General features: G+C 42.4%; 6 protein-coding genes across 10 annotated transcripts; 2 read left to right on the top strand and 4 right to left on the bottom strand.

Moving 5' to 3' along the window:
* Window positions 1–1,729: 1,729 nt before the first annotated feature.
* pla2g10 (phospholipase A2 group X) lies at window positions 1,730–4,444 on the bottom strand. The gene is made up of 4 exons (XM_070981729.1): window positions 4,361–4,444; window positions 3,244–3,412; window positions 2,453–2,559; window positions 1,730–1,970 (listed from the first exon to the last, which is right to left on the bottom strand). The coding sequence occupies exons 1-4, from the start codon at window positions 4,395–4,397 to the stop codon at window positions 1,822–1,824; spliced, it is 462 nt and encodes a 153-aa protein (XP_070837830.1). The 5' UTR covers window positions 4,398–4,444; the 3' UTR covers window positions 1,730–1,821.
* A 3,448-nt stretch (window positions 4,445–7,892) lies between these two features.
* On the top strand, window positions 7,893–20,267 carry zc3h7a (zinc finger CCCH-type containing 7A). 3 transcript variants are annotated; one of them, XM_070980529.1, is made up of 23 exons: window positions 7,893–8,024; window positions 9,368–9,471; window positions 11,702–11,741; window positions 11,915–12,118; window positions 13,212–13,370; window positions 14,196–14,276; window positions 14,429–14,482; window positions 14,575–14,614; window positions 14,705–15,048; window positions 15,151–15,403; window positions 15,509–15,537; window positions 15,633–15,777; window positions 15,867–16,025; window positions 16,618–16,823; window positions 17,143–17,243; window positions 17,399–17,580; window positions 17,734–17,807; window positions 17,992–18,128; window positions 18,241–18,346; window positions 18,426–18,534; window positions 18,648–18,781; window positions 19,212–19,375; window positions 19,583–20,267. In XM_070980529.1, the coding sequence occupies exons 2-23, from the start codon at window positions 9,404–9,406 to the stop codon at window positions 19,770–19,772; spliced, it is 2,979 nt and encodes a 992-aa protein (XP_070836630.1). In that variant the 5' UTR covers window positions 7,893–8,024; window positions 9,368–9,403; the 3' UTR covers window positions 19,773–20,267. The 3 variants fall into 3 exon arrangements, with proteins under 3 accessions (XP_070836630.1, XP_070836632.1, XP_070836631.1); XM_070980531.1 differs by having other exon boundaries at window positions 7,896–8,024; window positions 17,995–18,128; window positions 19,583–20,264; XM_070980530.1 differs by having other exon boundaries at window positions 7,919–8,028.
* Window positions 20,268–20,274: 7 nt separating this feature from the next.
* Window positions 20,275–22,495, bottom strand: rmi2 (RecQ mediated genome instability 2). Its single transcript, XM_070980528.1, has 2 exons — window positions 22,124–22,495; window positions 20,275–21,311 (listed from the first exon to the last, which is right to left on the bottom strand). Exons 1-2 carry the CDS (start codon window positions 22,410–22,412, stop codon window positions 21,160–21,162), a joined length of 441 nt encoding a protein of 146 aa, XP_070836629.1. The 5' UTR covers window positions 22,413–22,495; the 3' UTR covers window positions 20,275–21,159.
* Window positions 22,496–23,697: 1,202 nt separating this feature from the next.
* Window positions 23,698–28,470, bottom strand: ubfd1 (ubiquitin family domain containing 1). 2 transcript variants are annotated; one of them, XM_070980527.1, is made up of 7 exons: window positions 28,415–28,470; window positions 26,507–26,773; window positions 26,202–26,410; window positions 26,055–26,120; window positions 25,829–25,934; window positions 25,642–25,724; window positions 23,698–24,111 (listed from the first exon to the last, which is right to left on the bottom strand). In XM_070980527.1, exons 2-7 carry the CDS (start codon window positions 26,754–26,756, stop codon window positions 24,001–24,003), a joined length of 825 nt encoding a protein of 274 aa, XP_070836628.1. In that variant the 5' UTR covers window positions 26,757–26,773; window positions 28,415–28,470; the 3' UTR covers window positions 23,698–24,000. The 2 variants fall into 2 exon arrangements, with proteins under 2 accessions (XP_070836628.1, XP_070836627.1); XM_070980526.1 differs by lacking the exon at window positions 28,415–28,470 and adding an exon at window positions 28,209–28,262.
* A 1,176-nt stretch (window positions 28,471–29,646) lies between these two features.
* LOC139344116 (UNC93-like protein MFSD11) lies at window positions 29,647–40,747 on the top strand. Its single transcript, XM_070982059.1, has 13 exons — window positions 29,647–30,057; window positions 30,636–30,691; window positions 30,782–30,889; window positions 30,976–31,055; window positions 32,019–32,115; window positions 33,472–33,530; window positions 33,712–33,859; window positions 37,334–37,383; window positions 38,605–38,670; window positions 38,753–38,878; window positions 38,958–39,132; window positions 39,229–39,364; window positions 39,965–40,747. The coding sequence occupies exons 1-13, from the start codon at window positions 29,968–29,970 to the stop codon at window positions 40,115–40,117; spliced, it is 1,344 nt and encodes a 447-aa protein (XP_070838160.1). The 5' UTR covers window positions 29,647–29,967; the 3' UTR covers window positions 40,118–40,747.
* A 971-nt stretch (window positions 40,748–41,718) lies between these two features.
* Window positions 41,719–48,854, bottom strand: kdm8 (lysine (K)-specific demethylase 8). 2 transcript variants are annotated; one of them, XM_070980524.1, is made up of 8 exons: window positions 48,743–48,854; window positions 47,012–47,486; window positions 45,834–46,006; window positions 44,893–45,025; window positions 44,725–44,775; window positions 43,170–43,319; window positions 42,988–43,080; window positions 41,719–42,903 (listed from the first exon to the last, which is right to left on the bottom strand). In XM_070980524.1, exons 2-8 carry the CDS (start codon window positions 47,465–47,467, stop codon window positions 42,739–42,741), a joined length of 1,221 nt encoding a protein of 406 aa, XP_070836625.1. In that variant the 5' UTR covers window positions 47,468–47,486; window positions 48,743–48,854; the 3' UTR covers window positions 41,719–42,738. The 2 variants fall into 2 exon arrangements, with proteins under 2 accessions (XP_070836625.1, XP_070836626.1); XM_070980525.1 differs by having other exon boundaries at window positions 47,012–47,483; window positions 48,743–48,832.
* Between the last annotated feature and the right edge of the window lie 12,094 nt (window positions 48,855–60,948).

Below are 60,948 nucleotides of genomic sequence, written 5' to 3'. Positions count from 1 at the left end.
AGCAGAGCAGTGCAGCAAAACCTTAATTGCAGTACCAGTAATTTTTTTTTTACCAGTTTTTTTTTTTTGCATTGCACAGATTTGAGGCAGACCAGCACAGAAAAACAAAAAAGTGGGACTTCAGAGCTCAGTCCTGCTGAAGGTTGGACACGATCGGGCTAGTGTGTCACACGGCCCTGTACCTGAACTTTAACCTGGACCTGTACCTGTCTGTAAGCCTTCTGTATCAATAAATCACTCAAGTCATCCTGCTGCCTCCTCTGTCTGCGTTTGGGTCCTATCCTCGTTGCCCTGCACAACCATCCATGACAAAGTGTTTGTGGGACATGACCCAGATACTTATTTCCAGTCCTGGACTTTGGACACTGCACCGCGGCATCGTCTCCCTCGTCAGTCTGCACTCATGAGCGGCGCACTCATTCAGCAAAGAAGCTGTTTCCTGTGTGAACTCATGGGTGATGCTTACGAGTGTAAAAGCTCCTGTCAGCAGCAACATCTGGGAGGTTTTTGTTTACTGTGATTACAGCCATCATGGTGTTACTGCTTTGTGGGTGTCAGAGGGGAAATGAAGGCTTTGACTTGACAGTGGGACTTTCACCAGTTTGATCCGAAGGAGGTTCCCAAGCCAAACCCAAAACCATCTGTGGTGGACCAAAAATAGAGACATTTACTGCATGTAAAAGGTTCAAACCCACACTCTAAGTCACAGGCACTTTGTTTTTAGGAACTTCAAATAAAATCTGTCTTTTGCAAATGAGTTAGTCAGTTTTGGTTCATGTCATTATTAAATGCAAACTGTCATTTTTCAGGCGCAGACACATAAACACTCCTGTAGAGTCAGTGGGCTTCGCATTCAGCACTTATAGCACCATCTACAGGTGGATGTACAGAATGTACTCGTTCCAAACAAGGTGATGGTTTTATGATACTGTTAGATCTGTAGAGGCATCCCGCTGTGCAAAGATTGTGGATGTGAGATGCTTCTCTTGTGCTCAGTACTACAAGAAAAGAGCAAGTTGTGCAACAGCCGATGAGGTCATACGGTCATAATATTTAGGGTAAATGAGGTCACAATAACTATTTAGTGAGTGGAAACTTCATGGGAATGTTCCTTTAAGCACAACAATCTGTAACTGTGCTGTGATACTATCAGAACCTTAGAAGGAAATGAGTCATCCAGCTGGCTGTGAAGCCCCTGAAATAACACACAGTGCAGCTGAAATATTTCATATTTGGGTTTTGTTTTTCTATTTTTTTTAAAAAAAGGGAAGGAAAGGGAAAGGAAAGACACTTGTGTCACAGCAGGCTTTAAATTAGAAACTCAGGACAGCCTTGCTTTCCCTATTAGCTCACTAAATTTCCAAATAGCTTTTTTTTAAAACCTCAGTGAATGAAGTGCAGTCATGGACGTTCCCAAAGCACAGTGAGTCACAGTTATAAGGCAGGCAGTGCCCTGCTCGCCGTTTCAACAAATACAAGTACTGTTGTGAGGACCGGCTATCTGATCTTTCCCTCACTGCTTAACATTTGACCTCCATGACTGAGTTTCAGCAGAGGAGCGCTCAAGTTGCCTTTTCTTTGATCCTCAGGGCTTTCCAGGCAGTCAGGAAAATCTGCATGTCTGTGTTGATTCAAAGTCTTTGAGGGTTTTAAGAGCAGTTTTGTCTTTTATTAAAACATTTGCTTTCACAAAGAGTCTGGTAATGAAAAAAAACACAATATAAGACAAATATTTGACTATTTTACAGCCAAGTCATTACCCTTCACTGTATCATGTCTTATTTACAGAAGGCACAGAGGACATACAGGTGCATTATTATGTCAGTAAATATTACACATTGGATGTTCGTAACCACAGAGAAAATCAGGCCATAGGGCGTATTTCCGGATGAAAGGTGCTCTTCTCAAACATTTTGCTGCACTTCTGTCACACTTGCACAGCAGCTTTTCACATTTGTCCTCCAAATCATCTGCAACGCAGAACATGCATGTAAATGTCTTCAGACGGTGACAAGCTGTCTACAGAGAAAGTCCAGCTTTATTCAGTTTGCTTCCTAATTAATCCGAAAATGATTTCACTCTGACTGCTGGACAGAAACTTGCCAGGAACAAACAGTAACTGTAAATATTAGGAATTCATTTCACATTGATTTAGTTAAAGAATATCATAAACAGCCCATAATGTTTGGAACCTAAATGTATAAATCCCATTAAGGCTGTTGCTATTCATAATCAGTTATTACTGTGCTTATGGGGGCTTAAAATGCCATAAATATATTTTGTAAACTTCCTGTTTTCTCCTCCAATCAACTGCCAGCATGCTTGTTTCATCAACACTATGGATATTTGCAGATCACATGCAGCCCTGTCTGTGTCTCACTCTCAGGTTTACCATGTCAGTGTGTTATACTGGTAAGCATCATGCTTTGCGTGAGTATCAAAAATGCAGTACCGCACTCAGCTGTCTTGTCCTCACACGTCCACTGATACCGGTCTGTTTTGGTGTTGCAGCCGAGACGTTCTGCATCTCCATAACAGCAGTCGTGTCTGTGGCAACACCTACATAGAGAGAGATTAACAGCATGAAAAATGATTTAATATGAAGGCTGGGCCAGACAAGACAGGGTCCCGACGGTAGTAGGTGGATAGTTACACAGCCCTGTGGTTTAAATCACACCACGGCTATTCTAAAGACAGGGTAGGATCGCCGCATGAGCTTTCACAGCAGATAGTTAACTGTTAACCAGTTGGAGGGGGTTCTTGCGGTGAAAAAGGAAAAGAAGGAGACGGTAATTAGGATTTGGGTGTGGAATTTTAGGACCTATTTTGAAGCACCCACTGGACCATGTGAGTCTGCTCAATTTGGACACCATCCCCTCCTTCCGTCCCATCGCCCAGCGTTTGTGGTTCGCTCGACTCATTCAGAAGCGGAAACTGTGTGTATGCATGCAGGATGTAGGATGACTGGGAAGAACCAAAGGCACCCAGCGGGAGGATACAATGTGCACACGCAATGCGAGGAGTGGAGGTCTAAATAGCACCACTGCGTGCTGAATTATATCTTTTACATTGCATAATGTCTAGGTGGACCATATATGGAGTGTAAAGTGAGTGTTTACATGTTGGTACACACTGTCATCAGGTGTCCAGCTGTGATATTCTTGGAAATATAAAGCATACTTAACAGTGTTGTGTTTTCCTCTTTCAGGTTTGAGGAGAGTGTGATTAAAGGTGGTGTCTCACCAGTCTGCCCTGTCCCTGGGCCAGCCTTGACCCCCCAGTCCACAGTAGCATCCATACATCATGTAAGCCAAGGCAGATCTCCCTGTGCTGCATTTGATGGCTCCTGCCAACTCCAGTAAACCTCTTTTTGTCCGCTGGGACCTGCGTGTCGCCGCAGAGGCCACAGCCACTGCAAAGAGAAATAAAGAACAAAAAGAGGAGGAACAAACTCACGTCTCTCCTTGTAAACAAGCGTCGGTTTCTTTACCCCCATCCACTTTGTTTCGTGTCGTTCTGTTTCTGTTGTAGGGTTTTGATGTATAGCACAGTATTCAGGGGTGGACACATTAATAGAAACATGTCTTTGCAGTGTGATCGTCTTGCATTGTAATGTGTTCCTTGTTCTTTTGTCCAGCCTTTATGCACTAGGTTTATTAGCTGAAACTATTCTAGCTAAAGCTAATGCAATCTAATACAGCAGCCCTGCAATGAATCCTACCTTTCATGAAGGGTGTGATGCTAAATATTTGTTGAAACTATTCTAGAGAGGCGTTTATTCAACTTTAGGATTATTTTGGGGGCGTAGTTTATGATGCTGTTGGAAAGTATACATAGAAGTGTTTCTATTATTTTAACTGGCAGAAACAACTCGCTGTATAATGCAATATAAACACACAGTTGTATCAAAACTTCTATAAAAGAATGACATTATAACCTTCAAAAAGGGAGGATTTATTACAGAACTGTTGTGTTAGACTGCATTTGTTTTAACAAAGTGTACCTAATAGTGTACCTAATGTTTGTGTCCCACTGAAACCAGCAGAGCCACAGTGCAACAGTTAATAGGACCCAGGGGATTGGCTTACTCACACCGAATGAACACCAGGAAGGTAAACTCTGTCTGAACACATCAACCAGCCTCACACTTGAAATGAATGCCAATAATATTACAGAGCAAAATCATTAAAGTTTGTTTGCACTTGCTCATTTAGAATAACAAGTTCATTAAATCATAGTGCATATGTAGATGCCAGTATTTTCCCCTTAGTGCTCTTACCTGCACTGACTCCCTCTGACTCCTTGAAATACTTTTTCAAGACTAATAGGAGCTCCACTAAAAAGCAAGTCATCAACTCACCAGATAACAGGAGGAGTATCCGGTAAAACGCAGTCATGGCATGCAACAGGCAGCTGAACTCCACAGAAGTGTCACTTACGCTCTGTGAGAGCAGCATTGAGTGAGAGCTTTTTTTAGACGGCGTTTGAATAATCTCCTGAACATCACCATTGGCCAGAGGCTAATCCAGTGTTTGTCAAAGCATACGCCCCCTAGAGGAAACAGTGTGAAGCTTTTTACTGCTTCTTCTCAGCTGGACCAGGGTTGGTGTGTTTGGAGGTCCAGGTTTATGCTGCGATAATGTGCTTTGTAGCGCACAAAAAGATTAGTTTTACTTAGACACAGCTCTTTCGGGAGCTGTAGGAAAATCAAATATACACAAGTAGACACAAAAGCACATTTGTTTGTCATTTAATAAGGTGTCATTTACATGTAAACATCACTGCCTCTTGTCCAAGTTCTTTTTTTGTCTTTGTCATGGCCTCTAAAAGTCACAGACAGGGAAATTCTGGATGCTGCACCGATCCTGCACCGCACGCTCGAAGAGAAAACTTTTCTGACTCTCTTACTGAGCCACGTGTTACATAACAGGCAGGAAGACGAATCAAACACGTTAAATTTTACAGGCGTGGAGCCTTTCTGGATGCCGTTTCTAAATCTGGATGAATGGTTTGCACATAAAACTCAAGTCATCTTGAGCTTTCTGCATATCCTGCATTCAGAAGATGTACAGAATAGATATGAGAAATGAATTAAACACAGAAACAATGAGCTGCAGGGCGAATTCTCGCTCACACAGCACATATCTAGTAAGCAACACATGACATATTTGGTTCCGCTTCCTCACAACAAATGCACATAGACTTGCAGATTATGGTAATTATACTCTAATAATATAGTTTTTCCTCCAGACTGAGGCCTCTCATCCATCTTCTCCCCCCTTGTAAATAAACATGTCAGCAGGGTGAATTAGAAAAGGCCTTCTCCCCATAAAACAAACACTCAAACACACCGTAGCTATTATTACTGTCAGTCGATTTACTGAGCAGAACTCCGTGTGTCTAAGTTTAACAGCTGAGATTGTTTATTTGACAAATTGCGCACCTGGTTGGAAAAAATGACATGAGTTGTGTCGTATCATCGCACTTCATCTTTTTATTATGTTTTCTCGGTGTATATTTTCAGCTCATCCACACTGGACTCCATTGTCATTCATAGTGTGGTAATGTCAGGGCAGCTAAATCATAAAAGACACACGCTTTGGGTTTTGATAACAGGGGACATACTCACAGAATTTTGCTTTTTTGTGTGTGTGTGTGTGTGTGTGTGTGTGTGTGTGTGTGTGTGTGTGTGTGTGTGTGTGTGTGTGTGTGTGTGTGTGTGTGTGTGTGTGATTCAGTTCCTCAGTGACGCTTCTGCACAATGTGAGATAAGCGCCTCCTCCTGGCAGTTATTCTAGCTGCCAGGATGACTGCGCTGCACATCCCTCGGTCCCCTCATATCTGATTTTTTTCAGCCAAACTAAACCATTGCCACAAAACATCCAGTCAGCATTTAGATCGTATCAGGCTGAGCACACCTGACTGAATATGTTAATGTCAACGTGAAGCCTGTGCATAAACAATCCAATAAATACATTATTCGGGTTAAATGAGAAGCTGGACAAAAGGAAAGTTTGTTGAGTTTCAGCCTGAGAAACATGCAGGGGATTATGATTTTTACTTTTGCTAAAGAGCAAACTGAGTGTACTTGGGGAAAAATACACAAAACACACAACAAAACACAACTGATCCAGGGGAGTTCAAATACACACTGACTCAACCCTGGACTGTTGTTTCCCTTTGGCATAATGGGTTTGACATTTCACACTTGGCTGGCGAAATGCAGAAAGTGGAAGGAACACTGCAAGGTTTTTGATGATTACTGCTGTTTTGCTATTTTTTAATCAAAAACACTTTTATCACTGGATGTGCCGTAATCTAAAACAACACAACTGAACTCTATTAGCATGACAATCAAATTAAAACTGAATATAAGAAAATGTGATGCTTCTTTATCTCACTCGAGGACCATCAGATGCCACTCTTGGATGTCCCCGGCCTCTACTTTGTGGTTCCCAGTTCCACATTTGCAGGAGCACATGGTCTGAGAGGCTCCATGTGTTGGTTAATTCAGAGAGGACACAACCAGGAAGTTCACTGTCAAAGGAAGATTTGCTGGAGGGAGAGTTGAGGGTAAGAGAGGTTTTCATTGCTTCAGGCTTGACGGTCTGAACTGTTATGTCAAGTGTACATTTACTTGAAGAGATGAAACTGGATGTCTTGGTGGTATATATACTAGCAAAGGGCCTAATTGGATTATATGGAGTCCTCTGTATGGATTTTCAAGGTTGCCACATAAATATTGGCAAATATGCATAAAAAAGGGAAATTAGAAGTGCTGTGAACTATACATGGTCAGCCTCAGGAGCAACTTGATAAGCGTCTTAGTCAATGAAAAGGTTTCTTTGCAGCGAAGGCATGACTTTCAGCTTCATTTCCTTGATGTGGCAGCTCTGTCATTTGCCTGAAGAAAGCCATTTCCTGTGCGCTTTGCTTTGTTTGCAAATAACAAAACAATAATGCACATAGTGTGGCTCCAAGGTAAACGCAGTTCATCCACAGTCAGCCATAAGGCACAAGGAAATCACCCTCATTAGCATACATAGAAGGCAAATGCAATGAAACTACAGCAATGGAACAAATAAGCAACAACTTAAATGGAGGCCTGTGCATAAAAAAACATGTGTATGTAACTAATTTCATTTTTGTTTTAATTTATATATCTATATATTATTTAAATACCCATACAACAACAACAACAACAACAACAACAACAACAACAACAGCAACTCTACTACTACTACTACTACTACTACTACTACTATTACTACTAATAATAATAATAAATATAGCCACAAGTAGCAACATTGGGGTCCAAGCAAATTGCAAAAAGAAAATCAATTTTAGAGCAATTTTTAGAGCAGACTTGAGAGAACAGAATAATGAAAGAACTGTGACTTTAAGCCAATCCGTTTTCAAGATAATTGTGAAAGGGTAAAGTTGATTATACTAGCGCCACCTTGAGGTCAGTGAATGTCATTATTTGTGCTTGAGTAGTGGGTGGACTTGCAACCCACCTGCCCATGTTGGTGAGTTTGCATCTGATGGTTTTTGTTGCACAAGCAGACAAACGGAGACAAATAAGAGCAGAGAAGAGGAATAATTAAGAGTACAAACAGTAGAGTTCCAGCAGCGAGAAATGCTGCTTGGCCATGTAATAATAGCATTATAATAATAACAATAACAATTATGATAAGAAACAGGGTGTATTGTATTAATACTTAATATTACTATTGTCATTAGAAATATAATTATTGATTATTTGCATATTGACCCATGTTTGTTGAAGTTGCTGTCATTTTTTTAATGTGAAATGTTGTCATGTACTTCCACTTTACATAGGGGGCAGCACCGCCCCCGAGTCAATGTTCGCGCTACCTCAGGACACAGAAGAAGAAGAAGCAAAGGGCGGCCTTCAGCAGTACAGCACATCAAGTTATCTTAGCTAACGTTATAACAAAAAATCAGTTTCCCTCCCTTTGGATAACCCAGCTGAGGTTTGTCTGGAATAAAGGTCCATTCATGTAAGTATGTACAGCAGCTATTGTTAAATATTTTGTGTGATATTTGCCAGCTCTCAGACAACAGCTAAACATCTTTGGCTTTGTCGCTTTTGTTTGCGTTGGGGAACTAGTTTAAGTTGGACATGCCTATGCTTTGTTAGGTTCAGTCTACTTCCTAGAAACTTAGTCAGGTAACGTCATGTAGCCTGTTAGGTCAATGTGTTTCCGGCACCGGAGATAACCGTTGATTTTTACCAGTTAAGAGTATTTGTTTGTTGATAGTGGTTAAACTGTGAGACACAAATTGCTAACCTTTGCTAGCAGATGATGATTGCTAACGAGAAGTCTACACTCGGTGGTCCCAAGCCGCGGGTAACACACGTGTGCTAAACGCCGTGCCTCCATTATCGGACACTCTCCCTACGAGATGCTTCCTCAGCCTTAAAACTTAACTCGTAGACTGTTTTTCTCCCCTGTCCGTCCGTCGCATTGATCGCAGATATGATCGTTCAGAGATGAAAGCTTGTATACACAAAAGTTTTTTCTAGAACAAAGTTAAATTTGTCTTTGTCGACCAATACAGGATGGCGCACCCGTTTAAAGCTAACCTTAACATTACCGCCATCTCCCTGGCTCATGAGTTGTAATGCAAACCCTCATTTATCAGCAGCTAGCTGAAGAAGTGTTGAATCCAGTGGTGAGAACAATAATGTGTATTAAACATTAGCTCTGAAGTGGCAGAACTGACGGAGGTTTTATGCGTTGCTGATGTCGTCCTTATCAAAACATGATAATAACACGATAAATGGCTGACAGTTACCTTAAATACTTCCATAGCAAATATTTTGGCACCGTAGATAAACGTTGTATATTCTTAAACCGTAAAACTCTTGAATGTGATAGAAAATAGACGCCAAAAGCTGAAATATTAGTCAGTTCCATCGTAGTTGTGTCCGATGATGGACCTCCTGCGCACGGATGCTGATGAAACAGTTTCTTCAGGCTAATAAGTGGACCCTTTATAGCCCACAGCTTCAGGTATGCAGTTTTTTTTTTAGATAATATTGATTATACGACACGGCAAGCAACTGGGTTGTTAACATTATCAGCTCTTAAGCTAACAGAAATGTTGAGGTTCAGTTTCCGGAGCTACACGTGTGTCGTCATTACTAAATGCGGAAGTTATGAACATTAAAAGCAGGCAGCATAAAGCTCATGAAGACTTTCAGTATTATAAACCAGTCAACCAGTTGGACAACTTGTTGGTGGTGATTGACTGTAATCAGGACTGGTTTGATCCTGTCATTGTGATTTTTGCCGGTGACAGTCACCACTTGATGTGATGCTGTATATGATCATTGCAGGTGCTGACTGAGGAGAGGATATTAAAACACACAAACATGTCCGGACCGTGTCAGGACAGAAGGAGTCGCTGGCAGGAGATTCAGAAGGGCCTACAGTTCATCCAGTAAGTGTCTCGGCTTAGGTCTCGAGCTGCAGTCATTAGTGGATTAGGTAGTTAGTTACTAATTTGAAAACCGATGAATCAGTTTGAGTATGAAAAAAGTCAAACTCTATGATTAAATGTGGATATTTTCTGGTTTCTTTCCTCCTCTGTGACAGAAAACTTAATATCTGTGGGTTATGGTGAAAACTAGAAATTTGAAGATGTCATCTTGGGCTTTGGGAAACACTGAAAGACAGTTTTCTGACATTTTATCGACCAAACAACTTATCGATTGATCATGAAAATAATAGATTAATTAACATTGAAAATAATCATTAGTTGCAGCTCAATTTAGGTCACTGGTTATTGAAGTATCTGTGTGTTTGGGAGGGGCTCTCTCTCTCAAATGATCCCAGAGAAACTGAATTTTACTTAATATAATAGCTGAAACTCTAATAAGTAAGCTTAATGTCTGTTGTGATCTTATGTTTGATACTTTCTTGCCATGCCCACTAGTCTTTCTTATCATCTTTGACATATTGTCGAGGATAACTAAAACATCAGCTAGGTTTTCTTAAGATTTTACGCTGCTGTTGCCTTTGCTTGTTTGTCCTTTTAATGCATTTCTCTGTTAACTGCATGATGCAAGAATGATTTATTGGCATGCATTCTTGTTCAGATGAGCTGGGTGTCAGCTACGCCTCTAATTACTGGTTGTGCTTAAGTCTTGTTTTTAATGTGGGGTATTTTCCTGATCTGGTCTTTTGTATTTATGCGTCAGGCAGACTCTAAGCATGTCCACATATTGTTTTCGAGCTGTGCCCGGCAGCACAGTGCTGCATTTCATCTAATCTGACAGGAGCTTTTCTTGTTGAAACAAAAGTGATACTTAAAATACTTCCCTGCACATCATCACTGTGCAGCCAGCTTGACACTTGACTGATGTCATGATGTGTTGTCTCAGATTGTTATGTGCTGCCACTTTAATGCACCCTCTTATTCAGTAAGTACTTCTTATATGTCAGCCTAAACACCAAAGACAAATAGCCGATGCTAGAAATGTATCTGAAAGAGAGGCTGCGGTTTGAAGACGTGAAAACAGGAATTAGTCACAACATTTAGACGTGAAGTGGTCAGTCTTTGCATTGTGGCTGTTTTCTTCATTAGCTGAAAGCTTCAAAAGAGCTGTCTCACTGGAAGTACGATGATCTAAACTAAAACTTATTACTCTCATAGTCCAGTGTGCAAAAGATGAAAGGTGTCTTTTAATGCCAGACGGCAGATGATCTTGAAACCAGCACGACAAACCAGCTACACAGTGGTTATTGACCGCGACATTTCATGCCACAACCTGTGATTAGAAAGCTAGTTTAAAGGGAATCAAGTGATCTGCCCGATGCTCCAAATGAGTAATAACTGCTGATATTAATCTTGACAGTAACTTTAGTCCCGTGTCAGCATGCAGATGTGTATTATATTATATCTACAGCCTTATTTACCCACTTTTATGATGACTTGATATAATGAGACACAGCAACCCTATAAATAAGAGCTGCCATTTTTCAGTGATAGAAATAGAAAACAAAATGTAACAATTAGAAATATTTTCAACCCTGAGTTTGATCTGTTTTTTTTATTGTTTGACTGAAAGTTGTTTACGCAATGTTGTTCTGCAGACTTGTTTGCATTCAGCAGCCAATGCCATCAGCAGCTGCACACACAGCAACCTATCAAACCCTGCATCCACCCACCACACACACACACACACACACACACACACACACACACACACACACACACACACACACACACACACACACACACACACACACACACACACCTTCCTGTCTTGAATTCCCCGTGTCTGAAGTTCAGACCTGTTTTTTTAATGACGATGCAGAACAGAATATGCAGTATCAAGTGACGCACTGGAGATATTCACTGATGAATCACACATCAACGAACTGTGTTGTTGTCAGTTCAGATAAATTGACAATTAAGCTGCTTCACACGTTTGATTTGGATAAATATGAAGAACAACATGTGTAGAATGGCCAAATGACTAATTGAGGAAATAAATGGGAGATTAATCAGTAATGAAAATGATCCTCAGCTGCAGTCCTGAATTAAACTTTATTAGCTCTGAATGCTGACAAACTAATCAAAACTCTTACTTCTCACTCTCTCTTTTTTGTGTTTGTTGTTCTGCTGACACTTTGTTTTTAACATGGACTCCCCCCCCCTCTTTTAGATCAACCCTCCCATTTCCTGGGAGTCAAGACCAGTATGAGGTAAGATATGTCACTTTTAACGTAGCTTTCCCAGCTCCCTTCTCGTGTCAGCACTGGTGTATTGTAGCACTGTATTGACTGAATCAGGTGAAAGGCATCCTGCGATTTTCTCTTTCCAAAATAAAGGTGCCGTCCTTTAATTTGTGCTGATTTGGGTTTCTTTAAATTCTCAGGTGTTCATTAAGGATCTCGTGTGGAATCTTTTTGGAGAAGGAAATGACGTGTTTAAAGAAGGAGAATGGACGAAATCCATCGAGATGTACACCGAAGCCTTGAGTATAGCAGATTATGCCGACTCCGAAGAAATCTGCGTTCCAACAGGTCTGCTGGAAAAGCTGTATGCAAATCGAGCCGCTGCGTACTTAAATATTGTTCCGGTAAGCAGGAGGATGACGGTCACACGTGGGTCTCTGTTCAGTTTCGGTCCCGCTCCCTTTGACTCCACCAAACAGCCAACATCTGCAGTTAAAGAGTACAATACAATTAGCAGTTTTTGCTTTCGTAAATCATTAGCTCTATGTTGTGGATTAGCTAGAACCTTCATATTTTCACCAAAACACATCTCACAAAATGTGAATCTAACAGGAGACAAGCTCTAACTGTCAGTGTTAATAATGGCTGCATTCTTTGTGTGTGTGCCCGTTCCAGCTCTGGTATTACACATGTTTGCTCACTGGCACACCTCTATGGAACAAAGCTGCTGTTAATGCTGCTTGCGCGTGTGCTTTATGGCAACGCCGTGGTGACGAGGCTGCGGGAAATCACTGTGTCCATGACGAAGATGCACACAATCCTCTCAGCTAACTCTGGGCACTAAAGCAAAATGATGAAGTGTTCCCTCTAAAGCAAGAAGCTTCGTTGCTCTTAACTGTTGCCTGCATTCAGCGGTGTGTTTGCTCGCCTCTGATTACACAGGATGCAATAACCTTAGCTTGACAGCATAATGAGATGCTCTGAGCGTCCGTGAGATGTGCAATAATTTGGTTGTCATGCAAAAAGGGATCAATAAAAAATGCATTAATAAGGTAGGAAGTTGATGAATTGCTTATTTTTATAAATGCGTCAAATAATGATCCACGTGAAAGGTGTGAGTTGCATGTACAATGGAGATATTTATGCTACATTCATTATACTTTATCATGATAAAGTTCAATATCATGCACTGCAGTGATAAATTCTTACATCTGTTGAAGTATTTCACATCATCTCAGCTGAGAAAACTTCAGTTTGGGGAACATCGGTGCTTTCAGAGGAACATTGAGTCCCTGTTCACTGTCAGTGTTTGGCTGCCTTGAATCATGTTACATGACAGTAAGAAACCACTCTGCTGTCTTCAGGGAGACGACGCCCGTACCTGCCTCAACTCACTGAACACGCAAAGTCAATTTGTGATCAAAGAGTGGCGTTGTTGTTTGGTGTTCTGCTACACCACGGCGGTTAAGTAACTCTGGGATGTATTGTTCTTCTCAGGGACTGTATGACCAAGCATTAGAAGACTGTGAAAAGGCTCTCCAGTTGAACGAGGGGAACCACAAAGCTCTGTACAGAAAAGCGAAATCCTTGAAGGAGATGGGGAGACATCAAGAGGCCTATGAGGCTGTTGCCAAATGCTCTCTTGCAGTGCCTCAGGTAAGGCGCAACCTCTGTTTGTTTTATGGTAATTCACTCACTTTTATGTTCCTGCATCAGGCAAATGGTTGAAATGCCTTCCAGGTGTGGCGTTTACTGACACTGAGTCCAGTGGCTCCATTTCTGTTCCCTGTTTCTTAGAGTTACACACCTGTGCCTACATTAAAATTAGGAAAGCGGTGTGTTTGGCAGCTGAGTCGCTCTGCTTAGAGGAGTAATCGCCTCACAGCTCCATCACTCTGCATCGCTGTTCTGGACTGTTACATAATCCTGGATGTGGAGAGGAGTATCTGTGGATACGTCGTGGTAGGAACGTTTTGACAAGATTTAGGCGACCTCTCTTCAACTGCACTATGATAAAATACTGAAGTGGAGAGGCAGTTTTCAGCCGACAGCAGCACTTCAGAAGGATGCTGAGATACATGCAAAAAGGGTGAATTAGTCCTGATTCGTAAGAGCAAGCCTGGAAAGCAGTTGGCCAGTTTTCCAGTCATGGAAAATGAGAGAGAAATCAGCTGTCCTGGAAAATTATTTCAACATTGTCCCATTTTCTTTTAGCTGAGAATGAACCGCCAGGCTTCAGGTTATAAATGAATAATAATGATAATTGCACATTTCATTGACAAAGCTAGCACCAGCCACGCGTAGAACACAAGCAGCTTTATAAAAGAAGCAAAGTGAAATACAATGACAGGCGTGTAAGATAAATGTAAGAAAGCAGAGTGAGTGGCACCATTCACCCTTCATCCGTCACACCAGCTGGGTCGTCACTGAAATATACTGGAAAATGATGTCCTGAACGCTGTTAATTTCTTGTTCCTCCAGGATTCCAGTGTCACGCAGCTGACTCAGGACCTTGCCAAAATTCTGGGATTGAAAATCCGTAAAGCTTATGTAAGGAGTAAGGTAAGTTTGTCTCGTACGTATTTACTGAAATATCTTCTTTTTCTATATTACAGTGCGTTTGACTCTCAGATTCATGGCTTTCAAAATGTCGTTTTTGCATGAACCAATGCCAAAATGTCATTACGCTAATTGAGTTTTCCCCGTTTCGACAGCCTGCCTTGAATGTTTTGCGAGGATCAAGTTATCAAGATGCATCATGTGACAAGGTAAGTGACAACCTTTCACCGCGCTGTGTAAAATGTGGATCTGCTCTCCCACGAAGCGCATTGCTCACTGAACTTCCTCTGCATTTTTTCAGTTTTCCCACGGCTCGTCTTCAGTTGAAGATATAGAAATTGGTATGTTTATACTTAACACAGCTTTGAGTTGATAATTAATGGGAGTCAGAGCAACAGTCCCTCATCCTGTTTTGCCCTGACGTGTTTTAGAAGTGCCTCAGCTGACCCAGGACGGCGGCGTTGTCGCTCCGGTCGCGGCTCCGATCCAAGTCCCGGCAGCAGCTCACCCGCCTCTAAATGACGCGGCGATGGACGAGCTTCCGCCCAACAACAGCATCTCATCTGTGACCCCGTCTGAGCCCCCGGGCTTCGAGTCCGTTCCCCTGCCCGTGTCCGTGCCCACGTCCGTCGCTCTTCCTGTTCCCACATTTGTTAACGGGTGCAGAACCAGTAAGCCTTGCCCGATGCTTCAACCCAGCCAAGACTTTGACGCGGACATCATTGGGGACGACCTAGATGATCTACTGGACCAAGCTGGCCCCGAATCAGCCATGGTTAGTGAGCACGTATGGCCGCAGGGTCTCATTGATGAATAAACTGTGACAGCGTGTTGATACCTGAACGAAAGTGTGACTTTTGTTTGTCTCTTGGTTCAGGTTATACCCACAGTGAAGGGGCCTCTTCCTTTGCCAACCAGTATTGCCTCGGGCAGCTCCATGTCGAGTCCATTCCTGATGCCTTCTCACATCAACCCATTTCTCCACAGCAGTGCCCAGCAGTGCACCGTAACTCTGCCCCCGCTTTATCACAAGTCAGGGTCTAGTGCGTATTTTGGTATGGACACTTTTGATACCCTCCCCCCTCCGCTCGACTCCCTGGATAGTCTCACCATAACAGACTTTAAAACAGGTATGCTGCTTCTTGCCTGCTCAGTGGGGTTACATTAACATGTTACATTACAGCAAAACATCTGACCAACACTTTGTCTTTTCCTCCCCTCTCTTATGGTTTCAGAGTATGCTCCAAGTCCGTTCATTCCACAGGTAACTTTTGTTTATAGTGTTATAATCATGAGGCACTGTCAGCCCAGGCTTTGTTACACACTGACATTTTGTCACATCTCGTGTTTTTTTAACAGCTCAACAATAATGAAACCCCGATGGGAATGGCTGTGGGTATGCCTGAAGTGAAGGGTCTTCCCGCTGCTGTGGATTTAGCAAAGAACCCCTTAGCTGAAACACATGAATTCAAACAAGCGTGCTCCATTTGCTACGTGAAAACTGGTGAGGAGTCATTTTTACGGTCCATGTGGTCCGTGTCTGTAAGGTTTGGTCTAATGTGGGGCTTTTTTTTTTCATCTCCACGTCCACAGGGCCCGGTGTGCTGGATTACACACTCCATACAGAGGAGCATAAATGCAAAAAGGACGCTTTGCTGGGCCGAATCAAACATTCGGCAGACAAAACGTGGAAGCTCATTCGTCCCAGACCGACAAAAACCCAATATGTTGGACCTTATTACATTTGCAAAGGTGATATTTATACAGATGTACTTTTTCTTGGTCAGAAAGTGTCGCATTATATTCATATTCATTTATCCATATTAACCCTGGGTCAAAAATTTGTATACTTTATTAGAATTTAAGTATAGAAAAGTACACTTTTTACCTTCTGTGCCTAATTTTAAGTAAGTTTGACATTTACTTTTAAAAAGTGTACTTCTAGATAGATGTCTTTAAGTTCTACTTAAATGTATTAAAATGAGTATACCAATTCTGCTGTACTTAAAGTAGTATTTCAAAGTTTAAAGCGTACTAAATTACAATACTTTCAATAGTAACAAAGTGTGCTTTGAATGCTCGTGAATCCTGATTTTCACTGGTGTACTTCAGTACACTTAAAGTTGGTAAAAAGTGCCAATTTAGCAGAATATTTACACTGGAAGTACACTCAAGAATCACTCAAGTGGTAATATGTATCAGTAATATATAATAATACTTGCAGTGACAGAACTAGCACAACAAATTCCAGAGAAAGAAAAATGTCCGCCTCATTTGCTGTTATTGCACACACGGGTCACGCCTGGATAACGGCTGGTGCTAACATGTCGCCTGTGTTTTGCAGAGGTGGCTGTTGGGAAAGAGTGCCTGTACCCTGGCCACTGCACGTTTGCATACTGCCAGGAAGAGATTGATGTCTGGACTCTAGAGCGAAAAGGGTTTATCTCCAGAGAGCTCCTCTTCGATCCTTACGGGCCCAACTCCAATGTCAGGTTGACTGTCCCCAAGATCCTGCAGGAGCATCATGGGATATTCATGTTTCTGTGTGGGGTGAGTTCAGTTCTTATTTAAGACTGGTGTGATGTTTGTTGGCAGCGTCCTTCCATTCCGTTGTGAAGGGAAAATTGTGCTCGTTGTAAATGGATCTTCACTTTAAAGAGGTTTCCTACAAGAAACGCTATAGAAAATAGCGTTGTTAAACCGGTTGTGAAGGACTTTCAGTGACGTTTGATGGCATTCTCTCATGGTGTGTTGCAAGGCGAAGCTCCCGTGTTCAGGCATGTTGTCCTTTCCTGTCATTGCTGTTGTACATCTGTTTTTTTTTAAACAATATTGGAAATTGCCAAATGCGTATTGCTCAATTTTGCAGGTGTGCTTTGACCACAAGCCCAGAATAATCAGCAAAACCAACAAAGATGAGCCTTCGCTTTGCTCTCACCCGGTGACAAAGCACGACTTTGAGGATCATAAGTAAGTCTTTTCTCGCTTTCCGGCTCTGAAGCCATCATTTGCCTTTAATTAAATTTAATTAATCTACCAAAGCAAACGAGACCTTTTTATATGTATAAGATGTGGAATGAGAGCAGGATACACTTGTAGACGTCGCTGTCCTGTGTGTCTTCTAGGTGCCTGGTCCACATTTTGAAGGAGAATACAGTCCGTTATTCCAAAATCAGACCCTTGAGTCCTCAGTGCCAGTTGGACCTCTGTCGCCATGAAGTCCGCTACGGCTGCGTGAGGGAGGACGACTGCTTCTACGCACACAGCCTCATCGAGCTGAAGGTCTGGATGATGCAGCACGAGCTCGGTGAGACTGCTGTTTAAGTGCTCGTCCAAGGTTTGGACAGCGTTGTGCCTGGAACAGAGCTGAAATGGATTTTGCCATATTTGGCCAACAGGAGCACCTTTTGCAGTGTTTTTCCACTGTTCATTTTTTTCCTTTTATGTTGCATCATAACAGGTATCACGCATGAAAGTATTGTCCAAGAGGCGAAGAAGTTTTGGAGCGCAACGTCGTCGTTGCAGGGAGCCCAGGTGAGCCCAACATCTGGACTTCCTGATGCGTCACCTTTATTGTTTGCTGCTAATGTTAGCTGCTAACAGTCTGAGGGCACTTTAAATACAGCTCATCGGCTTTGAAGTCAACATGTTTATTAAGCATCGCAGTTGGATTTGACTTTGCCTGAATTTTGACTGGATTTGAACCCGCTTCCATCAGCAGCTTTCCAGTGCACAGAGGAGGTTCGGGCCTCCGAATCTGAAGATGATGTTTGTCTGTGGCCAGTGCTGGAGGAACGGCCAACTCAGTGAAGCCGACAGAAACAAGAAGTATTGCTCAGCCAAGGCGCGACACACGTGAGTATTAAGAAGTCAAAGCTTGTGAACTGCGGACAGCAGGTGAATCGATCAGTGAAACCGTGCGAGCCAACACATCAGCAAACGCTCAGTGTCTGTCTTTTTGTCTCAGGTGGGCAAAAGACAGACGGGTGGTGCTTGTAAGTTCCCATGAAAGGAAAAAGTGGACAACGGTCAGACCGCTTCCAACCAAAAAACCTATCCCGTCTCAATTCGAGGTAGCTGTCAAACTTTTTTGTTCTTGTTTGCTTCTGATTAAATCAAAGCAGCGGTCACCAAATCATGTTTCTCTCTCAGATTTGCATGCATGTGACAGCTGGCAAGAAGTGTCAGTACATTGGGAACTGCACGTTTGCTCACAGTGTGGAAGAAAGAGACCTTTGGACCTACATGAAGGAAAACAACAGTGAGTTATGCCAAGGAGACGGGCTCTCTAAACACGGCACAATTTAATTAGGGGAACTTAATTAGCATGCGATGCACCAGAAGTAATCACAGGCATTTTATCCCCTCGTTCAGTTCCAGATATGGATCAGCTTTATGAGCAGTGGCTGCTGTCTCAGAAGCCCGGCTGGGGCGAAGAGACCTCCAATAACTCGGTGAGGGAGAATGGCAAACAGATCCATATGCCGACAGACTACGCAGAGGAAGTGGTGAGTTGAAAAGCAAACGTGTCGCGATGGCTAATGCGGAAACCGTCGAGTGCTGAGGGACCTTTCAGCGAAACCCTACAGCTTAATTTTGGTTGCAGTTTTGGATTTTAAACTGTTCCACCGTCCTGTTGCTAATTAGCAGCTGCATCCTATTTGCTTTGTAGATAATGCTTTTAGCAGACAAACACTCGGTCTGCAGAATCCGTCGATGCAGTGAAAACTGTTAGAGCCTGATGGTTAAATTGGGTCAACATTTTGATAGAATCTTGTGTTTATTGTAGTTATTTTCCAAGTGATGAAAATAAACAATGATAAATTTGAATGATTAAGAAACAGATGGTAATTAGTCATCTGTGTAAATGGGATTGCTCTGTGTGTGTGTGTGTGTGTGTGTGTGTGTGTGTGTGTGTGTGTGTGTGTGTGTTCGCAGGCTGGCAATCACTGTTGGCTGTGTGGTAAAAACTGCAACAGTGAGAAGCAGTGGCAGCAGCACATCACTTCAGAAAAACACAAAGACAGAGTTTTCAACTCTGAGGACGATCAGAACTGCTGGCAGTATCGATTTCCCACGGGCACTTTCAAAGTTTGTGAGAGGTGAGTTTGTCCAGCAGCCCCTTTCACACGTGGCGTCCTGTATGAGGGGGAGCAGGGATCGATGTTCAGTGAAATCTGTACCGCTAATTTCCCACCTCGGGGAAAATGCTGGTATCACAGTAATTTGCCTGGAGCTCTGTGTGAAAGAGGCTGGCGTCTCTGGTTACCCGTGCCCGATGGTTGACGTTCGACCTTGTGTTCTGACAGGTTCCTCAAAGGCACGTGCACAGAGGACGACTTGTGTAAGCTGGCGCACGGGGAGCAGGAGCTAAAAGAGTGGATGGAGCGCAGGGAATTCCTTTTGATGAAACTCGCCAAAGCCAGAAAAGACCATCTTATAGCACCAAATGACAATGACTTTGGAAAATACAGTTTTCTGCTTAAAGACATTATATAATAATGTGATGACAATACCTATGCTCGCTTGCAAGTAATGCAGTATTCAGACTTGAGTCAGATGCTCCTTTAAGGACCTCTGAGGCGCGCAGGAATTAGCCTGATCACAGCATGATTTTAAAGAGGGTGTTCAGGACCGGCCCTCAGATTGGTGGCTGGTTTACTCTGATCCGGACTACAGGAGTGTTATCGCTAACAGCAAATACCGAGTGTAAGACACCTGAAGCTTTGCTATGCACCGCTCAGTGCAGTATCTGACAGCGGTGAGGAAAGCAGCATGTGTAGACCTCGATCAGAGACGTGTTCTTACAGTTGACCTACAAAAAAACAAAACTCATTTCTTTTCATAAGCAGTTTGTAGTATATGTTAATGACCTTTAAGTTTAAAGTATGGAATACTTAAATTGAGAGTTCAGTTGACATTCTCACTTTCCATTTATCTAATAGTGTTACCAGTGTAATGGGCACCACACCAAATAAAACCTCTTCCATAATCTGTGTTTCAACGGTTTTATTACACATCTGGAGGTATTCTAAACGATTTCCCCCAATTTCCAGGCTCTTAATATATTTTTTTGGTGTCAAATAAAGTGGAGTAAAAGTACAACGTTCACACAGCCACAGGCAGAAATCAACATGGATCATATTTGTTCGCTGTAATTTTGGTAGTTTTCTGCACAAATCAGGACTGCGCTCAGTGTTTTGGTCAAACTGCGGTCCTGATGCAGCATGTTTAAATATTTAAGTTCACTTTTAGTCCAGAGGAGTAGGCAGACTTCTTGAAAATCTTTAATATTTGTAGAACTATCTGGCATCTTGTACACGCTCTGAATCCCAGATTATTACAAAGACATGTCAGTGATGTAATCTGACAGACAAGTTGACGATACAAGATGCCTCACTGTGGGTGGTGTTTTCCCCCCGAGCATCAGCGGATTGATTTCAGGATGATGGCTGCAGAGGTCATTCCTTCGACTTGATAACTTATGTTTTAGCCGCGTGCTAGCGAGTGTCCTGAGGAGGTGCACTTCAGGTACACGTCCAACACCGGAAAGAACAGAGAGCTATAAATCCAGCAGAGAGGCCCTACAGCTCCAATTCTCCTCTAATCTCCTTGGAGCGGGAGCCAGTAACTTCTGCTATTTAAGCGTCACACTTCAGCGTAAATACTGTTTTCTTATGTCAAAGTCATTGTCACTCTTGCATCACGCCTCCCGGTCAGGAGCCTGGCATCGAAGCAGAGTGTGCCGTTTGGTCCTGTGAGGTAGTTTTTTTTTCTTCCATTTGTCAAGAATCACTTCAATACCGCACACCCAGCTGGACACGCATGACAGGAGCAGGTCATCCCAGCACCGGGGAAGGCAACGCTTCCACTGACGGCTCTGCATTCAGGCCAGCACCTGCTGCAGGTCCTCCACCTCCAGCCTCCACATCCGTCTGTGGAGCGCGGCGAGCTCGGAGAGGTCTGCCATCTTCACTGCACGGATGACTGGCTCCGGGGAGACGGCCTGGATGACACCCATCACCATGACATATTTGCCTGTAAAAGCAGCAGCAGGTGGTCAATTGTTCAGTGACAATAGATTGAAGGGAACGAGGACGGTGATAACCGCGAGATGAGGCTGTTTTCAGGTAAAGAGATTCATGTGCAGTCAGTGTTCTGGAGCTTAATGTTCCTGCACACTCTCAGGGAGACTTTCATGCAAACAAGGCCGGGAACACGGGATGAGACTACAGACGCGCTGTGCTCTGATCTCAGCACTCAACATTTATATAGAAACCAATCAGAAGTCTGCAATAAGGTGAAATCATTCCAGTAAAACAGATCACATTTTGTTTCATTTTCACAAACAGGATACAGCACTGGATCCAGTCTTGAGACTCTCCTGCTTTTGTATCTAGACTGGGCCTTATCTGGTCTTACATGGTCTGGACAGAGGAAAGAGCAGGGTTTCAAAGAATCCACCATGGATGCATTAACATGGCTGGGGGCCCTGGAGCTTCAATCAATCAATTAGTCAATCAACTATCTGTGAATATAACTCATTCATATTTTAAGTAATTTTTCAAAAATCCCAGATATTCTGATTCCAGTGTAATAATATTAGTTGCAGCCATATTTATTGTAATTAGTGAAACTATCAGAAACCATCTGGGTCTATCAGGGCCCCTGGGGGTCTTGGGCCCAGGTAGATTTGCCCGAACAGTACAGCTGTTTTTTTACGTCCTCTTTTCTTCTATCCAGACCTCATGTATGTGTGTCTGTAGTGAAGGGAAACAAAGGTGTTCCACACCTGAAAGTCTTCAGCTCTTAAACTGACCCATTCACCAGCGTCAGTCTACTTCACGTACCTTGGGACAAACATGGTTTCCCTTTGGGGATGTTGTTGACGCCTTGAACAGCAAAGGTCCCTGTCTCATCCATCAGCAGCACGGTGTTTCTGTCCAGCTGGACGTCCAGCACAGTTCCCTGCATCCACACCAGTGAGACCAGCAGGGAGCGACCCCCGCCCGGTTTGATCACATACGCGTCCCCGCTGTCGGCCGTCGCCCGCTTCCCCGCCGCCCTCAGCTGAGCGGACAGCACTTTGACGGGAGGCGGACGTTTCTTCTCTCCGGCTGTTTTCTCTGTTTGGTTCATGACCAGCTTCTGCTGCCTCCCCGCAGTGTTTCCTGCCTGGGAAACTTTTCATTACCTACGTCCCGCCAAACATTCTTCTGCCGGAAGTTCTGGGCGTGTCTTTCAGGCAGCAGCAGCAGTTTCAGTTCCGGTCCGGAGTCCTTCAGAGTAAAAGCACCACCTCTGGTTCTAAACATCAACCACACTCGGTAGAGGTGGCCGGTGCGCAGTTACTTACCTGAGTATTTTTATTTTTCCGTATGAAGGTCAGGTGGACCTTACAAATAAGTTTGGAAAAAGCTAATACAGTTTTGTCCTCTTGAGTACATTTTCAGCTTTTGCCATTTATGACAAGATCTCCAAGTCATGGCTTTCCATTTTTTTTAAAACTTCATATTGAATTTTGACTTCTATCATTATAATGGGATGAAAATGTACGTACATATTAGCTCCAGGGACACATCATCTAGCACAGGAAAAACTTTTATCTAACTCGTTCTGTTTAGCGAAATTGGAACAGATTTAAGAGTTATTTGCCACCAGTTTGCTGCAAATTTGAGGAAAGACTAACATGTAAATCATTCATTCCCTTTGATGAATACTGGTGTGAAAAACACGGCTAGAAAAAAAAAAAAAAGAGGCGGGCCGTAAGACTAATTAAAAACACAATCAAGAAAAGTTGCTTTTAACCATACTTTCATGTTTTTAAAATACAGGGCTGTTTGTCTGTCATGCTGCATTGAATTAGTACACTAATTAACCCTGCAAGTCACAAAAATAATTCTGATGCATAAATTTATCACTTGAATTTTACTCAACCCAGCAAAGAGAAGGGAAATAAGGCAGTTTGGAATACAAGCTTAATATGTTAATAATTTCCTCCATTAAGAGGTGAATGAAGAACCTCATGTGGGATTAACAAAGTGGAAGACAGTTCTCCGGTCTGAGATTGAGCATTTAGGCCATCATACTAAATCCAAGACAAACACTAAACATGGCAGCAGCTTGTAAAGGAAAGAAGGGAGAAATCCTGCAGGAAAATACGCTTCAATCTGCAAGGGAGCTGCTACTTGGAAGATTTATTTTTCAGCAACATGACTCTTTAAAAGACACATGTTGGAAGTCTTGGGGAGGCCAAGTTCAGACCTCGATCTATCCCACAACCCGTGGCTGAACCTGAAACAATACCTGAGAGAGACCTGCTTCGTCCAAATGTCCAAAACTTTGGTTCCACACAAAGGGAATCAAAAAGACATGAAGACAAAGTTTGGGTGGATACAAACGACAAAGCAACAGTGCATTCATTTCATTAAATAAGTTTTATTTCTTTAAGAATAACTGAAGAAAAGTGTTAGCAATTTCTGTACAATTGTTTCATCGTTTTCCCTTGGATTTGCTGAAAACCTTGAATGATCAACAGGGCTGAGAAATGTTATGCTGCCACATAGTGCACTTTAAACCTAAAAACAATATGATTAGTCCACAGGCGTCCGTCCGTTTCCTTCCGACGTATTCCAAGAAGCTCCTGAAGCCTCGCTGTTGACTCCAGTTTCATTTTTCATGGGCTCCTCCTCTCAATCCGAAGTTCATCATCAAAAAAAGAGGCACATTAGAAATACTGCCATTTTCCAAGGACTGTGTCTTTGATTGCATCGACAAACTGTGCAGGCACCCAGTAGACCCAATACTGAGAAGCTTCTGTTGGACCCAACTGAAAAGCCTACAAGGGATGGGAAAGGGGGGAGGGGGTCACAATTTATCACATTTAATGATTTAATGAATACCACCAAACTGTTTTGGATGCAGACCAATGTGACATCTGGAGGGGTGAAATTAGGTCTAGCCATGTAAAATCAGGTCAGCTGGAACGACACGCATTAAAATTTGGATTCCTGCATGTTTTCCAACATAACAAAACTGTTAAACAGATCAACATTCAGAGACCTGATAGCTACTGTGTGCAACACGCTGCCTCTCCTGAGACCTTTCCATGAAAAAGACTTCCTTTGCAGAAATATGACAGCCCACCAAAAGCCAGTCTGACATCCAAAAAATAATGAGACTTTCATATTCGTCCATGCGGCCGCTCACTCCTTACCTCCTTTTTAACTTAAATGGGAAGTGCAAACAGGGTGGATCACAAAAGAAAATCAATGACCAGGATACGACTTTACAGGAAAAGCTCCCTGCCAGTTTAAATCATCCTCATCTCCTCCTCAGTGACGCAGAAACACGCTCCGAGGGAGTCGTTGGCATCACATTTCATTCTTGAGCCAAAACATTAGAACACTAAGTCGCTCTTCTTCCACCATTCTGCGCTAACGGATGTAACAACACATCGATTTCAGATCAATAGACTGATATCTGCTATCAATCCAGTGTACATACTGGGATCCATACCATGAAACATGGCTGAACTGCACAGGAGTCAGCTCCCACAGACTGTCACTGGCCGATCTCATCTACATGTTCAGTCAGTGGGAGGTGGAGGTAAATCTCAACAAGGAAGCAGGGAAATCTGGAAACTCCCTCAAATTCCCGCACGAACAAAGCCTAGATGTTCAATTTTCTGATTGACATTTTTGCTTGAATGCACTTGTGGCCAACTGCCGAGACATTCCCCACATTCTGCTGTCAGTCTGGAATAAAATGAAATTATCAGGTGACTTTCTCTGGTCTTATTTACTTCCTGTTCATGTTTAAAGTATAACACTCCAATACCAGATACACTACCTTCTCCTACACTTTATATTCCTTATATCAACGCTGCTACGACACGTAATTTGGCTCTCTTAAAAACAGATTTTGATCTCCACGAGACAAGCGAAGATCAATTAAGTTCTTTGTTCCGGGACTTTTATTTCACTGACAATGAAGAACAGACTGTAGACAGAAAGGTTAATCTAGAGAAAGCACTGACATTTCCCGCTCGGCTGCAGAGCCCAAAACAGCAAACGATGACCCCATCACTCTGATGCACGCACATCACACTGACTGCATAGAGCGGCTCAACCCGCACTCCTCACTCCCAGAAAAGATCTCTACAGACGACGCCCAACTGAACTAAATGCATTTAGTTTAGTGGAAGAAATGGCAACACAAAAACAGTCTGTTCCTCAGCTGTTACAGTTATCACACAATCTTCACCATCTTCATTTTGAGATGCACGTGTCAGCCTCAGATGATTTGGCACTGTCGCTTTTCATAACACAGATAAGTCTGACATGCAGGTGGCGGCAAGAACAGTTACCATCATGTGATAGTCCTCGTGGCCTTCGATGGGTTCAGACACTACGTTTTTAATGGAGCCCATTGGGACTTTCTCCGTTCTCTCTGCAGAGAAAAACACAGAAAAAATAAATAAAAAATCAAGAACATTTAATCATCAGCATGTTTGCGCTGCAGCAAATTCAGCTAAATGAGGCCAGTGCTCTCACCCTTTGTTCCGATCCACAACTGATCTTGCTCCAGTTTGAATGTGAGTCTAACTTTTCCTCCGGACTTGTTAAACATTCCGGATAAAGGCACTGTTGGTAATCGTTCCTGTTAACGGGAAAAGGCGGTTACTCGCGGTGTCTGGCATGCCGTCGACATACCTCCATGAGAGCAGCTCTGGACCTCTGTGGCAGTCAATACAAGACAAACAAAATCATCTTCTCTCACCTTTGTTCCTTTAATAGCCGGCATTATGTCATCTGGTTTACCTTTGTCCAAGACTTTCCTGTGTTGCTGAAACAACAGTGCAGGTTTAAAAATCCCAAAGCATCATTCATACTTTCCTCCATTCTGCAGACATGTCATGACTCTCACCTTTTGCCTGCATAAAGGCTCCTTCTTGTTTTCTTCTGCTTTAACTTCCTGCTGAATGACCTCTTTGGGTGTATTCACAGCTAATACATCATTGATTGTAGATCCTACCACCATTATTTTTGCACCATTTGTAACCTTTATTTCACGTAGCGTCTTGTCCTCTGGAAGCAAGCCTTTGTACATCACTTTCTGCATTGCCGGTGGAAGACCTAGGAGGAGAAAGAAGAACATTTATTCAGTTTTGAGTCTTTGTGAATGAGACCGCTATAAGATTTAGCTAAAGGTGAACTACTGTGTGCTTTTACCTGTGAGAGAATGAATGCTCTCTTTTAGTTTGGCTCCGGTGTGATCAACGGGAATTTTCAGATCATATTTATTCTTGTTCCAGATAATCTTCAAGTCCACCATCTCCTGCTTGTCGTCTGCGTCGTCCCCATTGCTAATACTAGAGTCCTGAGTTGTGGCGTTTCCTGCATCTGTGTGAGTTTCTGCGTCCTCTTTTTCAGCATTTTCACCTAGTGGTTCAGCTTCTTTTGGCTTCGCCTCAGTTTCCATTATGACTTCTTCACTTCCTGCAAGAGAACATTGATTTAGAGCCATTAAATGAAATTCTATGCAGCCGCTAAGTGGATTGCTGTTCTCACATTTTCCCAAATAGATGCAAAAATTCAGGAATACACATCCGGCATGTCCTACATACCACAAAGACACTCAACATGCATGTGTGTCTTGCAACAATTACTTGAAACATTGCATAGTACATGCAGCCTATGCAAGATGATGGGCTTCTAGGAGTCTTATCTGTCCTTGATTCGCAATGAAATGAGGCCAAATGATGTGAACTTTCACTTCAGGTTCGGAAAATGAAACTGAAATATACGCAGGCCTGTAAGTTATGTCACAAAAAAATGGGAAAAACAACAGAAAAGCCTCTAATCTCCACTAAACAGCACGGTGGAAAACAATGAAACATGATAACACAACATAAAAGATCTTCTATCGGCTTTTGAGGTGGCTAACGAACAAACACTAAATGTGTCTGAACCTGGATGACTTAGCAACACTGATGAAAAGAAACTCTTCTTCTTCTTTTTAAAACATTCCATCTCTATTTTTTTTTTAAAACAACTCTGAGTTAGTTATTTATTTCTGCCTTCACACACGATTTGTACCATTTTGAAATCCTCCAAGTCTCTTCATTTTAGAGGCTTTCATTTGACAAACAGTGGCTTAGCTGGTCCTCAACAGTTATTTCACAATCGGCATGACTCTCTTTTGAAATATAAATTAGGTTTGTTTTGTATGTAATTCCTCATTCGCAGCTAACTTAAAATACAGAAATGTGCTTATGAGTCGACAGAGTTTGACTGTAACTTAATGAAGTCTGCTTTCGTTTTTTCTGCTTAGTCGCTTCTGACTCTTGTGGTTTTTCTAGCTCTTTCCACCAATGCTTTTATTTTTTTATCTTTCTTCCATTTACAGTTCTTATGTGTCGTTTTATGGTACGAATAAGTCCGAACCAAGCTTGAACCCAAAACAGACACGATTTTTTAAATAAGAAATGATGTACCGGCACACGCAAAACACGGGATCTTGTAACATGATTGGCCTTAGTGGCTACAAAACTGGTAACGTGAACGCAACATAGCGTCCGTTGGTACTTCGTCGTTAACATTTAAAACCTAACAATGTATAATTATCTATTCAGCAGCAAAAGTTACCAAATTCAAACCTGACAATGGTGGAATCTTCTAATATCAACTTTAGCCCTCCAAAGATCTAGCTAGATTTGACTGACGTTAGCTATCGTTAACGTTAGCTAGCTACAGCACTGGTGAACAGTTAACTTACAGAATAACGTTACGGAGAAACGTAAATTGACATTACTCTAAACGGAAAGGGCAATATATTAACATGTCAGTTACATCCATGCGTTATTTCATTAACAGTGTTAGCACAAAATGTAGATATATAAAAGAAATACTGCTATATTTTCTTAGTACCCACCATCCTGGGTCGCCATGATGATTGTGTACAATCTGTTGTAGGTTGTGGCAAAGAGATTACAGAGAGCAGGATGAATTCTGATGTTCAGGAAGTTCAAGTCGATCACAACGAAAGTCGTGCTCAGGCGCACATGTATGTGTGACAACATAAAAAGTAGAAAAAAATATTCTGTTTTAAACAGGCACAACAAGTATAGCTATACTTACCGTCACAATATTAGAAAAAAATGTAAATTCAGTTAACCGGTGGACGAGACGGTAGAATAGACATGCGCATGCGCTTTCGAGACTAACTGAAACTAAGTGTTATTTTTTTTTTTGACAAAAAACATTTGTCTTTATGATCAACCAGACAAAATATCACGTCAAGGTGGTTGAATAAGCCAGGCACAAAACAAACATTTCATTGGAGTCACTGAAAACACGAACTGTACAAAGTTGCCGCATACGGGACTCTTGGCAAACACGGAAGTGAGTGGCCGTGAATCAACTCGCTTCGCTCAGCTTCTTTGTTGTTGTGGCAGCGAAAGCAGACACCGAGAGGTGGCACTTTAGTCAATGGCTATTGGTTACGTTTTTCTTCTTTCTTGATATTGTTTGACGTTTGGGGTTTAACAAAATGCATTATCGCCAACTATTGGATTACATGACACATCTCCAACCATGACAAAATGTAACCCCCCTCCCTCTCTCATGTATCAAACTCTTTTGCCACTCAGGCTGAAAACTTATGATGGACATAGCAGGAATCCCTTTAGTTACTAATGATGGCAATCTAACACCATGTTCTGCATCTGTGTGTCATTTTCAGTAAAGCCTTCATTTTCACTGGCATTACTATAATTTGGGAAATTCCCTCATTCGCCCCGTTTCACTTAGTCTTAACTTGATTGTATGAATCTGAAAATTGTGCCAAATGGGACAAACAGTGTGCTTGCTCTTTGTAATACTTGCTGGTTGTAACGACTAAATCTTCCCGGTGTGGGATCAATAAAGTCCTATCTTATCTTATTACTCACGACTTGACCTACCCCATAATGGACTCATGAAACCTGACCCACTCATCTGTCTCTTATGATTAATCATCTTAACTCTCTTTGGCGTACTGATTTAAAATACAACTCATTTACTGTTGATTCGGTGTATTTCATGATCATGAAGCATGCTTTTTGGTTCTCCTCCTCATACGGAAAATCCAGGCATGTGATCTTAATTACTGCACGCGCTTGTTATTGACATTACCTCTAATTATCAGTCAATGACGGAGACTGAAACTGATTTAATACTGAAACACAGCGAGTAAATGCTGTCATCCCTCTTCAGGATGACGGCTTTCCCCGTCATGGGAGAATATTCCTCCTGGTTACCTATGGAAGGCAGCAAAGCTGGATGAGTGTAAATGACCGCAAATTGCGCAAGCAGAAGAAGAAGAAGCAGAGGCAGAAGCAGTGGGAGAGGAGGGGGGCAACCGTAACGGAGAGATCGAAGAAGAGAAAGGAAGAGAGTAGAAAATTGCTTTTAATAAAAGTCACAAGTTGTCATGCGTACTTGGCATGACGGAGAGGAAGTGCCCTCATAACAGCTGCCGTCTGCGTCCAAACTGTCCACTGCGCTGCTGGCGCATTAAAGTGTTACTAAACAGTTAGAAAAGTCAACTTTACTGGCGCCACTTTGTTAAGATGGGTCTATGCGAGTTGTTAATGGATCCATACTCTGTACTTCAGCGGCAGTGAATGTGAAATGCACTGCGAGCCAACGCCATGGCAGACAGACGGACTTTCAACGTTGTGATTTTGGGTTTGGGATTTCTCTTCATTTTCACCGCCTTCACCACCTGTGGCAACGTTGAAGTGAGTTCAGCTTTATTTCGGAGTGATTCTCACCCCGTGACTCACTTGAGTCTGCTCTGTTGTCTTTAACAGCTGATTTTCCCCAACAGCCTGGAGGAGAAACCGTCGCGCTGAGATTTTTTATTGTGTAAAAGGGATCGGAACAGATTTCTTGACCCTCAACTTTGTAAAACTCATTAAAAACGTCAGAATAATCCCATGCTGCTCTTCCAACACACCTGGGTGTGCAGTTGGAAGTGTATGCGACACACAAAAGCACACTATTTCTTATGGATTTACAAATATTACATTTGTTTTATAATATATAACATTCATAAAGACGAATGACTAATAGAGATATAAAACCTTTGTATTTTGTTATTAAAAGATGGAATATTAAAAAGTAAAATCCAGCCTCAGATGTCTGATGCGCAGCTGGAAACAGGCTAATCACGGCTGTATGTCAGGCGAAGCTCGTGTTTCTAATTTTCTTCAGTGGGCAGTGAAGTAATCAAACCGGATGAATGAGCCCAGGACCCAACAATGACCAAGTTTGTCTAGTCTAACCCTCACAGAGTTTTTCCCCATCCTGTTTCCAGCAAACTGTGGTGAAAAGTCTGGAGAATGGCACCTTCACTGGCAGCGGGTACCACAGGTGGGTCCTGCAGGTGCACGGCTGTTCATTAAAAAAAGAGAGCATGTTTGAGTGAAAGCAGAATAATAATCCTCTCTGCTTCCCTTACAGCCTTGGAATCATCTACGGGGTCTTCTCCTTCTCCAATTTGCTTGCACCGACAGCCGTTGCAGTAATTGGACCAAAAATTGCTATGTTTTTGAGTGGCCTACTTTACAGGTAAACATTGTCATGGTGATTAAAAACAGGATGTTGCTGAAGCTGAGACGTGTTGCTCGTTATTGTTCTGCATGCTCTCTGTCTAGCGGGTACATCGCTGTGTTCATCGCGCCTTCGACATGGGCCTTCTACCTGACCTCTGTGCTGATCGGCATCGGAGCAGCCAGTGAGTTCGTCTCCCCTGATTTTCACTGTCACAACAGATTGTTTTCCTGTGTTTGCACCAGCGTGCAGATTATAGATAAGGCAGTGATTATTCTCTGCCTCAGAGGGAAGTGATGACAAATTCCCGTCCTTTAAGACAGCTACTCTCCCTTACTTTGTAATGCAGGCCTAGATCCTGCTTATAATGTCAGGAGCGATCCATTATTAATTGTTCTTATTCATTTTTTCATATTTGTTGCATTTACTGTCATTTAAGAGGACATGTCGAGTTTTATCTTGATTACAGTACAAACAGTTACTTTCATTCTGATTTCACCTGTCTGTTATTTTCTCAGCTATCAAAATGGTTATTAATGATAATAATAACTTCCCATCAGTTGACTAACTGGTTAATCAGCTTATCATTTCAGCTCAAACTTCCTGTTTATTGCTGTCGGTTTATTATCAAGAACAGGCAGGTTTGGCACATGCTGAAATACATCCCATTAACAAAAACAGCACACATCAACGTTTGAGCAGGATACAGTGTGTAAACAATAGCCCAAGATGCTGAGGCGCATAAACACTTCGCCTCAGTTCCTGTTGGTTTCTGCAGCCTCGGCTCAGTTCCTGCGCTCAAATCCAAATAGTGTTTAATCATGCATACAGGGATTATCATGACTGGGATGTGTTGATGCGTATAAACAGTATATCCCAAATTAGACCTTAAATAGGTTAGAAGCAGTGTCTGTAAATAGTGTGCAGCACTTTGAGCAGAGATGTTAGTGAAATACTGAGAAAGCAGCCCTCCTTTGGGCTGTTTTTAATGCACATCATTGCAGTGTGGTGAATTTTTATCGTGTCCTGGGCTTCTGTGTGGTTAGATGCATTACTTACAAACACAGAAAGATAATTTTTCACTTCCTGCAGGCAATTAGCTGACTGCTTAATCCCCCCTCACATGACCTCCCTTGCTTTCCTGCAGTGCTCTGGACAGCTCAAGGTCAATTCCTGGTGGAAAACTCAGAGGCTTCCACCATCAACAGGAACACAGGGATGTTCTGGGCTCTCTTACAGTGCAGGTACACAGCTGTTGACACAATTATGTTAAACTCCAGTCAATTCAGCGGTAATAGATGCAGCCCCAGTACCTTTACCTCCACGCATTACTTCATTTAGAATTGCAAAAGGTTTAATTTAAACCACGCTGCATTTTAATATCATACTCTATGAGATTCTCTGTGAAATTATTTAAAAATGGCCTTTAGTGAATGAAATATTATTTTCTAATTTGCTTTCTACCAAGGTTGCTTTTAAAATAGCCCCGAATTGTATTATTTAACACAATTCATCACTGTGTTTTTCATGGTTTTTCCTCCCTTGTGTATGATTCCAGTCGATGTAAGATACAATTACGCCGCGTCATCCAAAATTCTGTCCTGTCTGTATTTTTAGCCTGACAGGATATTACTTTACTCACCTGAAACTACAAATTGTCAATCGCCAAAATCAAAAAACACCGACGCCTCTGGAGTTCTGCAGGGGAGAGTTTTGGCCTTTTCATCTCTTAGATTCGGCCCACTCGTCTTGCACACTGGCTCGGACAACTAATTTGTATTTGTTAAAACATGCAAATGGGTTTAGTATAATAATTACTGTGGCTGTCACCTGTGCCAAAAACTCACAATAGGGCAATGCTAATCAGACGCCGCAGTGGCGATCCCCGCTACAGTAAACTTATGAATCAGTTCCTCGCAGCCTGCAGACACGCGCGGCATGCAGTTTATCTTTTATGAATAACCCCAGTTATCCCTCACTGAGGCTTTGGGATAAACTAATTGCTCATCTACATTTTTTAGTTGAGGTGATGTGTAATTAAAGACAGAAATAGACCGTAGCATTTTATAGCGCTGCACTGTTCACCATGAAAGGAAAATAAATAGCTTTTTAAAAACACTGAAAGGAGCATCCTCTGAGGCAGAAATGCAGATTGCGTTTGGAGAGTTGATCCAAACCCACCGAAAAAGCAGCCCTTCCTGTTTGCTTCTTCTGTCTGTCAAACACGACATTTCAGACAGGCCCGCGCAGCCGGTGTTAGCACACTCACCGTCCTAAGGGGAGCGCTTGATTAAAGGTCAAAGCTTTAAACCCACATGAAACCTGCTGTATGCAGACCTGACTGCTCTGATTAAGACAAACGATGGATCATCTGAGGGGAGCAGAATGTGACTCTTGGTTTGAGTTTTTACAACCTCACACGGGAAAAGATGGCGGACCCCGCCGGTCCTCCCCAGCTGCCTCCTCGCTGGCTGCGCTGGTGTTTCCTTTTTCACAACTTATGTTAGTGTAGTTAATTTTCTACACTACTACGATTGATTATCACGTGAAATGCATTGTGTGTTTGTGTGAAAGTCACCCCTTTGTCTTATCATTTACAGCATGTTGTTTGGCAATCTTTACATTTACTTTGACTGGAATGGAAAAGCAGAGATTTCAGGTGAGGTTTAACTTGTGTAAATACTGTCAGGGCTATAATAGCAAAACTAACATGATGATGAAGGCAAAATATGGAGAGGATTATGGAAGTTATTTGTTATTCTGAAAATGCTCCAGCTTAATGTTGTTAATATATCTTGTGTATTTTAATTAAGCGGTTTATTTTAATCTTCCTCTCTCAGACAGCAGCAGGAAAAACATTTTTCTGTCCCTGTTGGTCGCCTCCATACTCGGCACACTCAGCTTTCTGTTGTTGGGAAACAGCCATCATCATGAAGAGGAGATGCTCTCTGAAGAGGAAGGGCAGTCGCTGCTCTCGACACGTGTGATGTAAGTGAATATCCTTCAGATAATTATGTTTCACCAATGTCTGAACCACCACTGAGAGAGCATACAGAGGGCACGGAATAAAAAGCAGACGGTGCTTTCTGCTGCATGTACAGTACAAATATCTTAGAATGAACACGACAAAAAAACTAAACTGTTAATTTACCTTTCATCCAGTTCGACACGTTAAGCTTCCAACAAAGAAATGACTTTTTGTAATAACCCACGCTGAATTTGCGAGGATTTTCAAGACGACTTAACGCCGCAGTTCTGAGTTTTAAACCACTCTTGTCCTTCACAAAAAATGACACCGGCCATTTTTCTCCAGCTCGCTGCAATTTTGACAGTCAAGCCTAATCATTTTACTTTATACAAGTAGGGTGCAATCAGGCAGATTTGGGCCAGCTGGGACGGAGACTTTGTCTGGGAGAGTGACAGCAGCTAAAGACCCCAAACTCTCCAGGCATGGCCCTCAATTTCACAATTATTCAAGGTTTTACGACTTGAGTCTGGACAAAGCTTGACATGAGATGGAAAATATGAAAAAGGGGCCTCATTTATCAAAGAAACTCACAATCACTTTCAAGTATGACTTAAGCAGAAAAACACTTAGAAGTGGTTATTAATTAAACCTTGCTTTGACGTGGAAATGATTACTAAGCACAGTGTTGCGGTTTGGGCGCATGTGTGTCCAAGCCTGTGCTGAACTTTGCATGAGCTTTATGAGCAATGGGACAGGAATGATCAATTAAAGGTGCGAGGGGTTAGCAGAGCCACAGTCATTATTTTTGGACGCACTGCATCAATTAATCTTTCCAGACTGAATTCTTAAGCAAATTCAACCCCACCCCTTTGTGTCTGTATCTGTGTGTGTGTTTTTGTTCATTTTTAATCCTCGGTTAAAGCTGCAGTAGGTAAGATGGAGAAGAGAGCAGAGTTAGCCTGAAAATTTGAACCGACACAAGTTCGGGTCACTCCCCCTCCCTCTCCGCTGCACTCATGCCCTGCCTCCAAGCCCCTCCTCCCTGCGCCATCTGCGCGGCTGCCGAGACAACCTGTAATGTTAGCCTTAGCATCGGAAACAAGCTAACTCTGCCCAGCCGCTACATTGCAGTCGCTAACACACCGTACGCGCTGCGGGGTGTTGTTGCTGTTGCTACGCCATAGCTTTCACCAGCCTCCTGACGCCGCTCACAGAGCTATGTGACTGAGCGGCAGCCGGCAGCGTGAGCGGAGTGAGGGGGCGGTTTGCAGCGTGTGTGAGTAATGACTGACATGTCAGACACTCCCTCAGACGCTCCTCTGGCTCTGATTGGTTGTTTTGTGTCGGGCACGGTGGGTTCATACAAATCGCAGTAGGAGCAGTAGGTGGGACCAATGGAGCTGTTTTTTTTCACAGATTACATGTTTCATGTACTGCTGTCTGGGCAGAGGGACATTTTTAACAAATATGACAATTACTTTTATACAAGTTACCTACTGCAGCTTTAATTATTTATTTGTTTTTGTCTGTAGGAGCCATGAATGGATTGAGTGTAAATAGATAATTTTGTTATGGTTTATGTATTTGCTATTCTGGTTATTTTTGATTGTTTATTTAATAATTCCGATGATTGTGATAGGTCACATGGATGTGGGCGGTGACATGTTAATACAGGTTAATATAGGCACCTGCTCACCTGTGTGGTTAGAGAGAGAGAGGTTGAGCCGTATTTTTGTTGACCGTTGTTTTGATCGTTGTTTTCTTTGATCACTGTGATCACTTTAGGAGTTGATTATTGTTTTTCGTTTTACATTTTTCCATATCGCAGTGATTTTTTTCCGTTAAGCGCGTCAGACAAAGGAAGGCCCCGGCCTCAGCTTCTCAGCGACTCTTTGTGTTTTGAAGTTGTCCTTTTCGCTCTTTTGTCTCTCCCTTGTCGTTTAAGGTCAGTCCGTTCCTTCTTTTTTCAAAAAATGTTTTTATTGTCAGTTTTCTTAACAACAAACAAACATATACACATATAATAATAAAAAATAAAAAAAATATGAAACTAAAAATAATGAATAAGGAAGGTTTTTACACAGATTGCAACATGCAAGAACAAAATACACACAGAGAGGCGTAACATATCATCAGCTGAATGTCCACTTTCATCAGTTACATCAGTTATGCCCAGACAGATACTTCTTAGGGGGGTTGACTACAGTTTCAAATATTCCAAGATAGGTCTCCACACACCACGAAATTTCTGTAAGTTACCAGATATCTCATACCTCAGTTTTTCAATGTGGAGGACTCCTACCAGCTCCCTCAACCAGGCTTCAAACTTAGGTGGTGAGTCAGACTTCCACACTCTCAAAATACATCTCTTTGCTATGACCATACCATCGGCCACCACTGTGCTAACATTCCAACCCATCTTGTCTAAAGTGTTAGAAATGCCAAGCAAAGCCGTTTCAGGGTCTGGATCCAGATTTACTTTAAGTACATGAGAATACCATCTGAAAATCGAACACCAGAAATCTTGAATCTCAGGGCAAAGCCGAAACTGGTGTGCAAGTGTGCTATCTGATCTCTTACACCTTTCACACAAGGGGGAAGTTTGGGGAAAGATTTTATGCAACTTAACCTTCGAATAATGTAACCTGTGTATAACTTTGAATTGAATCAATTGTAGTCCGTTCCTTCTTAATATCAGCCACAGTTCTGTCTTTCACCTCGATCACTGCAGCAGCGACACACACCTGAGCTGTGTGTTTGGCTTTCTTGGTCAACCCTTTGTCCCAATAATTCATGTTTTCTGGCTTCAGTCTCCTCCACCATCGCCATGATCTCATCCTATAAAAAGTTTGCTTTTCTCTTTTGGTCCACGGCTCTTCCTGACACACCCTCATTTATGCTGGCAGTATATAAGAGGAAATCACAAGGCAGCAGCTGTAAGTTTAAGTTGATATGAGATTTTTAGATCACAGGTGCGAAAGTTATAAATGCAACTCTCAGAACCTGCTTAAGCAAAGGTTTTTACGCTCAGCATCTTTTAGACATTTAACAGCACGCTGTTGGACAGAAATGGACATTTTTATAAATTAAGTTCGAGGATATGTGCAGGACATTTTAACAAAAACAATGATGAGACTGAAAGTAGCTTTTCTCTTTGCCTGTTTCTGTCTTGTTGAAGCAGATTGTGTTTGCAAACTGTTTTCATATCTCCAAGATGGAAGTATTTGATCCTTGCGTATTGGCTGAGTTTGAGTGCGTGCATGATTCCAACAGCACAACAAGGAATCCTATAGGGAGCCATCATTTACTGTGAAAAACAGTTTTCCTGCAGTGTGTTGGGATTTTCAGGAATCCTTTGTGCAGCGAATGTCTCTTTGATTTGGAATCTTCCACCTGTTCTTCCCCTGCAGGAACTTATGTCATTGTTCGTTCACGCATTTCTATTGATTAACTTCAGCTTTGAAGAAGTTAAAATTGATTTCTTCTCTGTTTAGGTATAAGCACAGAGCAAACGCCGCCATGCAGGACGCCAAATCAGAATTCAGTAAGTCTGATGCTTTTGGAGTAACACACAATAGTGTATACTGGATCAGCTGTTAGAGTTAAGTGACACTTGGGATTTGCTCATGTACACTTTTCATCCACGTGCATTGACTGCATTCATCCATACATCCGTATATATATGGACACATAATTAACCGTGTGCAGTAAGAGGACTAATAGTGCGTCCTCAGTCCATATTACATACTCATTCTAATCACTTCCAGTGTGCTTCATGTTGGAATAGTGACAACCCAGACAGCATGCACATTAAATATGATCGATTTTCGAGCGTGCTGTTGATGTACGTTATTCTCCCATGATGCAATGCACAGAGGAAAATGAGGAGCCGCTCTCTGCTGGGAAAAATTCAAGCAAACAGAAGGCAGACAATGACAAAAAATATGTGTAAGATCCTGGAAAAAGACATTTTGATGGTGGTGGAAAGTATGTTGATTGTGATGCTGCTGATGATACTGCAGCTCAAACAATACACCATGACAGTTAGTATGTGGTACTATGGTGTAAGATCAGTATGTAGTAAGTGATCGTATAGAAGTGTGTATTATTTTCCTTTCGTTACAGATTATTTGCTGGTAACCTCTAGTTGTCCACACTTTTCTGCTCAGTCTGAAGGTAGCAGGCAGTCGCAGGCAGTTTTGTTTTTCCTCAGCTTTCATCTGGATAAAACTCTTCTAGCATTACAACATAGTACACAAAAACTGCCTGTGCTAGACTTTTATTTCAGATCATATCTCTGTTTGTCAACAGGAAACTCTGCTGCACTTGCGCCTGCCTTCAGTGCAGCCTGGAGTTGTTTGGATGAGCAGATTGCTCTTTGTCTTGTGTGTATCTTGTGTGCATGTGTACACCTGCCTTAAAGGTATCAGGTTCATCGAAAATGCACACTGATTTATGTCAAGAAAGGGCACCGGGGCATATATAAACAAACCTAGTGAGATTTCTTCCTCTAAAATCTGAATTTCTCTAACTGCCTGAGTGAAATTCTCTCTTGGGGGTTTTTTCCACTTGCATTTAAATGTGGCATTTTGTCTTATTGAGACAGAATATTTTCCCATCTTCTATCTGCATTGAACTCTAGTTGTCAGGGGGTAATGGGGCCTTTGCATTTATATCTGAGCTCGAGCCAGATGTATACAAGTGTATGGAATATAATGTATTTATTAGCAATTCAGATGAGTGCATTATGTATCCTCCTCTTCAGAAACGATCCTGCAACTTCTGAAGGCAAAAACTATACTGCTCCTGAGTCCCTGCATGGCGTACAGCGGTAAGTCGAATGCATTAATGTAATAAGTATCTTTGCCTCCAGTGAAGGCTCGCAGCTACAGCGTGAACTACTTGTTCTCCAGGCCTGGAGCTATCTTTCTACAGCGGAGTTTACGGGACGTGCATTGGAGCAACCGCACAGTTTGGAGAAGCCGCCAAAGGCCTGATTGGGATCTCTGGGATCGTGGTAGGCATTGGAGAAATTGTGGGTAAGTTTGCTCCCCTCCGTCAGTGCCGTTTAGGTGATTTAATGTCGCTGGATTGAATTCATACGTGTGTTCTCGTCAGGTGGAGGCTTGTTTGGATTGTTGTGCAAGAACAATCGCTTCAGACGGACCTCTGTGGTGTTCCTGGGAATGGTTGTCCATTTCGTTGCCTTCTATCTGATCTTCCTCAACATCCCGGATGATGCCCCAGTTGTCTTTAACACCAACACCCAAAAGAAGCCGTATCTCGCTCCAAGGTAGTTCATTTCTCTAGCGGTTTAAGAATAAGAAACACGGGGAAGGCCGGTCACGATTCTGTTTTATTTTAATGAGAAGTGTGTTTTCTCTCTCAGCGTATCCATCGCCCTGCTGTGCAGCTTCTTGCTCGGACTTGGGGACAGCTGTTTCAACACGCAGCTCTACAGCATATTAGGCCGTGTTTATGCTGAACAAAGCACGCCTGCGTTTGCCATCTTTAAATTCATCCAGGTAATCCCGAGTTGCCTATTCTCAGACATTGTTAGCAGGGCTGAGCAAAGCTGGCTTAAAATGTTGTCTTGTCCAGCATGAAATAAATTCACCTGAAGCCCCATTAAAAAGGGAAAGAACCAGACTCACATCCACCACTTAATCTCCCCTTTTCTGTGCTGCAAAATTGGTCTCTAAGAAGTAAACCGTAAGAAATTCTGGTATTTTCTTTAAGTTCAGCTGACATTAAGTTACATTTTAGGTCTGTTGGAGCGAACACATCTACGCTGTCAGTCATTTGTTCTGTTTCCTTTGAGAAAAAATCTGACTCCAAAAGGGAGAAATTGTTATATATTTAGAGTTTTTGTCATGAAACCATGTTAAAATGACCCTCATTCTCATGCTAGCTATAGAAAAACATACTTGTACAGTATGTGTTGCTCTTACAACACAGCGTCAGGGGAGGGGTTTATTGAATGGTTATGACAGTAAACGCACCATTTGGATCTGATTGGCAGTGTTGCATTGAGAGTATAATCTTGCTTCTGCAGTCCAGGTTGCAGCTGTTGTCCACAGTTCCTTCATTACACAACAGGATAAAACCCATTCCCCTTTTGTCAGTCTGTTTTTGCAGCCGTGGCGTTCTTCTACAGCGGCTACGTCCTGCTGATGTGGCAGCTCCTGCTGATGGTCATCCTGGGCTTCACCGGGACGCTCTGCTTCTTCGTGGTGGAGAGGATGCAGAACTTCTCTGTAGATTTGCAGGAATATTAGAAAGAAGACACTTCTGCATCTGCATTGTGTTGTTAGACAGAGTGGGACACGAGGGTGTCAGAAGAATCCTCTTTTATCTCATTTAAAACTCTTGTGTTAGTATATTGCACTGGAGTTCATAGACATTTGGACAACATTCACATTCAGGACTGCTGCCGCGACTGACACCGATGTGCCTTCAGAGAACTTTTGATTAGTTATCAACCAGCCTTAACTGTCCCTTCCGTTGTAATTACCAGGCACTCACAGTGTCATCCTTAATGATTGTCTCACTGCACCGTCGCACTGTTGGTCTTACCGTAGGATTTCAAAAATAACCACTCACCTCATCTCGTACTTATCTGCGTTTGCTTCCAGCTCAGGTTTGTTCATAAAGACAAATGTTTATCATCGTATTGTTGGAAATATTTGATTGAAAGCTGTAACCTTGTAACTTTTATAGCTGTTCATAGTTTGTCATTGATTGGCAGCTTGATAAAAGTAGATGAGACAAAATAATGCAATATTGTTCTTGTTAACTAATTAATGCCTGACAATCACTGTTTTTAACTTTTTTTGTACATTTTGCATGTTGTCAGTGTTTTTCTGTAATTCTGTGGATCTTTGATGAATAAAGTTTTATGCATTTTACTTTTATTTAGCATTTTTGGAACAAACAAGCAGTTCAGATGGTGTAGATGTGAAAGACTCAAAGCAACTGAAAACACCTGATGTAAAAGGTTCAAGCCAAAGATAATGTAGAGGAATATTTACTGAAGTCACGCGTAGTGATTATGTTGCTTAGGACCTGTAAATCAGTTAAGGGCCCTACTTTAAGCAGGCTGACTGAATTATCTGGATAACTTTACTGAGAAAAATCTGGAAGTGTTCTTTGTCTTTTTATTTAGATTAGTCTGTGTTTCACTTTAACTTGATTTACCCACCACAAGGCATCCGATGCACATCCAGGAGTCACTTTATTGTAACACAAAACAAGATAAATCTCCTGGATTTAATCCTGATTTGCCAGATTTATTTGAAAATCCATGAGGCCATTAATCAAAAGAACAGCAGGGGGAGAGGGTCTGGATGGAGGAGAAAGGGTTATAGGCCCAGAGGTCCCACATTACTTCACTGGTAATTGAGTATTGATTACATTATAATGAGAGTAAGCAGTTTTGTGTGATCTTAAGTCAATTGTGCCACTTACTTGACAACAACAAAGCACTGATGGGCTAAGTGAAGTCTACGGCATTTACTCACTAAATTAAATTCTGGCAGGGTTCATATTATCGGTCTGGAGAGATAACCTTGTAAGGAAAGTAACTTCGTTTGGATAAGTCTATTACCTGAACACCGGCATGTCTAATGCAGCAGCCATTAGTTATTTGGCAGTGTTTCTCAATTGAAAATCAGAATAAATAAGTAGAATCTTTACACATTTTATCTTCGGCGCCATGAAGGATGCTGAGATAAGTACATCTATGAGTTATTCATCATTTCATGTGTGTTAATGAGCATAAATTTATCACCTTTACAAGCACTTCAAGAAAAGTGATTCCAAGTTCAGCCAGTTGCTCGAGTTGGTTTTAACCCTTTTCTCATCTTTTAGCCTGTAATTTCCTTCTTCACACTCAAACCTCTTCAAAACCGGGGAAAACAGCAAATTTAATTCTATTTTCTCGAGCTGCTGTGTTTACTAAAATGTTCCCAAACATCTCTTCACCTTCTCCTCTGAAGCCTTCTGCCTTGTGCAGCCTTGATTTCCCAGAGCACTACTTTAGCTGACTGCGAATGTGGTTGAAGAGCAGATCAAATGTGTACATCAGCGCTCATCTTCTCCATTTTGCCACATCCTCACATAATTCACGCCCCTAATTGGAGAGCTTGATAGACACGGACTTACGGGATGCACGGCTGGGGCTTGTCAGAGGCCTGATATCCGAAATTAAGTGTTGCTGTCTTTGTAGTCAGGTGTTGTGTTTTTGGTGCTCAACAAGAGTTGTACTGTCAGGGTACTTAACCAATGAGACAGTTTTAATTTGAAAGTCTGTCTGTGCCCAGGGGATTAATTCATTTCATTTATTAATTTTCACCGGTGACCTGCTTGATTGCCTCACTGTCAGTTAAACCAGAAACCCGTGTTTAGCACCACATTTTTGTACCTGTGGCTCACTCGCTTATTAAATTTGAAGACTTGCCTCATTTCCATGAATTATGGAAATCACACATCTGAGGATTTTTGTAGGAATAAGGTTGAGAACACAATTAAATAAGCCAATTTGAAAAGAGAAACATATCCTATCAAATTAGATGACTAACAACCCTCCCTAAATTATACGCAGGATGAAATGAGCACAAACAGTTTAACTGCTCATTTGTTTGTTCTTTTTTTCCTGCCGGTAGCTTTGCACACAATAGGCGGCGTCGCAATCATCAGCAGCACAATTAAACTAATCATTCGCCAGTGTGTTCATTGTTCATGGATCAAAGGTTTGTGTGATCAGTGGGTGTCCTAAGATTTCTGAGAATTAGCCTTGCATTAGTTCAAAACTCCGGATTGATTTCCCTCCACAGCAGCAGAGAACAAGCCAAATCTTACTCCACAAAAATAAACTTTTTTTTTTATTCTGGATCTACAGTCATGACCACCAGAAGCTGACAGAGAAGCTGAGCTCTAGGGATCGGACGTAATGCCAGTGTCGGACAGGGATGAACAGCACTTCTCCTGGCTGTAACACACATTCGAGATACGGAGCCTCGGCAAACTGCGGGAATCGCTCCGTGTCTGGATTCTCCACCTCCACCTGCATGGAAGGAGTCAGAAATTGGAAATGCTGCATAAATTTGCAGGCTCAACATGTGCTATCTCTGCGGACTGTCAATCCCACCTGACTGGTATTGTGAAGGAGCTGGGATTGATGAGGGTACAGCTTGTCTGCGTCCTCCGGGGAATATAGGCGGATGTATTTGCTTCCCACCACCTGATGGGAAATCCCATGTGGTAAACAAACTGCGATCACGTGACAGATCTCTGACACTAACTGGATTCATAAATCAGTGATATTGTCACCTGAGCCAGGAAGTTCTGCTGAGGGTCTTGGTGAAGTGGAGACACTGTACCTCCGGGCCCAAACCACGCGTTCACAGTAATGTTGTCTTCGTCTCCTTCGCCGAGGCAGCAATAATCAGGGAGGCGGATGTCGTCCTTCAGCTCTGGTATCTAAAGCAACATCGATGAGGCATTTAAGACTCATTCCACTGACTAAATAATGTTGTGCTGTTTCTCTAAATATGCATGGCTCCAGGGACTTCAATGCTGGTCTGTCAGCCTGTCTACTTCTTTGGTCCAGACCGAAAAATTTCAACAACTTTTGGATTTACTGTCCTGAAATCTGCTGCAGATATTCATGGTCCCCAGAGGATGACGCTTACTGACTTCAGTGATCCCGACTTTCCATCTACTGCTGCCATATGGTTGGTTTTTGGTTTTAAGTTAGCAATTCCAACAACTTAACATGAAACCTTTCATCATCAAAATTTAACAGCATTCCCATCAGCCCTAGCTGCACTTTGCGGTCCATGCTAATTAGCTAATATTAGCATGCTAACACTCTCAGACAGTGAACATCATATCTGCAAAGCATGAGCATGTTAGCATTGTCCCTGTGAGCATGTTAGATGATATTAGCAATTAGCTCAAATCCCTGCTGTGCCTGAGGAGCCTCAGAGAGCACAGCTAGCCTGGCTGTAGACTCTGAATTATTCATTCATTGCAGGCTTAAATCATACACTTACATATGCTAAGTGCTGTCCTGTTTATAATGTGTTCATCCTCAGATCTTTTACTGTAACTGCAATCGGGGTTTTCTCTTCCAGCACTGACTCAGATCAGCTGATCTGCTGATACTCAACACCAGCGCTTTCTTTTTCCCAGATTTGAAATTTGTGTTCCTGACTGACTGGAACTCCTCGTGATTATTTTCACGTGAGGTAACATGAAGCCGGACGTTGCTGTCGCTGAAATAATAATAAGAGGTGTAATAAGAGAGCGCCCAGACTCCAGCATTTGGCTTTTATGTGTCATTAGATACGTACTTCACAGCCTCACTTCTATGCACAAAACATTCCTTTAGTCAGTTATTCCTGTAAATTATAAGAAATCAAATAATTATTCATAGTAAATGTAATTAAGTAATTAAGATGTGTTAATATCTAAATGAAAATTTTATCGTTTTTTTCCAGGTTATAACACGACATTGTAAAATCTGTTCGTAGACACGGCACATATAAATAAACAGCTGGTTACAGGCGATTCCTGCAGGATGAGGATGTAGTGATTACTCCTCGTTTGGCCTCATTCCGATTTATCAAACCGCCCCATATACCCAACTTTTAGCCTGACAAGGTGCCCTTTCTGTAAAGTTCAGTCCAGACAATCTATTGATTTGTACGGTAAAATTAGGACTAAAAAGCCAATACTGCTCAAAGCAAGAAGTGAGGACGAAGGCTGCTCAAAAAAAGGATCATTTTCTTCTTCAGTGCTGAAAAATTCAAGCTGATTAATAAATTAGCAAACTGACAGAATTATTAGTTTCATAATTTCCAAGGATATTCCAGCACCATACCTGGTCAAAAAGCTGGTGCTGAGCGAGGTAACCCAGAGCTTTTCCTCCACGCTGGGTCGTTTTGATCCGCAGAGCAAATCCAAGTCAAAACACCGTGTTAGAAACCACATGGAGGTGTTTCATCTGTTCACGCTAACAATGCAGGAGACCTGACGAGGATGCGCTTACTTTATTCAAAATGTACCGATCAATGAATTCATTGACCGTGAGCAGCGTTTGTGACCATTCCTCGTCTGTGTACCTGGATCCCACCTCAACAGGAACGGTCCGGCAACCGGCGACAGATCTCAAGTATTCTATGCTTTGCAGGCGGGAGACAATGAACAAATTATTAAACATTGCTGTGATGCTTCAGCGTCATTTATAAGGAAAAGGAATCTGGAAGTTCAGGTGCTGCACAAAAATACATCAAGTGTGCACTTCTGAGTGTCCTCCTCCACCATCAGCGCTGAGAGTCAGATGCCAGGAGCCGTGTGTCAGATGTCAGAGTGAATAGTCAGCTGTCAGCAGTCGGCAGCGAGAGGGAGGACAGTGAAGGATATTCTTAAATAGAGAGGCAGTTATATCAGACTGTGGTGTCAGGAATCGGGGATGCTGTGACGAGTAAACCAACCTAAGCTCACTTTATACTGTTCCCACATCATAAGACTGAAACCAACAGCGATGGCTTAACATGCATGCTGCCTGGTGTTCAAGTGATGTGAATCTTCTGTTGCATTCTGCAGGTTTCCTGGCCTCTCAGTTAGATAAGTGCCCTCAGCTGGCGTCACAAGCGTGAATCAGCCTGATTACACGGCTGGACTGAACATAAGTAGGGTTGTCGTGTTTAACCATTATGCAGGACCACTGTTGCACATGCTAATGCTAACACGTGAAGCCAGTGCTTATGGACAGAAGAGATTTCCACATTATAATTTACTTTAAGTCACAATGATTTAAAGTAATCAAACCTCTGGTAGAGAGACTGAATGAGTTTCACATACTAATAATGACAAATGGGTTGACAATAGGTAAAACAGCTGACTTGGTGAATGCATCTGGATACTGTTGGATGATAGCGAGCCAACAGCGCTCTTTAAACGAGCAAGAACGCGGTAAAAAAAGCAAACCTCCAGGGGTGTTGGTTGAGGGCAGGCCAGTGGTCAATGATGCCTTCTAAAATCACTGGTTTGAGGGGGAGCAGGTAGTTTGTGCTGAAGCTCTCCAGTGAAGGACACTTCATCCTGGGAACTGCCAGCTCTTCTTTGATCACAGGAACACGTGGGCAGTCCATCTTTATTCTCTGTTAATGACGCCAGAACAACAAGAGTCCGTCAAGTCTTTCGATCAGCTCTGAAATCAAGAGCTTGAAGGCAAAAATAAAGCGACTAAAGAGTGATGACGTTCCTCCACAGCAGCGGCGAAATGATTACCTAATCAATCAATAAATCGAATGGCAGGAAAAGTTATCTGCGGCTGTTTTGTCACCTCGGTCCAGACCTTTGAATCTGCCCACTCTGCCCAAACGAAAAAGCGGTTTCTCAGACGATCCAATGAGCGCAGCGAGGGACTAACGATTAGCCAATCAGCACCATGGGCTGGACTAAGTCACTGTCATGCTGGTGTCAAGCTCTGCGCCAGAACCAAGGAGGAGTCATAACAAGTGTTGACGCTGCTATTGAGGCTGCTCTTTGCCAACCATTGTGTTGGCATTGCTCTGTATCGGTATCAGCTTTTAATGGTGCTACATTCAGGCAGATACATGGGTCTCTGGTGATTGGTGAGCGAAACCACTGCCAAGGAAATCAGTTAGAATGGGCGCAATGTCAGACTGAAGTAACTGATAAGCCAAGAAAATAACTGGCAGATTAAAAGACAGAGAAAACAGACTAGCTATGATCGTATTGAAGGCTTTCTTTAAGTTTGAGCTTTTTATAAAGGCAAAGAGAAAAAATGGATGTAATTCAGAAAAATCCCGCTAACCTCATGCTAAACTTTTCATCTCAACTTTGATGGCATCTAAACACAGCGATCTGACCTTTCAGCGTTTGCTGCGTTTTATCTTCTCGGACATCTGATGGACCTTGAACCATCAAGAATCTTGAAAAGAAAGCTGCTCCCCTAAAACTGCAGTATGGGAATTTTATTTTTGGAACTTTGACTAAAGAAAGTGCTTCAGATATTTGTTTCAAGCCTCAGAGGAAACATGTTAGAGAAGTTGCATTACACTAAAATCTTACCGAAGCATCACATTACTGTTCCCCACTGATGCAACTAACAGCTTATGATAAACTAAAGTGACACTGACCTTGACTTCAGCATGTTCACTTTCATCTTCCTCTTTAGCAGATTTCCTGACTTCACTCTGCAGAATCCCAACAATAACCTGCAGTATGTTATCCAAGATGGCTGCACCCATGAGTAAACCCATGTCGCAGATCCTTACAGCCTGCTGGACCTCTTCTGCTGACGGATCTTCACGACACAGAGCGGCCACTTTGAACAGGCAGCCATACGAATAAACACGTCTCCATTCTTTGTCCACGTGGCGCCAGGTCCCCGTGTTGAGTTTCTCCCACGAAAAGTCCAAAATGATCTGAGCATCAAGCATTCGGCTGGAACTGGCGGCGTCGCTGTACAGCTGCTGCCTGCAGCGTTTAAGCGTTTCCACCACACTTGACTCCACTTTGTCACTGAAGTGCAGCGGGAACTGTTCCTCGTTAACTGGCAGAACAGCAGAGATCTTTGACCACAGCGTGGCCATTGATGAGGAGGTCTTTCTGCTGAGGGACAGACAGTGAGGGTGAGTTAGGATAGCACATGTGTGGAGATGAACGACTTCCACAGTCCATTGTGATTTTTGGAGGCAAAGGTTGTCATTTCATCTTGCTCTTGCCTACTCATATACTTCCTGTGGCTGCAGTGAAACAGATGTAAGCCCCTAATCTCCAAACTGGCAACCACAAAACGCAGGTGAGGACATCACGAGCCAGAAACGTGCTTGACACCTGCACACTGATGACACTCTGAAACCACCGACATGTGACTCCATCCATGTTTGGATGCTTTAGGTGGACAATGCCAAAATTACGAGGCAGCCAACTTTGAGCACCTGGTCCATTTGAGCACAGAAACGCGGACTCGTGAACTTTGAGGCAGACTTCACAGAAATGATCCGAGTGGCTGCATTTAATAAGCCACAGGCCTGAGGTCATCAGCAGTGTCAGGAGGCTGCAGTGCCCTCCAGCAGCACTCCCACCAGCCTGATGCTCTGCTCAGTGTCTTCAGCCGGAAACATTTACGTTACCCTTGACTTCATGCATATTTTGCAAAAACAACAAAACAAGCAGAAAGTCCAATTGTTCAGGATGGTTGGGCAATTACGGTGTCAAATTTTATTACGGGAGTCATTAAGGAAGATGAACCTTCGCTGAGAGTGCACCTCATCCCTTTTCAAATTCAGGGCAGGGAGAAAGGTAGTGATGTTTTCTTAAAAGCCTCGGAAATTGGACTCTAATGCTACTTTTATACAACCATGTATCCACTCTATGCTCATGCTTAACCCATAATTTTACAAAAAAAACCATAAGAGACGCACTTAAGGACCTGATGTCAGCTTTGACGCTGGGTCATAATAACTTTAATAACAGCTATATTTAAACCCGCAAATGCAAGTTACATGTGAAGTTTAGCTAGAAATATATTTAGTTTGATTGTGAATACTTAAGCTAATACAAGAAATTAAATTACTGTTTATATTCAGGTACAGCACGCGGAGACGTCAATGACCACAGCTCGATAACACGAGAAGCACTTTGACTGGTGCATTCAGGGGAAACACTCTGCTCAGAAATATGAACTCTCTTTGCTACGTTTAATGAAAAACGTATAAAAATATGGTAAATAAAGCAACAAGTGTCATATTTGGCTTGATTTGTGTTGTAAAGTAAGCTAATATTTACCCACACGAACAAATCCAATAAAGCGATATAATATCAAACACTGCGAGCTAAAGCTGAACTCAGTACGTTGTATTTACCTGTTATTAGGACATTTACACCATTAAACCAATTTTATCTTTGAATTACGACATTATAACAGTACCGGCGCTTCAACGGCTCTACTCACAGCGCGTGGGACGACAAAAACACACCGGGGGGAAACGCAGACAATAGAAAACATGAGTTCCATGTTACGTTCAAGGTGTCCAAGCAGAAAAGAAAAACTTCCCGAAATGATGTAAAAATACGTAAATTCACCATTATTATAATTTAAGCCATTTTAACGCTTCGAAATTTAACGTTTAATTTATTTATACTCTGATCTTTTATCTGCATTCACTCTGTGCTCCTGTAGGGGGTAGTAACATCTGTACATCCCCTAGTCTGTAAAATGCATTATCAGACACAATATTCTGTGGAGCCACTGACATGAACACTGAAATGAATGGCACATTGTGAAGTGACTGGGCTGTACACACACCATAGACACTGCACACACACCACACCTGTTGGTCAAATGTTGCCACTCTCCTACTGTGCATACACCCAGTGTCCACAACCTCTTAGCCTTGCAGCTGCATAAAAAACATGTTGTTCTGTCATCTGAGCTCTTCCTTTTTTTGAGATTATCAACCAGCTGTAATAAAGCTCAGTCAATTAGAATAAAACAGTGCTCCTTTGGCAGCACAGCCTGATTGAGGCTACATACAGAGAGATGTTAGATACTCTCAGCAGGTAGACAACATCCAGTCATTATGTGGTATTGAAGCAACAATTTCTTCCATTATAATAAATTACGGTGCAATTGTTACACAAACATTTGTTTTTTTTTCCCCTCTTTTCGTCGCACCTGCTATTCAGAATGTTTTATGTAAATACAGATATTCCTAGAAGGCTGATTGATATGTATCTACTCATGCAATGCTAAAACAGTTATTGGGTTTGTCTTTTCGATGTTACACAGAGATATTTGAGGGGGGGCTAGGGGGTGAAGCCTGAACAAACATGATAGGAAACCTTCAGCAGGGAAGTCTAGAATCTATAAACGCACGACACTATTATCAAATGTCAAACACTCTATGAAATTCAAATAAACTCAGTGCAAACCGCGGAGCTGTTCCTGTATGTAAAGCAGATGGAAACAAGAGAGACTAGCCTGCCTTTCCAAGAATCACAGGGGATTTTAAAATGTTTCATGCATTTCTGTTCACTCTCATTGTGCAAACAGCAGAATTCTCGTGGCTCTATCTATTGTTCACTTACTTGCATGGAGGTGAGGAATTACTGCAGAGGCCAAAACTGCACTGTGCTGTTTTTCTTCTCTTTTAAGATCTTGCTTTTGTTTTTGGAATTAAAGAAGGAAAAAAAGTCAATTACAAATTTCATGTCAAAGAATAAAGGAACGGATGGAGAGCGGCCAAAACTTTGAGAGTGCTTGAAACTAATTGTGCATAACATCAAATAAAAGATCAATAGCGATCAGTTACAAAAAAAATTGGGGCCAAAAATATCCATGCTAACCTGCATTACAGCCAGAAAAGCCACTGGGTAACAAAAATCCCTGTGTAAGATACAGGGACCTGGCCTCAGCTGGTCAAACTCACTGTGTTCATTATTGTATGGGATGCTGTCAGAGGCAAACTTCACACCATGAAGTGAATGCTTTGTTTGTGTCCGTCTGCTTGTGTTAGCGGTGGGGGTGGTCCCAGCAGGAGAGGCCGATGTATTATTCAGATGTGTCGGACTCTGTGGTTGTAAGACGGTGTGGGGATACACTGAAGGTCAGAGGCCCGGCAATGTTATTCCTGACTTCCTGACAGCGCTGACTTCATGCGCAGGCCGTCCTCCCAAATCTCCATCGGCAGGGGTCAGTGACCTTTCTCCGGTCTATGTGGAAGGGGAGGGCGATCGCTCCGTCCGTTCCTCCCAGGGCCTCGTTAGCTGGTGTCGCTCTGAAGATACTGAATCATATAATTTTAGGATTCTTACAAGAGAATGAATAAGTCTAATCTTGCATCTTCACCAATTACATTGTTTGTAAATCAAAGGATTTCGGAGAGCTGAGAAATTAATTACTTTCCTAAACGCTTCAATCTGTTCTCACCAGCTTAGATTAAATTTGTGTTTTGGGTTACTTTCGTTTATTTGCTGTTTTGCTGAGAGTTAGATGAGATTGAGGTCAAAATGAAGCTGGAGCCAGGACATGGTTAGCTTTGCTTAGCATTGCCTAAATACTGAAAGCAGGGGGAAACAGCTAGCCTGGCTCTGTCACTAGCTAACAAAACCCACCTACCAGCACCCCTAAAGTTCACTAATTAACGCACTTTAAGTTATTTAAAGGTCAGTGAAATGAAACAAAACACTGCTCCTGGACCCTTAACGTCATCATAAATGTGTCCAAGGTGTGTGTTGATATTTTAGAAGTAATTTACATCTTTCCTACGGTATCATGTGACACTATTGCAATGCAATGTTAGGAAGTCAATCCTAATGTCAGCTGTTGTCAACCGGTAGGGAATGGGTCATCAAATATGTTGTGTATCTAGAAATATGGCTACATATCCATTGGCGATGAAATGCGATTTGTCAGATCCCCTTCTTTCATGACTTGCATGATTGGATATTATCCTTTTGTTAACAACATTTGAGTTTCCCACCCTAAGCTTGACGCCATGTAAATGTGGTTTCTGGCAGCCACTGAATGGATCTTTGTGTGTCTGCTGATGGTGTTTTGCTGTTTTCAAGGTCAAAAATGAACTTTCAATCTCAGTGCTGCATGCTTGGTTTGTTTTCGATCAAAAGTGAATCGATTGAGTTCCATTAAGGTTGAATTTACTTTGAAGTAAACCATTTAAACTGTACGCCTGTACAAACAGCAGTCTTTCTTGACATGTTGTTTGGAATCGCGACTGTGCCTGAGCTTGTGCAGTAAAACAATTTGGTTTGTATTATCATGATTCCCTTTCAACCTGCTTGTCTCAGCAGTGCTGTAACAAAAACCCTCAGCAGCAGCAGCAGCAGCAGGTCAGGGTTTGCCAGCAGCCGAACGGGGCAGCAGGGCAGCATGGAGCGTGACTGTCAGCAGCGTATTCCCAGAGGCCTGCGAGGGCTGAACTGCCGGGACACCACAGGAGGGATGTAATCACCACCATTACGCCGCAGGTGCTGCTGAAATAAAAGATGGAAACAAGCCTCCGGTGGTGTTGCCATGGATTGGAATCCAATTAAACACTGTTTAGCTCGGCACAATCTGCCAGTCGTAGCCTGTTGACTCATGAAATTAATGTATTGTCATGGCACAAAGAAACTGTTGCAACAGAGAGTGCAGCATGACCCGAGGAAGGACCCATTCAAACCGCTGGCGCTTAATTCTTGGGTGATCAAAATTTAATTTGGCAACTGACGTGTCAGAGAGACAACACAATATTGCATCTGCAATTCCACAATCTGGCCTTTTCTGTCCCTCCTCAGCTTTGAAGGTCATGTGTTTGCTTAAGCTTGCACACAAACACATATCATGTCAGTACCTCTGAGTGCAGTGTCACATTTATCCCCCAGGCAATTTATGCATACATAAAAACTAGTGAGGTTAAGGGTTGCTACATTCCTGAGAAACCTGATAATGGGTATTTGGAAATACCCCGAGGAGATAACAAATGAGAGGTGTAAAGTTAAATGTCCTGTGAAATCATCAGGAGATCTGAAACAAGCTGCCTTTACAGCCTCTGGGAGGTTTCCACAGACAATTATCTTAGGCGCACCCGGCCCTCGGCTCGGTGTGACTACAGGTCAGCGTTGCAGGGCTGCTCGCTTACAGATGTTGCTGGTAAGTCAGGGGCAGGGATGACCGAGCCGTCCCCTGGGTCACTGCGGAGACATGGACTCGTCAGCTTGGCGTACCTCCACAGAGGGGTGTTAGTGAAGTGCTCTTGCCTGCTCGCTCCAAGCAGGTGCTCAGTTCCACTGGCTTAATGTGGGACGCCAGAGTGCAGGCAGTCCGTCAAAACCACTTTGGATCAAATTAATGCAACCAGGTGTGCCCCTGCAGTTGGGGCTCAGGTGACACCTGCTACTTCCCTTTAATTAGAGCTCAAACAGCTGTTTCAGGATAGACAGAGAGGGAGAAGGTCCCCAGGTTAGTTTGCTGTCTCACCACTTGATACCGGTCACATTTGATTATTTCTGCAAGTTTTGGGCAATGCTGATACATAAATCGATACCTGGCAGCGGGAAATATATGTTTTTCACCTTTTAGTGGCAAATGAAACAGTAATAATGACACTGAATGTGCTTGCCTGCTTGAATAATCCCCTGATTTTAACTTCCCCCCAGTGTATTAATAAGAAGAGAAGGGCACTTCTGGCCAAAAAGACTCACTTCTGACAAATATGACTCACTTGCTAAGCAAGGTGAAGATAAAAGTGGAGGCAGTCTTCACCTCGTTATTCTAGTACTGTGGAGAATCTTCAGGGGGCTGCAAGCTCTGAGGGTAGTTTAGGTAGCTTTGATCTTTCTTGGATGCAGTAATAAGCATAGTGCAGATGAAGAGAGAAGGTATCCATCTTGAAATATGATTTCCCTTTGGTTCTTTAACAAGGCTAAAAAGAGGTGGGTGGTCAGCTCCAGGGGCTCTGCAGGAAATTCTAAGCTCCTGACAGCGTGTGAGTGCAGAGCTCATAGATGCGACTGCGGGATCGGAACAAAGTGATATTACTCCAAATGCTCAGGAGGCCCCTGCAGCTGGAGATCCTGGGAATCATTACTGAAACTACCTGCCCCCCCCCCCCCCCCCCCCCCCCCCCAGTCTGTAAATCTGCAAGTCACAAGGTGGAAAATCTGTACCATAAACCTACATGGCAATGTTTCTAAATCTGCATGAAGTCTTTACAGAGCTATTTACATGCTGCACTCCTGAGGTACAGGAAAATCCTAATTAATGACAGTGGTTTCATTTATCTCTCGCCATACATATGCAAATATACAGTACATGCATTTTTAATAATATCGTAACAGTGCACACTCATCCAGGGATTTTAATTTGTTCGTGGACAGAGATGTCTTTGAAACACTTTTCCTTTCACAAACCTTAACGCTCATACTCCCCCAGCTCTGCTCTGACACAGTTCAAAGGTCAGTCCAACACGAGGAGTTCATTTACCAGCAGAGAGCAGTATTGTGGCAGCAAAGTCTTCCCCCATCACGGCTAAATAATTTAGTATGCAAAGAGGAAACACAGATAGTCGCGTATCTCATGCTTTCTGTGTTGACAGTGTTTTGACTCCAAAGGCTTTTCATCAGGTCAGGTTTGTGAATGACATCCTCAGCACTACAGAGAGAGGCTGTGAAACAGAGATTAAGACTTCAAAATCCTGTCAAGAAACAGACAATTATTATTAGCTATGTACACTAACTCACAAATTCACTGTTTGCTGCACTTTCCAATATAAGGCAGAATGATTACTTCAGGTAAATGAGCAGGTGTGTGTGACCCAGTTATAAACAGGAATTAACCAACAGAGAACTCCATATTGAAATCACTGAAATTTAACAATACACTGAACGCATCCAGTCTGCTTAACAAGATGTATCCAGGTTGTCCTTTTTTTTTTTTCAATCAAAAGACAGGTGTAATTTGTTTTTTGCACCTTTATCCTTTTCTTTGTATTCCTGCTGTACTGCACAGACACACAAAGGTGAGAGAAGACCAGAAAGACATCCAGAATCGAAAACGAACATGCTCAAAAACAACATAGCTGTGTCTACACCTGAGTCAAGAATGCCTTTTGGCTGTTTGTGAACAAATAAAAGCTGTGGGTGTCTGACCTTGGCACACACTACCAGCTTCAAACTGGGTCAGCAGTCACCTCTCCTCGTGAAAAGAAGCCTACTCTTCATTTGTGCACAAGTTGAAATCTAATGCACCGGCTGAATGCGTCCACAGAGCTGTGTGTCGGTTATGGGAGGGTAAACGTTTGCACTTGTTTGCAGTGGAAGGAAGAAGATGGTTAATTTTCGTGGCACCTGTGACTTGCCACTGTTTCTGTCACAAACAACTGCCTGGGTGAATAAGGAGGGAGAGAAGAAGATGTATTGTGGCAGAGTTTATCCAAACAGTCTTCGAAAGACGTATGCAGCGCGCTGCCAAAATGTCATCACATGGTATTGATTTAGGAATGCAGAGGAGCTGATTGATGATTTTGACTCTGAATCTGGAACAATCTCCTTTTCATTGGCTCTCTGTTTGGTTCTGCATGTGTGACAGAGACGCTTCACACGAGGGGAGGTCACCATATTTTCCTTCGAAGTGCACAAAATGTGCTTGCTTTCCTTGCATCGTATCCAGCACGCTTTGCAGGAGCTGGAGCCAAAACACGAATAAAGCCGAGCAAAGTAATTCAGTCCTTCAGCCACCTGCCTCTCCAATGAGCAAACACATCCTGAACATGCCCAAGGGCTCTCATCACATCCAGCTGTCAAACGGGAGCTGATACATCATCCAAGTTCTGTGTTCACCTTGTGACACTTTGACCTCTCCCAATAAATCTTTAATATGTCTGAACCAGTTGGGTGTTCATGGTTTTTGTGTTTGAATTTACAGGGATGAATTTCCATATTCCAAAACAATTTGTCACTTTTCTCTTTTGGTACACGTTTATCTGGTGTGTGTGTCTGAGTGTGTATCTGTCACCCTTTATAAGGTGTTTATTGTCTTATTGAGGGACAGTTCAACAAGGGCAGGCTCGCCGCGGCAAGCTGTTCCAGCACTTCACCCAACACAGCGGACTTTTCAGATTTCCTATTACAAATAAATCTTTCCTCTCCTTTTTGCTTCTCATCAGAAACAAATTGTGATCTATTCCCAAGCCCTGCCACCTAAAAACAAAAACCAAGAAAACAAAGCTGTATTACTGGTAACCTTGGAAACTGAAGAGCTGTTTGAAATGGCTCTGGCACTGTTTCTTGAAAATTTCAGATTATTCAATCGTCCACAACGTTCATGCATAATGTCGGAAAAATTGTCAGAAAATTTGGTCAATCAGCTTTGCATGTGCTCTCGCCTCATCAGATTTGTCAGGGAGGATGCAGTTTAAAGTTTCATACTCTATGTTCCTGCATGTAATGTATTCTCTGAACAAATCTGCAAAGAGAAGAAGCAATAAATGTCTAAAATGATACTCAGGACACAGCTGAACTGGCTCAATGACTGTGTCCCCCATAAGCTTCTTATAGACTTGATGGGATGTTAGAATTTTGACATGACAATTTGAAAATAGAAATAGCTAAATCAGAAGTTAACTCATTCAACAGGCTTTTAAATGGTTTCAAAAACACAAATTCAGTGTTACGAAGCTGGTGGTCAGAGGACCATTTTCCTCACCAAATGCATCATTTTATCAACAGAATTCACAATGTGCTTTTATTTGCAGCGAAGTCAAGAGGCTTCAGCAGTTCTGCAGTAATCAATAACATACTTTGTGGACTTAATCCATATAAAAAACAGTTAAATGTGAGTGGGAAGACCCTTTGATTCTCTGTCTGGCCACAGAAAACATTTCCATTTGCCATATTTTCTGCTGTTGAAACACTGAGATGAATCCTTTACTTGTAGGATGTGAAAGATTTGGCAGTTCACTGACTCCAAGCAAACTTGGCAAGCCTCACTAGTTTGTGTTTTAGCTCAGATAGACTCCAGTCTATCCGGTATTGTAGACCCAAGCCTCCCCTTGATGTGCTCTTCCAATCTTAATGCTAATGCTAAGCAAAGCATAAAACTGTTGTGATTCATTTGGTCATATTACAGCAGACAGTAGACTATGTGAAAGCATGAAAATAATTCAAGCTGTTCACCTCAAGCCATTTTTCGGTGCAGTTGGTGACTCCTCTTCCAGAACAGAGAATGGGGGGGAGAAGAAAGAAAAAGCACATTTTTGTAAAATACATCATGACTTGAAAACCCCATTTTTCAGAGAATTTCTTCTGTCCAAGCTCCAGCTCTGTGGCAACGGGAAGATGAAACAGCATCAAAAGTCATTTTGCAATTATTCCGACGTGATGGGCATGTGGGGTCACTGTGATCATCATCATCTTCATCACTGCCATTATCACAGTCAATTAAATATCAGAAAATATCATGTTTATCTAACTAATGCTAAAGAAATGAATGTATACTTGTACCATGCACACATACAGACAAACATACCATAGATTTACTCTCATATTTTCAGAGTATATGTATACATGGCATGCAAAGTAAACACACATCTCCCAAAATAGAGAAGAAGTCTAAAAGAAAAATAACAATGCATGCAGCTACCACCTATAATTATAGAGCCGAGCACCAAGTTACTATTAGGAATGGCCCCTAATTTACCACAATGCAAAAACAGATTTTGACTTTAATTCCCCCGAGACACTCTCACAAAATTAAATTTGGAGACCCTCCAACTTGATTTCAGCTGGAAGTGATGACTTTAGATCTGGGGGAAAATCTAAAAAGGAGACGCTGCTGCTGAGAAAAAGAAGAATCATGCAGATATCACAACTTCCCACAAATATATATATATAAAAAACATGCCTACATGATTCTTCTTATCAGGGCAGATTTGATTTCTTCTGTTTTTGCCCCATGACTCATTCGTAGAGTTGTTTTCACCTCACAGAACAAAGCCAGTTTAATTCAACCATTAAATGCACGGATGTTTGTCTTAATATCCCTTTTAGGGGCTGCAGGAGAGATGGGCAACAAAATAAAACACGTTTTTCCACCTTTTTTTGGTTTTTCCAGTCATTTATGCCAAACACTGCGCAGCCTATTTCTATATGCCTTTATGTTAACATGCATGCTGTGCTGTGTTACACATATGGATTCTTTAATGAGCCACCAAACACAAATTAGTCCTGTGATTGCTGCACAATGGCTGTCTGCCCTGCTGTTCTCCAGTCAAGCTCATATCCTCTGAGTTAGCATCATCAGACTCAGATGTTCCTCTGAAGAAGGAACAGACACGATATTTCTTAGAATTTATTATAGTTTTTAGCATGTGCTACCAAACAGAAGTAAATGGTAGATTTGTTGGGACTGTTTCCAGCATATTTGTACGTTTGACGTGCTGGTGGAGGCCGTCCTCCTTGATTCAACAAGTGTCCCAAGACGACATGTTTATGCTGAAGTATCTTACTGTGCGTTAATTACAATGTAAGCAAAGGAGGAAGTCAGGAGGTTGGGGTCAATGGGTCAGTAAAGCGTCAGACTTTAATGCTGCAGGCTGTTGTTCATTTCCAATCGCCAACCACGAGTCAAGCTTGTGTTTTTTTAAAGCATGGTCACGATCGTTTCCTAGCCTTAACTGGAGCTCCTCCGACGTTAACTAAGAACTTAATTGAATCCAAAACCAAGGTCATGGACAAAAAAATGTTTTTCTTTTTTTCATTTGCAGGACTTATTAACGTATTTTTAATCCACCTCCAGATTTAGAGGAATTGGCTCTATCAGACTGTGGCTGTATGGGAAATATTTGTTTGCAGGATTGTTGTTTTAGGGCTTTTCATGGCAGTTGTTGAGAATTAGAAAAACATGAAATCTCACCAGCCATAGTCTTTGATGTATTTTTAAACACTGCGCATAACGTATGCTGTAAAATACCTGCATTTCTTCCTCTGTTTATCCCCTTTGCCCCATCCACTTGCCCTAAAGCTGTGACATTATCTTCCATTACTCCCACCACACCATATTTACTCTGCTCACCATCTTGTCCATACCATCCACCCATCACATGAATATTTTCCAGAGATAATCCACACTCCTCTGATGTTATTTACACCACAACACAGAGCACCAAGTCAGTCCACAGATCTGATCAGAGGTATTTCAGCCTCTCCTTCAATTTATAAGCTTTGCATTGTTGTCACACATTTCATTTTTTTCCCCAGAGTACAGTACACAGGGGCATGATTACCTCTCTACCTGTGTGATGGAGACATTTCCTCCATGACTTGCGGTCCCTTCATGCTTTCATTACAACACAACCATACATCTTCCCCGTATCTTGATGGTGTTCGGGGAGAGCAGCAACCATCTGGGGAAGCATACAGACATACAACACTGCATCATTTGTGGCAACCTATCAACACCAGCCTCACCTTTTTAATTCTGATTTAGAGGGTGAAGAAAGCGGTTGGGCGGAGGTGCTGATGATACAATCCCCTCCACACCGGGCCCACGGAACAAAAGAGACCATCGAGACCAGCTCTCTTCCAGGAGACACATGAATCATCTCTGACAAGGCTCCTCCCCCCACGGTGTTGCCGCCATGAATTATCTACCTCTGTAAAGGCCTTGATCAATTAGTCAATCTCTCAACTGCGGCCCTCAATTAACAAGGTGATTCCCAATGCTGCTGGCTCCTAACATGTTGTGCATTACTTGACGCTGCCAATTAAAGCAGCGCTCTGCCACAGCTCTCAGAGTATACTGAGGGATTCATCCATAACCACTATGTGCCTGTGAAGCTGAAAATGAGGGAGTAGAAAGCATCTCTCTTAGATTGATGTGCTCAGGGATGCTGTTAGAGAATTGATTTTGTTATAAATTCAGAGAGAAGGTGCCAATCACCTATGTTGGCAGCCAAAAACACCCAGTCTGAACAGAATTTGAAACGAAAGCAGGGGTAAAAGGAGATGTCTGCGGGTTCAAACAGAATACAGATTGGCAGTGGGATGTGTGGGCCCCCAGTGCTCCTGAGCAACATACCACTACCCTAAGTCCACTCCAATAGACCGTTGCATGTGTCAAGGGGACTCTGGTGCGTGAGGCTTGCTGTAATTGGAGCAATCTGTTCCCTTGGCCTGGAGCTGCTGAGGCTGTTACTTGTTTGAAGTCATAACCCTGGCAAGATGTCCTCCATTTCCCACCGCTGGTGAGCTGCGCCGCTGCTTGTCCGAGAAGCTCCAACCTCTGCACGCTCTTCACCGCACCTAAACGCCCTTTGACATTTGCACTCATGGATTGCCAGACTGCTGCCGTTATGTTCGAATGCTTGCTCTATCCTTATTCCCATTTCTGTCTGTGAATTAGAAAGATAATTTCAAGAGAGCACAGTCGGTGCTGCAGAGCTTGAACGCTTGTGTGTTCAGTTGCCTTTAAATTTTTTAATACTAAACCCTTAAAATGTGTCTTTCTTAAAGGTTAATCTTGGAGCAGTGGCTTTGACTCTGTATTGACCGTGAATATATTATTGACAAATCCCTCAAACTTAAAGGAACAGTCTGACATTTTGGGACATAACCTTATTCATTTTCTTGCTGAGAGTTAGATGAGAAGACTCTAGGCAAGAAAGCAAACAAACATATATTGTAAAATGCTGAACTATTCCTTTAATTGAAGAGCTACAGAACAATTGCACTGACTCTTGTATTTCCTCAAACATTTGCTATACTGTTACTAATACTATTATGAACCAGAAAATACCCCATATTTTTTGTAAAAATCAACCTGTGGGCTGTTGCTATACTGGCCATGAAAGAGCTTCATAATATTCCTCTTGATGACATCATCCGAGCATCATCCTCATATGCATACTGTAGGTGCTATTTGTTTGACTTCACACAACACATCAGTGACAATGTGGGAGAGGATACGGAGGGAAAATGTCCTGCAGGTCTCAGGTGATCTCTATAGAAGTGCTAACCCATGTAATAGAACAACTGTGCTCTCTCTCAGATGGAGAGCACGAGACACATGAATGGCCACTCAAATCCTTGCATTAATATTGGAGTTGATAGACTCCCATCAAAGCTGCTGGGCCAGATGCATTACATTTCCTGGCTCATTGAAATAGCTTTTTTTCCTCCTTCATTCTTTTTCAAATTAGACATGCTTTGTTGAAGGAGTGTCTGAGAGATGAGGACTGCATCTTTTCCAGAGCTGACTGCTGAAACAATCCCGCTTACACTGTGATACATCTGCCTTTATCTTGTGATTCTTTGAAAAGACGTGAATGTAATTTGAGGTAATGGCTAGCTCTGGCACCTCGTTCTGCTCCTTCAAGTAAACAAGCGAGAAGAATCTTGTCTAGAGATATTCATTTAATCTGTGTCTTACTCTCAGTCGCAGTGATCCATTGGGCGCCTGAGCAAATCAATTTAATTCTTTTATTACATCAAAATATTTGGCTCTTATTCCTTCAATATGTAGTGAGCTGCTGTGCTGGTATACTGTTTAAGGTACAGCCTCCTCCTACAATGT

This window comes from Chaetodon trifascialis, chromosome 15 (assembly GCF_039877785.1).
Source record: "Chaetodon trifascialis isolate fChaTrf1 chromosome 15, fChaTrf1.hap1, whole genome shotgun sequence".
Taxonomy (NCBI): domain Eukaryota; kingdom Metazoa; phylum Chordata; class Actinopteri; order Chaetodontiformes; family Chaetodontidae; genus Chaetodon; species Chaetodon trifascialis.
This window is presented reverse-complemented; position numbering and strand designations above follow the sequence as displayed.

Coding starts and splice junctions, on each gene's coding strand:
- pla2g10 (XM_070981729.1), bottom strand. CDS start 4,397: ATGACTGCGTTTTACCGGATACTCCTCCTGTTATCTG. Junction 3,413..4,360: donor GATACTCCTCCTGTTATCTG/GTGAGTTGATGA, acceptor TTCTCTTTGCAG/TGGCTGTGGCCTCTGCGGCG. Junction 1,971..2,452: donor GGACAAGACAGCTGAGTGCG/GTACTGCATTTT, acceptor TCTGCGTTGCAG/ATGATTTGGAGGACAAATGT.
- kdm8 (XM_070980524.1), bottom strand. CDS start 47,467: ATGGCCACGCTGTGGTCAAAGATCTCTGCTGTTCTGCCAGTTAACGAG. Junction 43,320..44,724: donor AGCACCAGCTTTTTGACCAG/GTATGGTGCTGG, acceptor ATGTTGCTTTAG/ATACCAGAGCTGAAGGACGA. Junction 43,081..43,169: donor AGCAGAACTTCCTGGCTCAG/GTGACAATATCA, acceptor ATTTCCCATCAG/GTGGTGGGAAGCAAATACAT.
- LOC139344116 (XM_070982059.1), top strand. CDS start 29,968: ATGGCAGACAGACGGACTTTCAACGTTGTGATTTTGGGTTTGGGATTT. Junction 33,531..33,711: donor TGGAAAAGCAGAGATTTCAG/GTGAGGTTTAAC, acceptor TTCCTCTCTCAG/ACAGCAGCAGGAAAAACATT. Junction 37,384..38,604: donor GGACGCCAAATCAGAATTCA/GTAAGTCTGATG, acceptor CCTCCTCTTCAG/AAACGATCCTGCAACTTCTG.
- zc3h7a (XM_070980529.1), top strand. CDS start 9,404: ATGTCCGGACCGTGTCAGGACAGAAGGAGTCGCTGGCAGGAGATTCAG. Junction 12,119..13,211: donor CGTACTTAAATATTGTTCCG/GTAAGCAGGAGG, acceptor TGTTCTTCTCAG/GGACTGTATGACCAAGCATT. Junction 14,483..14,574: donor AAGATGCATCATGTGACAAG/GTAAGTGACAAC, acceptor GCATTTTTTCAG/TTTTCCCACGGCTCGTCTTC.
- rmi2 (XM_070980528.1), bottom strand. CDS start 22,412: ATGAACCAAACAGAGAAAACAGCCGGAGAGAAGAAACGTCCGCCTCCC. Junction 21,312..22,123: donor GAAACCATGTTTGTCCCAAG/GTACGTGAAGTA, acceptor CTGCTTTTACAG/GCAAATATGTCATGGTGATG.
- ubfd1 (XM_070980526.1), bottom strand. Junction 25,935..26,054: donor CGGCTATTAAAGGAACAAAG/GTGAGAGAAGAT, acceptor TCCCGTTAACAG/GAACGATTACCAACAGTGCC. Junction 24,112..25,641: donor ACGAGGACTATCACATGATG/GTAACTGTTCTT, acceptor CATCCCTTGTAG/GCTTTTCAGTTGGGTCCAAC.